This window comes from Mauremys mutica, unplaced genomic scaffold, assembly GCF_020497125.1.
Source record: "Mauremys mutica isolate MM-2020 ecotype Southern unplaced genomic scaffold, ASM2049712v1 Super-Scaffold_100089, whole genome shotgun sequence".
Classification (NCBI taxonomy): domain Eukaryota; kingdom Metazoa; phylum Chordata; order Testudines; family Geoemydidae; genus Mauremys; species Mauremys mutica.
In genome coordinates this window covers 37,381-108,175 of record NW_025423261.1, presented here as the reverse complement: position 1 = coordinate 108,175, position 70,795 = coordinate 37,381, and the positions used below count along the sequence as shown (strand labels likewise).

General features: G+C 49.7%; 8 non-coding genes across 8 annotated transcripts; 5 read left to right on the top strand and 3 right to left on the bottom strand.

Annotated features, from left to right (window-relative positions):
* The first annotated feature begins 18,783 nt into the window (after window positions 1-18,783).
* Window positions 18,784-18,856, top strand: TRNAK-CUU. The gene has a single exon. It is a non-coding gene; the product is annotated as a tRNA-Lys (tRNA).
* A 651-nt stretch (window positions 18,857-19,507) lies between these two features.
* On the top strand, window positions 19,508-19,579 carry TRNAE-UUC. The gene has a single exon. It is a non-coding gene; the product is annotated as a tRNA-Glu (tRNA).
* A 5,885-nt stretch (window positions 19,580-25,464) lies between these two features.
* Window positions 25,465-25,681, top strand: LOC123358549. The gene has a single exon (XR_006575752.1). It is a non-coding gene; the product is annotated as a small nucleolar RNA U3 (small nucleolar RNA).
* Window positions 25,682-28,995: 3,314 nt separating this feature from the next.
* Window positions 28,996-29,212, top strand: LOC123358547. Its single transcript, XR_006575750.1, has one exon. It is a non-coding gene; the product is annotated as a small nucleolar RNA U3 (small nucleolar RNA).
* Window positions 29,213-44,483: 15,271 nt separating this feature from the next.
* TRNAA-UGC lies at window positions 44,484-44,555 on the top strand. Its single transcript has one exon. It is a non-coding gene; the product is annotated as a tRNA-Ala (tRNA).
* Window positions 44,556-49,054: 4,499 nt separating this feature from the next.
* TRNAG-UCC lies at window positions 49,055-49,126 on the bottom strand. Its single transcript has one exon. It is a non-coding gene; the product is annotated as a tRNA-Gly (tRNA).
* Window positions 49,127-60,469: 11,343 nt separating this feature from the next.
* On the bottom strand, window positions 60,470-60,541 carry TRNAA-UGC. Its single transcript has one exon. It is a non-coding gene; the product is annotated as a tRNA-Ala (tRNA).
* A 4,213-nt stretch (window positions 60,542-64,754) lies between these two features.
* TRNAR-UCU lies at window positions 64,755-64,827 on the bottom strand. Its single transcript has one exon. It is a non-coding gene; the product is annotated as a tRNA-Arg (tRNA).
* Window positions 64,828-70,795: the final 5,968 nt, after the last annotated feature.

The window sequence follows — 70,795 nt, the reverse complement described above, 5'->3', positions numbered from 1 at the left end:
AGGCTTTGGAGTAGCTGGTTCAGCAGCCGTGAGCCGCACGCTTGTCCCTGCCTGAGCTCTCCAGGAGCACATAACACACAGGTGTGCACTGGATGTAGGCACCAGTGTAACAGGGCCAGACTCTGCTGAGTGCTGCCTGCGAGAGACAGGGGCAGAGTCAGACGGGTAGATGGGGGCAGGAGACGACAGGGCCAGCGGCCATGAGCTGAACCCATCACAAGTCCAGCCTGTGACATCACCACCCATCCCTGCAGCTCTCCATCTGTCCCACTGTCCGTCCAACTCTCAACCCCCCCATCCATCCCCAGTGTATGCCACCCCCCCTTCACCCATCTGCCTCACACACATCTATTTCCTCATGCATCCTGCTGTCCCTCTGATTGTCCCTGCAGTGCCCAGCACAAGGAGGCATACTGGACCCTGAGCGAGGCTTTTGGGTGATGCAGTAATGGAGCTAGCGGGTGATAAGGGGGGTTCTGGGCATCTCTAATCCCAGCCCCACTTCTCCTGTGCCCAAAGCCATGACTGTGAGCCCACCCCTCTCAGTCTCAGCCCCCACAGCCCCAAAGACATGACTGTAAAAGCAGCAAAGAATCCTGTGGCACCTTATAGACTAACAGGCGTTTTGCAGCATGAGCTTTCGTGGGTGAATACCCACTTCTTCAGATGCAAGTGGTGGAAATTTCCAGGGGCAGGTTTATATATGCAAGCAAGAAGCAAGCTGGAGATAACGAGCTTAGTTCAATCAGGGAGGATGAGGCCCTGTTCTAGCAGTTGAGTGAAAACCAAGAGAGGAGAAACTGGTTCTGTAGTTGGCAAGCCATTCACAGTCTTTGTTTAATCCTAAACTGATGGTGTCAAATTTGCAGATGAACTGGAGCTCAGCAGTTTCTCTTTGAAGTCTGGTCCTGAAGTTTTTTTGCTGCAGGATGGCCACCCTAAGATCTGCTATTGTGTGGCCAGGGAGGTTGAAGTGTTCTCCTACAGGTTTTTGTATATTGCCATTCCTAATATCTGATTTGTGTCCATTTATCCTTTTCCTTAGAGACTGTCCAGTTTGGCCGATGTACATAGCAGAGGGGCATTGCTGGCATATGATGGCATATATTACATTGGTGGACGTGCAGGTGAATGAACCGGTGATGGTGTGGCTGATCTGGTTAGGTCCTGTGATGGTGTCGCTGGTGTAGATATGTGGGCAGAGTTGGCATTGAGGTTTGTTGCATGGATTGGTTCCTGAGCTAGAGTTACTATGGTACCGTGTGCAGTTACTGGTGAGAATATGCTTCAGGTTGGCAGGTTGTCTGTGGGCGACGACTGGCCTGCCACCCAAGGCCTGTGAAAGTGAGGGATCATTCTCCAGGATGGGTTGTAGATCCCTGATGATGCGTTGTAGGGGTTTTAGCTGGGGACTGTATGTGATGGCCAGTGGAGTCCTGTTGGTTTCTTTCTTGGGTTTGTCTTGTGACCCAGTGACAGCAATGAGGTCTCCCCGAAGATAGGGGGTGGGAGGAGCAACCCCCTTATCCTGGCAGGCAGGACACATCCTTCCCAGTATGGCGGAGACCTTGCCCGTGGGCAGATGGACCCAGCTGAGCCCATAGGAGACTGTGGGAGGGGGAGCAGAGGAAGAGGATGCAGGCAACTGAACATGACAGGTGTCCATGAAAGGAGAGAAAGAGTTTGAGTGTGAGTTGGCCAACACAGAGAGAGAAACCTCAGAGGAAGAAAGAAACTCAGAACAGGGAGTCACCCTCATGGATCCAACTTTCTGCTAGGGAGCACACACCACTCCTGGCCAGAGAGATGATCAGCCCCCGCAAATGGCAACATCATCTCCCTTGAAGCCACAGCTAGTCCAGAAACCCACACCCAGGTAACGGGACGTCCCTGCCTGGAGCCAGGAGGGCTGTGACCAGAGCCCTTCCCAAACCAGATACTTCTCTCACCGATAGAGACAGCTGCTCTCATCCCAGCTGGGCAAGTCTTGCCTGGCATCAACAGGATTCACCCTGTCACTGCTCTCGCTCACTTGCCATCTCACCTCGGGGCTGGACTCCGTCCCCGCGACTTCTTTTCCCTTGGTATGAAACACAACACAAGAGGAAAAGAAAAGGCAATGGTGGCGAGGCTCCTCTTCTCGCTACTCCCGCACCCCAGGGCTCCGGCTTCAACACTCCTCCCATTCTGCCACCACAGCTACAATTAGAAATCTGAGCCCGGGGCTCACACCTGGTTGTCTCCCCAATCCTTGGCGCTGTCCAGCATGTCTCCCTCCACAGAAGTCACCTGGCCTCGTCTTAGACTCCATCTTCCTATTGCTCTTCTCCTTCCCAGAGCTCCTGCTCTGCTCCTCAGACCTGTCTGTCCTCAGCTCTGCAGGCAGAGGGGAAGGGGCACGATGGGAACACACACACCCCATTCCAGACACCACACAGCATCCACAGGGCTACCAAACCACGTCACCTTCGGCCAAAACCACCCCCCACCCAGAGGGAGCAAAAACCCTTTGTGAGCCCAGCACACACAAGCCAGGAAAAGATCAACACCCCCACCCAGCCCAGCCAAAGTGGGAGCTTCCCCCACTTCCCAGCCACAGGCCCACGGGGCTCATGGATGGAGGAGTTTGGTGGGCTCTGGGGGCCCCTGAAGGACTAGCTCAGCATGTGAATGAGTGACTGGTATGTATGTGGGGCTGGACTGTGGGTTGGGGTATCCAGGAGGACCCCAGGGAAGGGACTAGGGGGAGTAGGGATAGAGGAGGGTGGGGTTACCAAGGTGCATTGTGGGAATGTGGGATTCACAGAGCCCAGAGTGGATGGGTGGGGGCGGGTTGGAGGACCCCACAGTCAGGGCTGGCTCCAGAGCCCAACGGGGCAAGCACCCGCCTGGGGCGGCCCTTTCCCGGGGGGCGGCAGGCTGGGCCGGCGGACCTGCCGCAGTCATGCCTGCGGGATGTCCACCGGAGCCCCGGGAGCAGCGGACCTGCCGCAGGCATGACTGCGGAGGGGACGCTCGGCCGGCGGCTCCTGTGGACCTCCCGCTGGCATGACTGCGGACGGTTCGCTGGTCCCGCGGCTCGGCTGGACCTCCCGCAGGCATGCCTGCGGCAGCTCAAGCAGACCCACCGGACCTGCGAACTGCCCGCAGCTAAGTGAGGTCCAGCCGAGCCGCGCGACCAGTGGACCCTCCGCAGTCATGCCCGCGGGAGGTCCGCTGCTCCCGCGGCTCGGGGGCGCCTCCCGGGCATGACTGCTTGGGGCGGCCAAATTTGTAGAGCCGCCCCTGCCCACAGTGGCTGAAAAGGGGAACCCGGCAGGTTGGGGGGTAGCAGAGATTGGAGATGAGGAACCCCACACCCTGGGGATGGACTGGGGCAGTGGGGGGGATGGGAAAGTGGGGCCCAGCCATGGGAAATGGGCTGGAATCAATTAGGGGCAGGGTGCTGAGGATGGGGAGGGGCAGGAGGAAGGTCGGGGGTGGGGCAAGAGGACGAGGCCGGGGTCGGGGCACTAAAGACGAGGGGGAGGAGGAGGAGGATGTTGGCAGCGAAGGGAAAGGCCAAGCAGAGCGGACAGGGTGGGGGAGGGGACGCCGGGGGCGGGGCTGGTGGATGAGGGGGCAGGTTGGGGGGCTTGAAGGGGATGTCGGGGCCCTACAGAGGGAGAGGAGGGGGCGGGGCTGAGGGGCCCCGCGGCCCCAGGCTGCCGCTTGTGGGGCTGCTCCCAGGCAGCTCAGCCCCCCAGGCCCAGCTGGGGGCGGGGGGTGAAGCCCTTTCACTCCGCGCTGCCTCTGCCCTGGTCCCCCCCCAGCCCGGATCCCACAGGTCCCACTGGTGCCCCCGCGGGGACTGAGCCGCGCAGCCCCCCTGGCCGCCAGCGGGATTCAAATCCCAACGGCCGCAGCGCGCGCCCGGGGTGGGGGGGGGCAGCGAAGCCTCCGGGCGAGGGAACCGGGGCCTCCTGCCACGCGCTGAGTCTCTGTCCCGTGCTCTCTCCGCCAATCAGGGAGCGGGGAGGGGCGCGGCGAAGTGACGAGTTTAGGGCCCCTCCTCCAACAGAGGCCGCGTGTGAGACAGAGAGAACTACGCTTCCCAGAGTGCACCGGGAGGGGGCGCGTTGTCTGAGCAACCTGCCCGTCACTTCCGCTGTGAGACGAGCCAGGAACTACAACTCCCAGCCTGCCCCGGGGTGCCTCCGTCCTCTCCAGCCCGGGTGAGGGCGGGTCCCTGGGTCAACCTGACACCTCCCCCCCCCACCAGCGCAACTCCTCATCCCCGCCCCGCCCCCCAGAGAGCCCCGGCCCCGCCCCCCCCACCTGCTTCTCCCCTGGCCTCGTCTCTCCCCACTCGCGGGGGTGGGGGGGGAGGCTGTTGGATGGAGCCATATGGAAATAGGGGGGAGCCAGGACTCCTGGGTTCAGGGCCGGCTTTAGGAAGTGTGGGGCCCAATTCGAACATTTTCGGCAGGGCCCCGGGAGGGATGACTTAAAAAAAAAAAAGTAAAAAAAGCCTTTCATTTCTTAGCAACCGGTTCCCTGTAAAAAGTCCTGCTTTAAGGGATGTGCCACAGTATGTATTTTTGGTACCAATAGGGTTACCATACGTCCGTATTTTTAAAAATTCCTCTCAGATGGCGATTTAAGAACCAAAAAGCCTGACCTGTCTGGGAAAATACGGATGTACGTTAACCCGACCTAAAGTTCTTTTTTAAAAAGATGGGCCTGAACTAGAACTGAGCTCCGCTTCACATGTGTGGGACCCCCCACTCCCTGGGGGTGTGCTAGGGTGACCAGATGTCCAGATTTTATAGGGACAGTCTCAATTTTTGGGTCTTTTTCTTATATAGGATCCTACTACCCCCCACCCCTGTTCCAATTTTTCACGCTTGCTTTCTGGTCACCCTAGGGTGTGCACATGTGTGGGTCCCAGCTGCTCCCTGCCCCTCTCACTGAAGCAGGTGTGCAGGGTTACTGCCCTGGGAACTGCAGGGCACCAGTGGACATGGGGCTGGCTGGAGGCAGGGCAGGGGCTGACTGGAGGTAGGGTTTGGCTGCAGGCAGGGCAAGGGGTGTGGGGCTGGCTGGAGACAGAGGTGTATGGGGTGGGCTGGCTTCAGGCAGGGCCGCAGGGGGGTGCGGCAAGGGTTGGCAGGGCTGGAGACAGAGGAGTGCGGGACTGGCTGGCTTCAGGCAGGGGCGTGTGGCAGGGGCTGGCTGCAGGCAGGGCAGGGAGTGCGGGGCTGGCTGCAGGCAGGGGCTGGCTGCAGGCAGGGGGTGTGGGTACGGGGGGTACAGCCCACCCTGTATGGTAAGTGCCTCCTCCTCCTCCCACCCCACCAGGGTAGCAGCAGCAGCCGGGGCTCCCCTGCTTCCACCGCCCCGGCCCTTTAAATAGCCACGGGAGCCCTGGGGTAGCGGTGGGGTTCCAGGGGCTATTTAAAGGGCCGGGGCAGTAGAAGCAAGGGGAGCCCCAGACTTCTTAAATAAATAGACCCCAGGGCTCCAGCAGTGGGACTCTGGTGGCAGTTTAAAGGGCCTGAGGCTCCAGTCCCTGCTGGGAGCCCCAGGCCCTTTAAATTCCCCCCTGGGGAAGCCGGGCCACCCCGGTACAGAGCACTGGCAGGGCTTGCGTGCGGGGCCCTCTTAGGTGCGGGGCCCAATTCGGGGGAATTGGTTGAATTGGCCTAAAGCCGGCCCTGCCTGGGTTCTCCCCCAGCTCTGGGAGGGGAGGGGAGGGGTTGGGCTGCCTGCTGCCCTCACCCTGACCAGCAGAGCCCCCCCCCTGCAGCTTGCCCCCCCCCAACCAGGCGCTGGGTGTGCTGGTGCCTGGAGCCGCCCCTGGTTCCAGCCCCTCTGCCCAGGCAGCTCCCCCAGCCTGACACACACACCCAGCCCCCGCACCCGCCCCACCCCAGGGCTCCTCAGCCCAGAGGGGAGCCCCCCAGCTGAGTGGGGAATCAGAACCCCCCGAAATTACCCTGGGACCAGCATGATCTGCCTCCGCCCTGCCCTGCTCTGCATGTATTCGGAGTGAGTCAGTTTCCCTGTCCCAAGGTGTGTCCTGCCCTGTGTCTCTTCTCCTCCCCAGCTCCCTCCAAACGAGCCCATTTCCCCTGCACCCCGGGCTGGGTCTCTGCCAACCCCCCTTCTCCCCTCCTGACCCCAATATCTCCCAGCCCCTACAGGTCTATAGGGCTGGATCCCTCCCTCCCCCCTTCTCCCATCATTTCCTGCCCCTACGGGTCTATAGGGCTGGATCCCTCCCTCCCCCCTTCTCCCCTCATTTCCTGCCCCTACGGGTCTATGGGGCTGGGTCTCTCCCTCCCTCCTTCTTGCCGCACCCCCTCATCCTTTCCCCTAATATCTCCCTGCCCCAGGCTGTCTATGGGGCTGGGTCTCTCCCTGAAGCCCCGCCCCCAGCGCGGGGCTCACAGACAATCCCCGCCCGGCGGCTGTGACGTGCGCTGGGGCTGTGACGTGCGGTGACGTGCTCACTCCCCGCAGGCAACCCCTTCACTTGAGACCAAAACGACAGAAGGTGTCGCGTGTCCATGGGCGGGGTTATGCAGATGAGCAGTGTCTGGCGGCAGGACGGAGAGCAGTGAGAGGAACCGAAGGAGCCCGGCGGAGAGAATTCTCTGCGTGTGGACAGAATCCGGTGTGGGGAGTTCGTGCTGTGGGTGCCTGCACCGGAGGCACTTCGGGGCAGTGATTGCCACTGAGCTACATAGTGACCAAAGGCGAGTGACTGGGGTGTGGTGCCTGGCGGGGAGCAGCTCAGGGTGATAAGGAAACATGTGGGAGCAGCAGATCCTGTCCTAGCAGTGGTTTGTGGGGTTTCTTTGCAACCATGAGTGGGCTTGTTGTGGGTGCAACTAGACCCCCCCTTTCTCTGGTGGGGTGGGGCTTCTACTGCCTGCTTTGGGGAGGGGGAGGTTCATGATGTCACAGCCCATGGTGGGGGGGTTGAATCATGATTCTGAAGTGGGAGAGCAACTTCCCCCGCTCTCCCTCACTCTCCACTAGGGGGCTGGGCTGGGATCTCTAGGGAGGGAAGCACAGGAAAAAACAGTCTCCCCTATACAACCCAGGAGTCCTGGCCCCCAGTCCCCCTGCTCTAGACCCCCTCCACTCTCAGAGCCAGGGATAGAACCCAGGGGTCCTGGTGCCCAGCCCCCTCCCTGCTCTGACCACTCGACCCCACTCCCCTCCCAGGGTGGTGCAGGGTCACTGGGTCTGTGTCTCAGCTCTGCTAAGAGCCTTGACTGATTTTCCCAAAGTGCTTCCTTCTCAATCCAGCACATCTGCCACCCCCCCCCCGCCCGGTCACTGCCCACCCCCATGTGGGAGCACCAGCACTGTGCCAGGTCGTGATGGGAAATTGTCCAAGCTGGCCCAGGAGAGACGTGTGTGTCCCTGCTGCCCCCTGCTGGTGGGGCTGAGCCCTGCTCTGTGTGTGTGGTGGCTTTGCAGGATTTTGTATCCTGCAGCAAGTGACACACACACACACAGACACATTGACGCACAAAGGGACTCACGCAATCCCAAGAACACTCACACACAACACACCCAGAGGGGCATGCTAGCCCAACCCCCAAAGAGAGAAACAATCACACCCCCAGCCACACTCACAATCATACACACACACCAGACTATTCAGAATCGTGCTCAGAGACACAACCACACACAGTTCACTCCCACTCCTCCCAACACAAGGACCTCCTGCCCCACACAGCGTGTGCGAGGCCTGTGGAACTCACTGCCACTGGACAGCTACCAATGAGAATGGACCTTTCCAGGAGACCAATAGACATGGCCGTGGTGACAGAGGGGGCTGGGCTCCCAGGGTCTGACCTGGGCTGAGACTGGTTCTGACCTAGAGGGGTCTATCCAGCCGGGGGCAGCGTGACCCACACACAAACCCACCAGAAGCGCCTTTCTTAGCGGGTCTCCCAGGCCCTCCCCCACCCTGCCCCGGGGTGAGTAACAAAGGGGCAGTATGGGACACTGGGCTATGTCGCAACCCGGCCCCAGCCCCTCGCTCCCACACGCTGGCGAGTTGGGTAACTGCCGAGGGATTGCACAAGAGAGAGTCAGAGCCAGGGAGAGAACCCAGGAGTCCTGGCTCTCCCCCGACACACACCCTAACCACTGGACCCCACTCTGCTCCCAGGGCTGGAGATAGAACCCAGGAATTCTGACCACCAACCACCCCCCCACTCTGACCACTAGACCCCACACTCCCCTTTTAGATTTTAGTCCCGCTGCCTCTTCTATCCACCTACCACACCTGTCTATCCCTTTGCTGCAGGTTTTTGGGGTGTCACCCCTGCTCTGCACTCCCCCAGTGCAGCCCAAGGCTTTTCCTCCCCCCAACGACACATCCTCTCCCCCTCATGCTGGATCGTCTGCTTGGCCCCCTGCCCCCTCTCAGGGCGCGCTGTGCGGCGTGGCTGGGGATTGTGCAATGGCCCAGCACCAGGCAACACAGAACGGACACCACATGCCCTGCCCCACCTCACCTGAGCTGCTCTCCAGGTGCATCGGAGCCCAGTGCTCCACACCTGGGCCCTCCTGCCCCACAGGAGGTGAGCTGCAGCCCCCGCCACACTCCACAGAGGGATTAAGTGTCAGGCCAGCCAGCCCTTGTGAGATGGGGAAATCACCACTGGGGTCGACGGTATGGGAGCTGTGACATATAGAGAAACGGTTGTTGCACCGGCAGAGGGCAGCTGAGCATTCGCACACACACACACACACACAATTGCAAACATACATGAACACATGCATGAATCCAGTCACACACACACACAATTGCTAATATACACAAACACCCACATAAATCCAGCCAACATCAACACAACTACTAACAGATGCAAACACATGCACAAATCCAGCCACATGAACACACACACATTTGCACAGCCACAAACACAACCCCCAGAGCTGTAATAACACCCCCCCACACACAAAACCCTTGCTGAAAACCACACAAACACATGCAGAAATCAATTCATCCATCCATCCACCCACCCACACATACACCATCCCCATTCTGTGTACACACCTTGGGTCACTGTGACACTGAAGACTTCAGTTGGATGGGGGGTCCAGCACCATGTGTCTTTCCAAGCAAGGTTGAGTAATTTCCCATGTGTGGTCTCATGCAGGTGATGGCTGATTCCCCCAACTTACAGCCAGTGGTGAGCTCCAGCCAGTTCACACCCATTCACAAGAACCGGTTGTTAAATTTAGAAGCCTTTTTAGAACCGGTGGTTCTAGGACAACCTGTTCTAAAAAGCTTTTAAATTTAACAAAGGCTCAGGCAGCTGTCTGCCCGGCCCCAGCTCACCTCCCCCTCTCCCCTGAATGCTCCGTCCTCTTTCTTCTCTGCTTCCCGCGAATCAAATGTGTGGAAGCCAGTAAATAATTAACAAGGTTTTAAAGAGATCTTAATGAATGTTAGTTAGCATGAGTTAGGTTAACTGTGACCCTGGTGACGTGAGGAAGCAAGATAATGTAAGACAGAGGGAATTGTGTGAAAGTTATTACGACCTTGCAATATGCAGTCTTGCAGTCTTGTTTTTCTAGTGAGATAGCAGAGAAGCTTATGTATAAACAAAATGTATTTGTTGCTTTTTACTGTCTGTATTATTGTTAGAAATTGTCTGTAAAAGGTATAAAGGCTTGCTGTGATTGTTTACCAGTGGAGAGACCTGTCTAGGACCCTGTGTCCTATGGCACTCTCTCCCTCCATGGTAATTACTGGAGAAATAATAAAGAATTTGATTTTGCTGCACCCAAACAAAAAGCGAGAACTGAGTTTTTCTTCGACAATTTGGGGGCTCGTCCGGGATGGCAACGCCCACGGACCCACAGACGACTACTACGGATCATTCCCCTTCGAACCCCATGGCGCCACATGAGAGGTATGAGACCTTTTGAAATCTCTATTGGGGTATCGGAGGAGGACTTTCCGTGAGGACGTCTGTCTCTGTTGGGCTTACGCCATCTGAACTTATTGACTGTGCAGCAGGATCAGATGCAAAGTGGGGAGAGGCCCCAATAAGGTTAGTTTATAGCAGTACTGGGAACTGCTGAGTTGGCCAAGGAAATGCATAAGGTAATGCATAGGTAAATGCATTAGAATGCACCGGTGCTGAGGGGTTTTTACCGCCTCAAGAGGGGTTGTCATACCGCCTCATGGTATTGGTCCGGACCAGGTAAAGATGCATCATGGTTAAAAAAAAAAAAAAAAAAAAAAGAGATAAAAAGGTTAAAAAAAAAAAAAAGGAAGAAAAAGAGGCCTTGGTGAGTGTGTGTGTACACCAGTGTGAGTGGCTGTTACCGGGCTAGCCCGGTAACTAGTGGATCTTTAGGAGATCCGACCCACGGTGGGCTGACTCAGCCTGGCATAGTCCGGCGAGGAAGCTGCCTGGGTCTAGGGGTGTGTGAACCCATCTTCCCTCCCCTTTCCCTTCCGTGTGGGCTACTGACAGTCTGATCATCTCCTTGGTTTTTGAGCCGCTAGCGCGGACAGGACACCCTCTCTGTGTGTGTAAGTGGAAAATGGGTAAGGGACAGTCTAAATATTCCACCTTACCCCCTAAGGGTGCCCCAGCATATTACATGAACGTACATTATGGTCCTAAAACCTTCAGGTATTTAAATGATTGGAATCTGTACACGCGTGAAAAATTCATTTAAACAATGCCCATTAGAAGGTACCTTCAATCTAGATAAGATCATATATCTCAGTGGAGCTTTAATCACCAAAGAAAAACCTCTGACACAGTGTGAGCAATTTGTCTAGGAACGGGTTAATTTGAAATTCGGCTTAGCCCTGAGATAAAGGAGAAGTTGTTTTGTCTTCAAGGTCATGAATTAGTGCGGACTATGCTAAGTGCAAAGAAAAACTGCTTTCAGCCCCAGCTGCTTGTGGAAAATAGAGGCAAACCAACAGCAGGAGTTACAGAATTGGAATTATATTTGCAAAGCTTGACTTCCCAGTGAGGCATGTGTGAGTATTAAAGTGGTTTAAGGCTTGGGGCATTCATATTTTTCCCGAGTGATGTGAGAGCATTCCCAACACTCTCCATTGTTATTTTATTATTTTTAATGAAGCTTTAGAATTTGATTATATGCTCTGTCGGTCTGATCACCTGACATGAGGGATAAATTAGTAACAGGAATTTGTCACAGTTTGGTGAGCAATTAAGAATGGGGGGCACTGCAGAATTTACACCATCTATCTGTTTTACCCTTGTTAGTTTATGTTTGCTTTGTTTGGTACTGTTGGTGTTATGTGTTAAGAATAGCATGATTATAGGTGAGCTCTAATAGAATAAGGAAACACTATTTGGTTTTGGTGCACTATTTAGCTTTGGCTCTGTTTTGTTTAACCGGTTACTGATGTTTTTCTGCTCTGTTCATTTGGGCGTTAGGTGTGTGAGCGGAACTGAACTTCTCGTTCATAATTCCTCAGGGTGGAAGCCATGTGTGCGATGAAGCTCTGAGGTTGTCCTGAGATTTTACAGTCCCGCCCCCCTGTAGTGGACAATATAATAGAAGTAGAAAATTTGGCTTAGACTGTAATTTTTTTTTGCTTTTTGTGTAATTTTCTTTTCTGTTTAAGTGTAAGCAGACAAATGGGTGGGTCTCTGGGTAGACCCCCACAGGGGTTTGGATTATGTGTTAAGTGAATGGCCATGTATTTTTGCCCAGGTGGCAAGCCTTACTAGGGAGGACTCAGGTAGTCTTGTGAGTAGAAATGTTTTGGGGACAAGACCAGAAGGGTGGGGGCTAGTTGAGTAGCCCACCCTCCTAGCTAAGAACTGGTTGTGGAACAAGCTCGTGTCCATGGACGGGACGATTCAGTGAGGAAAAAAGGATCGGGCCCAGGCGGACAGGCAACAGACAAAGAGATTTGGAAAACAGGTTGGAACCTTTTGAGGGTGTAGTGGAAAGAAGGAGTAAGTGAATATAAGCATGAGGATTTCAAATACTCAAGAGGATATTTGGAATGGTGATTTGAGTTGATAAAAGTGGCTGTTGGAAGGGAAAAGCAAGTGATTTTTAAGAGAACAGTTTTTGGTGTCTATGAAATGTTTGTAAATAAATTCAGGCAAAGAACTTATTAGATTGCAATCATTTGGCTATGAACAATTTTGTTAAATCAGTTGAAGAATGTATACAGTGCTATATAATGAGAATTTTATTAGGCTCTACAGGCACTATAAGTGGTGATGTTTTCTTTCAGTGTTTAAAAGCAGGAGTTAAAAGAATTAAAAAGCAAGCCAGAAATAATCTGTGTTACTGCAAATTAACTAACTGATAAGGTAAAGGCCGCTGAAACCAAGGCTGTCTAAGAAACACATACGAGAAAATATGGGGTAATTCCTCTGTTTTGCCTAGAATCAACAAGAGTATTTGTATATTTTAAGTATTTAATTGCCCAGACGGGGTGGACCTCTGTTTTTGTCTTTCAGATAATCAAAGAAAACTAATGCCAGCTGCACACCATAATGCCAGCTGGCACAGTAAAAAAAATTATGTAGTGTGTTCTATGTTCTGTCTTGTTGTGTTTTTTTCCGTGGCCCGAAATTGTTGTGTTTAATATTTTCATGAGATGGTCTGATTTGATATCAAGCGGAAATGTTGGATTGAGATGCAGATACTTGTTTTGTTCAATTTAGAATACAAAGTGTTTGGTTACATCAGAAAAATGTGATATACTAAAGTCTAATACATTTTCTTCAGTAAGAGAAAGAAACTACATTGGCCAAATCTTTTAATTGAGAATTGTTGTTAAAATTTGCATACTGACAGTCTTTGGAAGCGAGGACATGAAAAGTTAACCCACTCCCCATATTGTACAAGGGATCCTTCTGGCTACCTCAGACTTTTAACCAGAGGGCTGGGGATGGTGGATAGCTCTTGGACTAGAAGTTATATTAAGTGAACTTCTCAAAGTGGGTGTGCTTGTCCTGGCTTGTTCTTCCAAAGTTCTGTAATAAGGTTATTTTAGTGAAAGGGTATATGTGGCATACATTGAATGATAATACTTCTGTACTGTATAACAGTACTGTTTATGTGTTCATGGTATGAAAAAGATGTATAATTGAAGAGTACAAGTTTCCTTTGTAGGTTAAATGAAAAAAAAAAAAAAAAAAAAAAGCCAAGAAGAGAATGGCTAACATGCGCTGGCCCCAGTCAAGGACACCGCTTGGCTGCCTACCAAGAGAAGGGGGGGGGAATGCTTGCTGCAGTTACACGAGATTGGTGTGCAGCGGCCAGCCCACTCTCCTCCTTGGGACCTTTTGTAAATATTCAGATTGATTTTATTTAAATGTCTAAATGTTGTGGTTATGAATATGTATTAGTTTTAATTGATGTATTTACCACTTGGGTTGAAGCTTTTCCCTGCAGGACAGTAGATGTCTTTGCTTACAGATTTTGTACCACGTTTTGGCATCCCTGTGACTATCAACAGTGGTCGTGGCACTCACTTTACTGGACAGATTGTAAAGGAGTTATGTGCAACTCACTGCCCTCACCACCCACAGTCTGCTGGGACAGTGGAACGCCGGAACGGGACTTACAAAAAATGAACTGGCCAAGATTTGTGCTGAGACACACTTAAAGTGGCCAGATGCCCTTCCTTTGGCACTGATGTGTATGAGAGCCATTCCCAATCGAACGACTGGACTCAGCCCTCATGAAATTTGACAGGACACCCAATGCTGACTACCAACTGCACCCCCACTAACCCCAGCTCAGATGGACATTCATTTGCTGGATAATATAATGCTTAAATATTGTCAGGCACTAATGAAATGTGTTAAGTCTTTTTATACACAGGTGATGGAAGCACTACCAAAGGATCCTGTGCAACCTTGCCACTCGTTGGAACCAGGAGCCTGGGTCTACATAAAGATCCATCAGCGAAAGACTGCCTTGGCTCCATGCTGGAACGGCCCTTTCCAAGTCCTGCTGACTACCGACACCGCTGTGAAGTGCCACAGACTGACTGCTTGGACCCAGGATTCTCACTGCAAAAAGACCCCTCCACATCAGAAGAATTTTCCTATTGATGATTAGCCTATTCTTTCTTCTAGTTCTACTGTGCTTCTGGACAGCAGGGAAAAAGCTCCCTTGTCCACTGACAGACCAACTGTGCCTTTAGACTTTTCTAGAAAAAGCACAGCTATTACAGGGTGATATGTGCTGGAAACCTCTCCCCTGTAGGATGCTGAACCTTGATTGTTTTGGGAAAGAAGAAGAAGCACTCACTCCACTGACATTGCCAAAGTCCAGGAATTCCTGACTGAAAAGGACACTGAGAACTGACCCTGGTGAAGGAACAAAGAATTACCTACTGGCAGGAAGAAATTTGTGGGACCCATGCTTGGGACTGTGGTATTAATTGGATTTTGGGGTTTATTCTACAGGCTGCGCCCTGTGTTCTGGATACATCCTTCAGTATGTATTGCCCTCCCTAATTGGATTTTAACTGACATTGCCCTTATCCAGTTTTCTACATACCCAGATTGCTCACAAGGGGCTGCCATTAGATTAGCACAACAAAAGGCATGGGTTATTTCCTCTGGACAAAAAGGGAATTGACCAGATCCTTGTGGGCTGGAGCCAATAGTGTAGTAGCCATTTGGACTATTCTTAAAGGCCAAGAACATTATAAGTAATTGGGGCAACTAGAAAAGGCCACTAGTCTTATTTTTGAAGCTCAGCTATCTTGAGTACAGGCTGAAGTTGGTGAGTTACATGTCGTTTCCACCCTTAGTTCTATGACCCAGAAGGAGACTGACAGAGATGGTATTGAATATCACTGAGGCTGGGAAGGCATTGCAGTGGGATCTGGACCAGACTTGGCCCACTGCCCTTACAGACACGTCAGGAGTACCATCTGATCTGTGGTCATGGAGACATACTTGGACACTTTCTGGATGGAAGTGTGGACATTCACAGTGCTCCTTCCAAGCATATGGACCGGTTCGGGTGGGTGTGGGCTCCCACATACCGAATCCTGCTGGGTCCATGGGGAGGATGCCTGTGGGACTGTAATTGTTTACCGAGACATCTGGGGAAATTAGACCACCTGGTATCTCCAACTGATTTCTAGACAGTACCCCTAGCTTGACACCTGACATTTTGGATAAGAATAGAGAGTCAATGGACATTTTGACCGTTAGAACCACCACAGCTCAGTGTATCTATAAACTGAAGCTAGGGGAAGTTGTCACTGTTTATGACAATATTTGTTGAGAGGGTGGAGGTCAAGGAACTACCCTGACGGGACACCCATTTTTTTCGAGCTAATGATAGCTGTGTGTGCGTTAATGCCACCACTTTACAAGATATACATATTGATCTTACCACTGCTGCAGGCAATTATATCATTTACTGGCCTGCAGATAGAATGCAGATAGAATATTGCAAGTAGCTCTTAGATTTTAGGTATATTTTGATTGGACTAGAATAATGCCTGATCGGTTTCAAAATTTGCTTTCATTGTTACCAAAGGTTCTAAGAATCTCTGAATTGCAAGGGCAAATTCCCATGCTTTAGAATATATATCAAGCTGGAAGGAATGCCTTTCATACAGCTTATAGAGTGTTTACTTTATGTACTAGGTATGATGTTTTGTGCTTTGTGTTCGCAATTGTACAACAGCCCCATTATATTATTCCTATGGGATTGTTATTGTTTGTAATGTTGTTAGTTAATTTAGGATTATATTATTGTTGTTGTTGTTGTAAATAACGTAAGAATAGCAATACCTTTCATGTTCATTCTAATCATGCATTGTCATTACGTCCCATGACGGTTGACATGTTTGCTGTAGAATCTGAAGTCCATGGTTTCATGCGAATTGAGAGTTGAAATTGTTTGTTGTACTAGAAGTACAAAAGGGGGGAGTGTGGAAGCCAGTAAATAATTAACAAGGTTTTAAAGAGATCTTAATGAATGTTAGTTAGCATGAGTTAGGTTAACTGTGACCCTGGTGACGTGAGGAAGCAAGATAATGTAAGACAGAGGGAATTGTGTGAAAGTTATTACGACCTTGCAATATGCAGTCTTGCAGTCTTGTTTTTCTAGTGAGATAGCAGAGAAGCTTATGTATAAACAAAATGTATTTGTTGCTTTTTACTGTCTGTATTATTGTTAGAAATTGTCTGTAAAAGGTATAAAGGCTTGCTGTGATTGTTTACCAGTTGAGAGACCTGTCCAGGACCCTGTGTCCTATGGCACTCTCTCCCTCCATGGTAATTACTGGAGAAATAATAAAGAATTTGATTTTGCTGCACCCAAACAAAAAGCGAGAACTGAGTTTTTCTTCGACAAATGTTCACGGGAAGCCAGAAAAAAGCAGCAGGCAGGTAAGCTGGGCGTGGGGGTGGAATGGCTTCCTCTGTCCCTGGCCAAGTGCCCCAGCCCGGTCCCAGCCAAGCACCCCCAGTTCGGGCCCGGCCCGGGGAGTCAGGCCCCTGGTTGAGGTCCCGGCGGAGTGGACCCGGTCCTGGCCCCAGGCAGTGTGGTAAGGGGGCAGGGAGCAGGGAGGGGTATTTGGTTCGTTGTGGAGGGGTGGATAGGGGTAACATAATCCCAACTATACATATAAAATGGCGAGGCCAAAAATAGTTGTTGCCACTCAAGTGAGGGATTTTGGAGTCACTGCGGAAAGTTCTCTGAAAACATCCAATCAGGCCTGGTCTACACTAGGACTTTAATTCGAATTTAGCAGCGTTAATTCAAATTAACCGCGCACCCGTCCACACCAGGAAGCCATTTAGTTCGACCTAGAGGGCTCTTTAGTTCGAATTCGGTACTCCACCCCGACGAGGGGAGTAGCGCTAAATTCGACATGGCTATGTCGAATTAGGCTAGGTGTGGATGCAAATCGAACTTAGTAGCTCCGGGAGCTATCCCACACTGCACCACTCTGTTGACGCTCTGGACAGCAGTCCGAGCTTGGATGCTCTGACCAGCCACACAGGAAAAGTCCCGGGAAAATTTGAATTCCTTTTCCTGTCTGGACAGTTAGAATCTCATTTCGTGGTTGGACATCGGGGCGAGCTCAGCAGCACCGGCAGCAATGCAGAGCTCTCCAGCAGAGGAGTTCATGTAATCTCTGAATAGAAAGAGGGACCCAGCATAGACTGACCGGGAACTCTTGGATCTGATCGGTGTGTGGGGCGAGGAGTCTGTGCTTTCGGAGCTGCGCTCCAAAAAACGGAATGCAAAGACCTACGAGAAGGTCTCCAAAGCCATGACAGACAGAGGTTACTGCCGGGATGCAATGCAGCGCCGCGTGAAAATCAAGGACCCCAGACAAGGCTACCAAAAAATCAAAGCGGCAAACGGATGCTATGGAGCCTGCCACCACTGCCCCACCAGTGACCGTGGACTCTGACGATGGGACAGTGTCGACGGCCAGTTCCTCGGCGATGTTCGTGGACGGGGAAGATGAGGAAGGGTTTGTGGAGGACGAGGCAGGCAACAGCGCTTACAACACTGGTTTCCCTGACAGCCAGGATCTCTTCATCACCCTCACGGAGAGCCCCTACGAACCCTCCCCGGCCGTTAACCCGGACCCTGAATCAGGGGAAGGATCACTCGGTAAGTGCTTTAAACATGTAAACTTTTATTCTTACTATAACAGGAATCTGAAGTATGTGAAAAGGAGGTCTCTATATATATGGGGATAGAACAGAAATTCTCCTGGGAGATCTCCACGAAGCTCTCCTAGAGGTAATCGAAAAGCCTCCGCAGGAGGTTCCTGGGGAGAGCTGCCTTATTGGGTGCTCCGTAGTAGCACACCTTTCCATGCCAGGCTTTCATGAGGTACTCAGGGAGCATTGCCTCCCCGAGCACGGCTGCATAGGGCCCTGGTTTGTGCTGGCTTTCACGCAGCATGCGCTCTCTATCTCCTTCAGTGACCCTCCTCAGGGCAATCTCACTCGGCGACTCCTGCATCTAATTAGGAAAATTACCGTAATGTTACGCCCGGTCCAAAGTATTTTAAAAAAATCTCCGGACAGACGGCGTAGCAGAGAGTCAGCACGCTGCTGCGTGACAAGCGTAACGGGAAGCCAAAGAATCAAATGGACGCTCATGGAGGGAAGGAGGGGGGGGGCTGAGGACGCAAGCTATCCCACAGTTCCCGCTATGTCCGAAAATCATTTGCATTCTTGGCTGACCTCCAAATGCTTCTAGGGTCAAACACAGGGTCCATGGTGGTTCAGGGCATAGCTCGTCAATGTACAGCCTCCCCCCACCCCCAGAAGGAAAAGGGAAAGAAATCGTCTCTTGACTCTTGTAAATGTCACCCTATGTGTACTGAATGCTGCTGGTAGACGCGATGCTGCGGCACGCTACGGTAGCATCCTCGTCCCCCCTTCCCCGTCTCATGGTTGACTGATGGTGCAATACGACTGGTACCCGTTCTCATCATCAGCCTTGCGGTAGATGATGTAGTGCAATAGGACTGCTACCTGTCCTCATCATCAGCCCATAGGTAGATGGCCTGCTAACCGTCTTCATCATAGCAACAGGGGGCTGAGCTCCATCAGCCCCCGCCCTTCATGTGTAAAGAAAAGATTCTGTAATGCCTGGACTATCATAGCAGCTGGAGGCTGCCTTACCCTCATTCCATTTCCCTAACAAGTCACTGTTTCTTATTCCTGCATTCCTTATTACTTCAGCATACAAATGGGGGGACACTACAACTACACTGTCTGTGCCTTTGCGACCCCTTGAGGCCTAGCCTGACTAGCTCAGTCGGTAGAGCATGAGACTCTTAATCTCAGGGTCGTGGGTTTGAGCCCCACGTTGGGCGTTCAGACTTGCACTCTTCGACATCACTCTCTCCCTTAGAGTCTCAGAGCATAACAGAATCCACTCTTTGTTCTCTCAACCAGCTGAGGAAGTCTCGGACCTTTAGTACATCATGAAGACAAGACACATTGACAATTCCATGGTCCTAAGAGAGTTGAGTCTCTTCTAGCCCAGGCAAGAGAGGGAAAAAATAACCTTTCAGAAGCTGATTGCCCCCCACCCCCTGAGCAGCCATCTAGAGCTTCTCTACTTATTTCTATATCTTTGCCAGCGCTCAGTAGTTGAGGTAACTGCTTCTTTCTCAAATCCTCCACCAGCCCTCTTCATTGGGATGGAGATTGCTTAAGGCTGACGATTCCAACCACATCTTATTCATCCCTCGTACATTTCTGTAAGCCCATGGAGAGTAAAACAAGATAGCAATAAAACTGTTTAAAAAAAAAAAAGACATGGCCTCAATGTATAACAATACTGGAAATTGTTTTAATATGTTTTCTGTTTCTTTTTCATATCAGTGCTAAAAATAGGAAGGGAACCGTAAGGAAACGAAGAGCTCAGAGCTTGTGTTAACCCTCTTTGAAGACGAACGAATGGCCTCAGTTGGACAGAAAGTAGGCCTAGAAAGTCAAGCCCAACCCCCCCAAAAGCAATCTCTCTGGTGGTCTAGTGGTTAGGATTTGGCGCTTTCACCGCCACGGCCCGGGTTTGATTCCCGGTCAGGGAGTTAGCCTCTTCAATAAAAGTCTACCTTGCCTTCCTTGCTTGGAGTTCAACCGGAAGAATGCAACTTCCTGGCCTCCTTCAGAATGCTTGGAAACTCTTTGGAGGCCATGGGGAAAGCAAAGCTTCCAACTACTACAATATGGCTATCTGCCCCTTAAAGCCCAGCCTCTGCACTCTTTTACACAAATACACTTACTTGTGCAAACAATTTAGTTTTTCCTTCTTACCTAGCCTAACCTAAATTAGAACAACATTGCACTTTGACCCAAGATCTTTTTTTTTTCTTTTCACTTTTCTTGGTGAAACCAAACCAAACCAAACAATCATTTTGGGTCCACCAAAATATTTCACTAAATATAATATTCATCCAAAAACCTTTCACCCAGCGCTATATACAAGTCTTTGGAAGTAACCACCCCGGAGAAAGATCATTAAGCTTTTCCATTCCTAAGATCTAGCCGCTGAAGGCTTCTGAGCATGGGCTATGGGCCTTTCACCTCTAGGCCAGTGGTTACCCTCTTGCTCAGGTGGCTACTGATGAAAGGCAACGTGGTTTAGTGGCAGATCCATTTCAGCCTCCCTCTTCCAATGTCTACAGGAGGGTGTTTGTTTCGCATTGCATCTAAGAATCAAATCAATTCTCTTGAAACCTCAACCTGGAATCAAGGTGATTGTAGGTCAAGGAAGGAAGGTTTTGTTCATCCTGTTCTAGTAAATGCTCAAAGTTGCGATGGTTCTTGGAGCTTCCAGACACATTGGCCAGAATTTTCAGAAGGTCTCACACCCACCGCTAGGGCCAGATTTGCAGAAGAACTAGGCTCCCAGTTAGGCACTAAAATCTTTAGCCAGATTGTCAAAAAGGCTCAACCTATTTTTCCAAAAGATGAGTTATTTTGGAAAAAAGCTTGTAAAGATTGTGGGTGCTGGTTACTTGTCTATGTGGCCCACACTGCTGGAGTTGGAGGTTCACCATTGTTTTCTCAGAATGCGGTGTCCGTAGTCTGCCTCAGTTCTGGTGTCCATCTTTTATTCTCCTAATAAATCAGCAGGGAGACCAAAACAACATCGGACTCACAGGGCTCCCGGAAACCTGCCAATTTGGCTCACGGTGAAGGTGTATACAAATCATCTGTGCTGTGGAAGGGCTCTGGGAGTTGAAAGAGTTGTGAATTTAACCCTCTAGGTTTCGGGCCTAATCTGAAACTGTTTCAAAACCAATTCCTTAAATAGACCATAGTTTGAAGCATCAGCAATAGGCATCTTACTGAATATATCCAGAGCTTTCCCAGCCAATTTGGCAACCAAAGTTGTCATCTTCCCTTTCCCGAAGAAGCACTTTGTCTGTCCTCCGGGCAACACGCTTAAAAATCACTACCAGTGTCTCAAAGCAATCAGCTGTGCACATATCCTGCTCGACTACGCCACTGTGATGGGTTCGGTCACAGAGATCCCCTTGGGACTGAAATTACTTCCGAGCCCGTTTTCCCTGCCAGCTTGGGACTCCAGAACCCTGCCTTGTTGAGCCAGACACCCTAGCCTGCTGCAACACAGACCCAGGCTCTGGGCCACACCCCCAAAGCTGCAGACTTTAACTCAAAACAGCTCAGCACCTGTCTCCAGCACCCAGCTCCCAGTGGGATCCAAAACCCCAAATAAATCCCTTGTACTCTCTATAAAGCTTATACAGGGTAAATTCCTAAATTCTTCACCCTCTAGGTCACTGATAGAGAGAGATGCACAGCTGTTTGCTCCCCCAGGGATTAATCACTTCCTCTGGGTTTATTAATAAACAAAAGTCATTTTTATTAAGGTTAAAAAGTAGGAGTGAAGTGATTTCAAGTAATAACAGACAGAACAAAGGAAGTCACCAAGCAAACTAAAACAAAACACGCAAGCCTAAGCCTAATACATTAAGAAACTGATTCCAGGGAATAGCTCACCCTCAGAGGTGTTCCAATCAGCTTCTTTCACAGACTAGACTCCTGCCTAGTCTGGGCCCAATCCTTTCCCCTGCTTCGGTCTTTGTTACTTCCAGCAGACATCTTAGGTTTTCTCATGACTGGCAGGGGTTTTCTCATGACTGGCAGCCCCTTTGTCCTGCTTCACCCCCTTTTATAGCTTTGGCATAAGGCGGGAATCTTTTGTCTCTCCGGGTCCTCACCCTTCCTTCTAAACGGAAAAATACCAGATTTAAGATGGATTCCACTATCGTGGTCTCTGTAAGACCCCTAGTTTCCATTCTTCCTGGGTTGGCCCACACGTACACAGGAAGGTTTGCAGGTCAATAAACCATTTACAACCAATTGTCAATGGGAGCCGTCAAGGTTTTAAACCGCCATTAGTGGCCCACGCTTTGCACAATTACAATAGGACCTCAGAGTTAGACTTCATATTTCCAGCTTCAGAGACAAGAATGAGACATGCATACAAATAGGAGGCATATATTCAGTAGGTTAGAACCTTTGTTATGATACCTTACAAGAGACCTTTTGCATCAAGCATATTCCACTTACATCATACTCACACTTATAAGCATCTTTTCATAAAACGTATGGAGTGCAACGTCACCGGGTGCCCTACCTACCCTGCTTTCGCTGCTTCCTGATGGCACAGAATTGACAACAAAAGAGCCAGGCTAGGAGGCTTCTAAAACCGAGAGAGCTGTTCTATCGCGTCCACATCCTCTCAGGAGGTGTCAAACCCCCTCTCTCCGTTTCCATCCCCCAAATCCTATCAGCTCAATGAGTTTTGTCCCTGGAAGAGCCTCGAGGGAGGCAGAAGAAGCGGAGAGGATTGCGTTGGGGGTAAATAAAACAGAGACGAGTTGTTCCTCTTGGGATTTTGGTGTGTTTCCCTGGTGATCCTGATGGAGGAACGGGAAGCATAATTCCATTTTTTTCAATGCCTCGGATTGGGTTCAGCTGGTGAACTCTCTGCTCTTGTTCTCACAGGGGAATGGAGACTGGACCGGTTTCCCAATTTGGACAGAAAGTGGCTTGCCAAAGCTGAGGAGAGCCTGCTTCCTGCCTGCACCGAGTTGACAAACTGGGGAAGCCAAAGCTGAGAGACCCCGTAGACGAAGTCAGAATGCTATCCGCTCACATGGAGGGGGAGCACAAGCCCTCCCTGGGTTTCTCTGCCCAAATTATAATCAGTTGAGTGATTTTCCTGGACGAGCCTCTAGGTAGGCAGAAGAAGAAGTGAAGAGGGTTGCGATGGGGTAAATGAAAGCCGAGGACTCTTCCTCTTGAGATGTCTTTGTCTTGCTCTTGTGATTCTGATGGATGAACCTAAAGCGTCATTTGAGCGTGTTTCAGTGCTTTTCCTCGGGCTCAGGTTGTGATGCTGAGCACAGGGGTTCCTTCACTCTCTCTGCTTGGACCCTCTGTAATGGGGAACGGACCAGCTTTCGAAACAGCCTAGTGGAGCTGAACGAAAACAGCAATAAACATCCAGGTTCACCCTAGATTAATCTTTTTCCCCCAATTTTCTTGGGGAAACAAAACAAAAACATGGTTTTCTTAAGAACTCAACACCCATTCAGGCTCCAAACTCTTTTGCAAGATTTCCAGAAGGGCTCAACACCCTGAGTGCTGAGCTAGTTTGGGAAAAAAACCCAAACAAGGCCGGTACCGATGGTGAGTGCTGGCTGCTTTACTCTGTGGCCCACTGTGCGGGAGTTTGAGGTTCTCATTAAGCTAAGTGTCTCTATTCTGCCTCTGTCCTAGTGTCCATCTAATAAGTGAGGGGGGAGATTAGAACACCTCAGAAGGCACAGGGTTGTAGGAAACCTGAAACTTTAGATGAGGGTGATGGTGTCTAAAAACCAGATGTGATGTAGGTGTTGAACGAGAGATGGCCCTCTTCTGCTTCCCAAAGGCTTTGGCCGCAGCAACAGCCCTGGGAAAAGCCCTGGCTCTCCTCACCTGCCCTTGCCCAGCAGGACGCCTTTTCGGGCCTACACAGCTCCTCACACAACACCCGCCTGGGACCTTGCCCTCACCTACCAGCTCAGCAGCACCTTTTTTCCTCTCAAAACCTCCTCTTGCCACCCTCCCCCTTCCACACTTCACACTCACCTCATCACAGACTCACCCATGGCCCCTTTGGCTTCTCAAGCGCCTCTGGAGGGACGCAGCTTCCCAGGCACGCAGATCCTTCCCTTCAACGCGCACTGGACGGACATTCCAAACACAGCCCTTTCCAGGAGGGAATGCGCTGCTTTTGGACCCTGGCACCCAGCAAGAAGTCCTGGGACTCTTTTTCTGACGGATGGACCCCACTGACTTGCCTTTACCAAGCAGAAACTAAGGACCGGCCGATGGCTCTCTTTGCAAACGGACGCCATCAGACTGAGCCACGAGGCGTGCTGCAGGATAGCCCCTCCCCACCAAAAAGCAATGCCGTGACCTGGATTCGAATCGAGGCTGCTGCAGCCACAGCACAGAGTATTAACCACTATACGATCACAGCCAGGCGCTGGGGGCGTAGGCAGCAAGCCACTGGAAAATGCTCAGCTCTGTGCTCTCGGGGCGGCCACCTACCTCGCCGGCGTCACAGGTATTTCTCAAGTCTCCCCATTACAGTCACAGGTAAAATGCTGAGCAAAGGAAAAAATAGAGGAAGCCAATCCCATGCCTGTCCCTTTTTCTGTCTTTCTCCACCCCTGGACCAAGTCCCTCCCCGTTTGTCTGGGCCATTGTCCTCATGCCCCTGTCCAGCCTATTTCCCTTTGCATTTTTCCGTGGAGAGGAATGTTTATGAGTTTGTACCCAATTTTTTAAGGCTTTGCTTTGGCAAGGCTGTTGCCTGCTGTGAGAAAAACAGAAGGGGGCTACCTGAACTGGTGTCACTGGCTGAAGCTTTTCTATAGTATATGAAAAAAGCTCAGAGCTCTGAAAATGGTTTTTTTTCTTTAAGATTCTCATGTTAGTGAGATGGTTTCCTAGCTAGCAGGGGACTGTTTTGTGATGTGCATTCTGCTGACTCTTTGGTTTTGTATGTTTTTGGAAGGAACGGTGGAGGAGAATATCACGGTTGAAGAGCAGCAAAGAAATGCGTTGTTGTTTGTGTTAACGTTTGGTTTGTCCTAAGAGTGTATGGTTTGGAGTCATTTGTAACTCTTTGGTTAGTTATTGGTAACGGCTTCTTATTGGGCCCCTGAGTTGAAAAGCTGCTCTTGCAGATTTTAGTTTGTCATTGTTGGAAGGTCAGTTCAAGAGCTGCTTTCTTAGTCTAGTCCGTGAGGGTTCTTCCACCGCCCTCCTTAATATACCTTCCAGAAGGTGATTGCATGGTTTCCCTCTTCTTCCCACCGAAGAGAAATTGTCCATCCCTTTCCTGTTGGGAAAACACCAGTGTTTTAACTTAGGAAACGGTCAACGTTTTGCCCAGACGAGGGCTAGTTCATAGGAGCAGAAGAAGAGGAAGGTTGTGGCCCTTTGAGTCAGATTCCTAGCGTTTCAGGCCAGAAGGAACCAGCCGATCACCTCAGAGGGACTAAGGGGCACCAATGCCCCAAATGGCGAGGAATTGCTTTGATCCAATTGACTGTCTGTTTGAGCTAGGTCTGTGGGAAGGAGCAGAAAAGAGCCTCGGGGCTGCGGAATAGCGCTTGCATAGGCTTTCTTTGCCCTGTTTTGCTGTAAGAGTTAACCGTGAGAGATTGGTAGTCCAGGTCAGTGGGTGGGTTTATGGAAATTAGGAGTATAGAGGGGAAACTAGGGAGAGGAAGGCGTCTGCAAGACTTGTCTGTCTTTGAACAGAATTGTGTGTTAAGGGTTCTTGCTTTGAAGTCTTCCACTGGAGTCATTTCACCCACGAAAGCTCATGCTGCAAAACGTCTCTTAGTCTGTAAGGTGCCACAGGACTCTTTGCTGCTTTTACAGATCCAGACTAACACGGCTACCCCTCTGATACTTGTAATTTGGGAAGTGTGGCTTCAAGTGTCTGATCTCGCTAACCAACAGCAGGAATTGCAGGGTTTCTTCTGAGCGCGAAACAAGCGGGCAGTGTTGCTTTAATGCAGCTGTTGTTTGCCGTTGATGATCGTTCCTGCTTTCCTTTTGGAGAGTAGCAAGGGGGAGAACACGGACTGAGTGGTTAGACCTTACAAAGCAACTTTAAAAATGTGTTTTTGGGTTTTTCTGTTTCATGAATCTGTTTATAGTTTTTGTTGATAGTCTGTTTAATTGCAAAACTTCATTTGTTTTGATAGGATTTGGAAGAGAAGTAAATCTTGTGTGAAAAGGGTGTTTTAAAGGTTTCTAATTCAGTACTTACTAAAAAATTTTTAATATTCCTTTATGCTGCTATATCTTTTTTTCTTGTAATCTATGTCAGAATTTAGGTGGGGTCCTGTGTCTGCACTTTTTCTTCTTTTTCTACTTTCTTCTCTGCTTTACTTTTCTTCCCTTTCCATTTTTCTGGAAGCCCCTAGTTTTACTCCTACTGCTCTGGCAGGGGGTACGCAGTTTGCTCTTGGCCCCAAACCCATCAGACAATCCACACAGGATCTGAGAGTTGCTGTCGCCTGGCCCTATAGTGGGTAGAGGGTGGAATGGGGAGAAAAGCGGCTCACACAGAGCCCCTGCCATTGGGGAGAATGGAGGACCTTGCTATGGGTGGAATCAAACACACAGAACCCCTGCCATGGAGAAAGACTGGGGAACCCTGCAATGGGTGGCGGAGACAATGAAGGGCATGGGGGGAGGGGTTTACATGAGGGATTTGCATATGTCAACATCTCCCATGCCCCACTGGGTGTTTTCCTTCCCATCTTGTTTCTTCTCTTTTCTGTTACTCTTTTTTTCTGTCTGAGGTAAATGAAAAATCCACACCCCTGAGCTGACCTAAACCCTCCTACAGTAACTCCTCACTTAAAGTCATCCTGGTTAACCTTTTGTTATGTTGCTGATCAATTAGGGAAAATGCTTATTTAAAGTTGTGTAATGCTCCCTTCTAATGTTGTTTGGCAGCCGCCTGCTTTGTCTCCTGCTTGCAGGAAGAGCAGCCCATTGCAGCTAGCTGGTGGGGGCTTGGAACCAGGATGGATCGGGCAACCCCCTATCAGCTCCCCACTCCCCTAAGTTCCTTGCGCAGCAGCTGCCTGCAGTTCAGCTGTGTCCCCCTGCCATGTGCTGCTCCTGCCCTCTGCCTTGGAGCTGCTCCCCGAGACTCCTGCTTGCTGTGCTGGGGGGAGTGAAGGAAGGGGGGACTAATCTCAGGGTGTCCCCCTACCCCCTGCTCCTGATAATCTCAGGGTGTCCCCCTACCCCCATCTTCCATAGAGCAGGGCTCAGGAGGGAGAGAGCTTGCAGCAGCTGGGATCACAGCAAGCTGATCTAATTAACAAGGCAGTGTACTTAAGGGAAATGTGCATATCTCCCTCCATTCCTGCTGCCTTGCAGAGTGGGAGAGTTAACCCTTGAGGGCTCAGCCAATTGCTAGTTCATCATTTAGCAGTAAGGGAAATATCTCACCCTCTAACTCCTCCACCTCAACCAAGCTTCACAATCATCATCACTGTGTACCAGTATTAAATTGTTTGTTTAAAACTTATACTCTGTGTGTGTGTATATATATATATATATACACACACACAGTCTTTTGTCTGGTGAAAAAAATTTCCCTGGAACCTAACCCCCTCATTTACATTAATTCTTATGGGGAAATTGGATTCGTTTAACATCGTTTTGCTTAAAGTGGCATTTTTCAGGAACGTAACTACAACGTTAAGTGAGGAGTTACTGTATAGACTGCTAGTTGGAAAAGCAAGAGAGGAGAGCACAGACTGAGTGGTTAGATTTTGTATACTGAATAAAAGAAGGCATTTTTGTAGTGAACCAGAAATCTAGTTATGAGGAAGGTTAGATATAATAGCTTTATTTAGAAACTTGCATAACGCTTAGGTGCAGATAGTCTGGTTTTCTTTTTGCTGGGATGGGTTTTGAGTAAATCATTAGTCTGCTTGGTTTCTTTCCTAATCTGAAGTGGATTGAGCATCTAAATCCTTCTACTCCTCCCCCCCTGCCCCTCAAATGTGAAGGGGAACAGCCTCAACCTTTTGTCTTATTCTGCTTTGTAGGAGAAAGATGCTCTATTTAAATAGTCATGATCCATTTAGGTTAATTCTTATGCTGAATGGCGGGTAGGAGAGGGTATAAATCATTTAAGACTCTTGCCCCACTCCCTGTGTGGCCTGTGCTTTTCTTTGTTTTAAAATGAGACTGTCTAGTTTTTATGTAAATCTATTTGGGGGGTTTCACTCATATTTGTATTGCTATGAATTTCATGTGCTCTTGTCTCACAGCAGCCATGGGGGGGAAAGCCTGTGGCAATGGACTTTGCAAAATTATAGACTAGTGATTCTCAACCTGTGGCCCAATCAGCAGCTGCGGCCGATGTGACATCCTCAGGGCCATACAGGTAGTATATAGCGTGTGGATTCTGCTCACATAACACAGAGAAAGTTGCCTATGCAGCTCACAATGGTAAATAGGGTCAGACCAGAAGATATCTTCTTTCCAAGTGGGAATTGTGCAGGGAGGAACAACAGACCTAGTGCAGCTGTGTTGCCACTGTCTGCTAGCACTGAAATGGTTCAGAATGCCTTGGGTCAAGTGGCACCAGTTCTAAAAGTAAGGGTGATTTAGTGCTGTGGTTCTCAAACAGGGGTATCCAATGGTCTTCCAGGGGGTACAGCAACTCATCTAGATATTTGCCTAGTTTTACAACAGGCTACATAGAAAGCACTAGCAAATTTGTAACAAATTAAAATTCATACATTGATTTGTTTATACTGTTCTCTATACTATACACTGAAATGTAAGTACAATACTTATATTCTGAGTGATTTATTTTTATAAATATTGCATCTGATTTTGTAAGCAAGTAGTTTTTAAGTGAGGTAAAACTTGGGGGTATGCAAGAGAAATCAGACTCCTGAAAGGGGTACAGGTGTCTCTAAAGGTTGAGACCCACTGATTTAGTGCAGGTACCACCGGTAACATAGAACCCTGCAAAAACTTCTAGTGCAGATGAATTTGAGAGCAAGCTGGAGAGAAACAGCTGCAGAGCATGCTAGAAAGGGCTGACCTGTCCCGATTGTCTGTGCCTGACAAGCTGTCATGTGGTACGGAAGAGCCTGTGAGAGGTATGGCAAAGCAAGAGGGTTTGATTAGTTGCTAGGAGCTCCACATGCTAATCAGGAGGTGTGTTTCTGTAAATAGCGACATAAACATCTTCTAATGGCCAGTCTTCTAAAACTGTCTCAATTGTGCTTTAATGAAATGGGAACCTGGTTTTAGATTTTTGTTCTTTAATTCGCTGGGGGTGAAACCCCTTGTATGAAAACATTCACCATGGGAAGAAAGCTTGTGCACATTAGCCTGGGTTTGTAGCCGAGCACAGCTTTATAAGACTATACTTTCAGGGATCATTTCTATAGTTTGTAACTAGAGAATTGTGGTTGAAAGTGTTTGATTTTCCTAACCACGATGAGAAGTTAAAGTGTTCTTTTCTGAGCATGAGATGAGTGGATAGTGTTGCTTTAATGCACTTGCTGTCTGCTATTGATGACTGTTCTTGCTTTCCTTTTAGGAAGCTGAGAAAAAGAGAACACAGACTGAGTGGTTAGTCCTTATAAAACAAATTTAAAAATAAATATCTGAGCTTGTTTAAAGCTGTTGTTTAGTAGCAAGTCTTTATTTCTTTTGGTAGAATTTGGAAGAAAAGTAAAGGTAGTGTGAAAACTGGTGTTTTAAAGGTTTCTAATTCAGTTCTTACTGAAAGTTTTTTAAGTTTTATTTATGCTGCTCTCTCTCTCTTTTTTTCTTGTAATCTATTTCAGAATTTAGGTAGGGTCCTGTGTCTGCACATTCTCTTCCTTTTCCACTTGCTTCTCTCTTCTTCCCTTCCCATTTTTAGGAAGCCCCTATTTTTTACTTCTTCTGCTCTGGCAGGGGGTACGCAGTTTGCTCTTGGCCCCAAGCCCATCAGACAATCCACACAGGATCTGAGAGTTGCTGTCTCTTGGCCATATAGTGGGTAGAGGGTTCCAAAGCTGTGTCAGGGTATGTCTACACTACGGGATTATTCCCATTTTACAGAAACCGGTTTTTGGAAACAGATTATATAAAGTCAAGTGAATGCGGCCACACTAAGCACATTAATTTGGCGGTGTGCGCCCATGTACTGAGGCTAGTATTGATTTCCAGAGCGTTGCACTGTGGGTAGCTATCCCATAGTTCCTGCAGTCTCCCCCACCCATTGGAATTCTGGGTTGAGATACCAGTGCATGATGGGGCAAAAACAGTGTCGTGGGTGATTCTGAGTAAATGTCGTCAGTCAATCCTCCCTCCATGAAATCAACGGCAGATAATCATTTCGCGCCCTTTTCCCTGGATTACCCGGGCAGACGCCATAGCATGGCAACCATGGAGCCCGTTCAGACTTTTTTTCACCGTCACTGTATGTCTACTGGATGGTGCTGACAGACGCGGTACTGCAGTGCTACACAGCAGCATCTCCTTGCCTTTTGCAAGTTAGCAAAGATGGTTGTTAGCCATACTGTACTGTCTGCTGCTTTGCTAATTGACAATGATAGTTGCAAGTTATACTGTACTGTTTGCTGCTGTCATGCGTGCTCTCGGCTAGCTTCAGTGAGGTTGACTGGGGGCATATGGACAAAAATAGGAATGCCTTCCTAGATCATTCTCTTCTTTAAGTTTTGTCTAATGGAGAGGCAGTCCTGGCTAAACTATCAGGCAAGCCTACTAAAGAACTAGAGAAGCAAATGGCTGCTCCAGGTCTGAGCCCCAGACATCTGGCAGAAACGATGAGCTGTATGTCATTCTAGGGGGTGCCCCTGCAACAACCCCACCCATTGCTTCCCTTCTCCCCCATCTCTCCTGGGCTACAGTGGCAGTTATCCCCCCATTTGTGTGATGAAGTAATAAAGAGTACATGAATTTGAAACAACACTGACTTTATTGCCTCTGCAAGTAGAATTCAAAGGCAGGAACGGGAGGGCAGCCTCCACCTGCTATGATATTCCAGGCAGGACTGAATCTCCATTAGACAAAGCTTAAAGAAGAGAATGACCTGGGAGTCATTCCCATTTTTGCCCAGGCACCCCTGGCCGACCTCACTAAGGCCAACCAGGAGCACTCACGGGACGACAATGACAGATATCAGTCCTCCCATACCATCTGCCCTCAGGAAGGGAAAGAAAGGGGATGATGCTGTGTAGCGCTGCTGCACCGCATCTGCCAGCAGCATCCAGTAGACATACGGAGACATTGAAGAAAGGCGAGAAACAATGTTTTTCCGTTTGCTTTGGGGGGGGGGGAACATATACCCTGAACCACCCATGACAATATTTTTGACCCTTCAGGCTTTGGGAACTCACCCAAGAATTTTCTTGACTAGCTTCACCTCTGCACCAACTTGCACTTTTCCTATGTGAGCCTGGCTAGCTCAGTTGGTAGAAGCAGCAAAGAGTCTTGTGGCACCTTATAGACTAACAGACGTTTTGATATAAACTCGTAGTGTTGACTGGGCCAGAGAGAGCAGCAGGTTTCCCCTATTGTTTCCTGCTCTTGTTTTCTTGACTAGTTTCTCCTCTGCACCAAGTTGCTCCCATGCTTCATGAGCCTGACTAGCTTAGTTGGTGAAGCATCAGACTTTTAATCTGAGGATCCACAGTTCAAATCCGTGGTCAGGTGATAAACTACTCATGAAGATCTTAAACTGTCTTTCTCACATCCTCTTTGATGTTACTTTTTCTCTGCAGGATTTTCCCTTTCCTCAGAAGGGCCTTTTTCTGTGTGGGTTTGAAGGGGCAACTTCCTGACAGCCCCTCCGTCCTTGCAGCCTGGAGGAATAAAGGCCTCTGGGCATAGAGCATGTTCCTTCCCTGCACACACACACACAGACAGACAAACACACAGAATATCCCTAAGGAATTAGAATCACCTGCTGCCTTCCCCTGTCCTGCTGGATCCCCAAATGAAGATGCTCTTCAGCCCAAACCCATGTCCCCTCTTTTCCCAGTGCCCCTCAGTCCCAACCCTCAGTCCCTCCTATGCTCACTGCTCCTCACTCCCAACCAGAGCCTGCTCCTCTTCACCCTTCTCCTCTGTCCCAACGTACAGCCCCCTCCTATTCCCGGTGCCCCTCAATCCCAACCCACGGCTCCCTCCTTCCCTCCAGCAGCAGGTGCTTCAGACCCCCTCAGGAAGATTTTCTTGCAAGGTTTTGTGTATGAGTCTGCATGTGGATTTTACAGTATGTTGGAAATAGGTTGGGTTGCTTGCCGAAATGATCACTTTTGGCTGGTGCTGGATTCCCAGTCTCCATGTTACAGGGGCAGGAGAAATAAAGGGTTGTTATCCTTGTTGTGTGAATCGAGGGCAGCACAACTGTGCTTGGCAGACCCCGATTGAGGGACTCACCCTCAGTTCAATAGCACTTGCTAGGCAGGGGACAGGGGTTCCAACGCCAACTGGGCCAGGGATTTGGTCCCAATACTAAAATGTAGATGTCAGACCAATGTTAGGGCAGGGGGGCTGTGGAGGGATGAGTGAGTCCCTAGACAACAGAGTGAGTACGGGGCCTTCTTATTTCTTGCCTTTTCCACCCAGGCTGGCAGGTAAACTGTACAGAGGCACCTCTGGGCTTGCACTGACTAAGGACAACAGCTGTGAGTGGGGTGCAGAGAGGGGATGGCTCATGTTAAAGGACTTTTGGGTGCTGGACTTACAAACTGTAGGGAGAAGGACACTGCCCAGCTTATTTGGGGGATGGGTCTTTCCCTCATGGTTTATGTTTATGTGTTGGGGCTGCTGACATGACTTCTGCTAACCCTGCGCTTACATTGCAGTGTAGACGTACCCTGAGAGGGCATCTATACTGTGACAAAATCCCGCTGGCCCGGCTGGGATGATTTGGACTCCTGGGGCTCAGACTGGAGCCCAGGCTCAGAGACCCACACCCCTCATGGGGTCTCGGAGGCTGGGCTCAAGCCCAAGTGTCTACTCTGTAATTTTATAACCCTGCAGCACAAGCCCCACAAGCCTGAATCAACTGACCCAGGGTTTGAGACTAGTGACTTGGGTGTGTTAATGGCAGTGTAGACATAATGCTAGGCTATGTCCACACTGCAATGAAACACCCCCGGCTGTCCCGTGCCAGTGCAGGCTCCCAGGCTAGGGCCCTGGGGTGGTAAATTTGCAGCGTAGACATCTCAGCTCGAGCTCAATATTGGGCTCTGGGAACCCTCAAGGTTGGGAGGGAGTTTAGCAAGTGAAAAAGGTAAAATGGCAGTGGAGTATTACCCTGGACTCAACGGCATTTCTCCGTTGGTCTGTCTGCTTTGGGGCAGGGACAATAACACGTCCTGCTGCTTTCGTTATTTCAAAGGGTGGTTTAGGATTTTCATTCTCACACACGGTGCACAAAGCAGGACTCAACCCTCCATGCAAACTAAACGAGCTGCCCACAGGTTCTGGCAGCCACAATGAGCCATTTGGTGTGAGAGCCCAGACCTGCCTCTGTCCCACAGGGAGGGGGTCATCTGGGACAGGCTGGGCCACTGATCTATCAGCTTTTAACTCCCAAACTTTCAGTAACTCTATCATCAGTGCCTGTGAGTATAATTTAAACAACCATACTGGGCTGGACCAAAGAGCTCTGTGTTTTGTCCTCTCATAGTAGCCAATACCAGGTTACCCAAGAGTTAGTCAACAAGGCACCACTGGAAATTGAACCCAGGATCTCTTATTTACAAGACAGGTGCTTAAGCCAGCTAAGCCATGGTGCCTGCCTGTGTCAAAAACACAGTGTATGCCCACACCTGACTCCCTGCCATCCCCACTGGGGCCTGAAAAGCTTTGCTTCTGTTTGGATTCTGCAAAGCAGAGGAGCAGGTGAGGTTTTCCTTGCAAGCTGTGTGTGTGTTTGTGTGTGTGAATCTTTGGCCAGGTCTGCACTACAAGGTTACTTCAGCATCATTATATTGCTCAGATGTGTGAAAAACACACAACGCTCCCTCGGTCAGTAGTTTTTGGCTGGTGCACACACTGCAATACCACGTCTGGCGACAAAATTGCCCTGTTTTGGTGACAAAATAAAACCACCTCGATGAGAGGCCTAGTGCATTTTGCAGCAAACTTAAAGTGACAAATGTCAGTGTAAATGCTGCTGGTCATTATATCACCATATCTGGTTTCCATCAGTATCCCACCACATCTGCCGTGAACTCACCTACCCTGCATTCCTGCTATAGAGGCTGGCCCCCTCCCCTTTCATAGCTCCAGAAAGTTCTGACAGCTGAGCCACTATCTATACCGGGATTAGCTTGATAGAACTGCATTGCCAGCCTAAGTAATGTAATTACACTAACCTAATTTTGTAGTGTAGACCTGTCCAAAGAATCACACACACACCTTGAGAGCAAAACTTCATCTGCTCCTCTGCTTTACAGAATACAAACACAAACAACACTTGTCAGGGCCCAGTGGGGATTGGTAGAGTCAGGTGTGGGCAAACACAGCATTTTAAATAACAGTAGTTATCCTGGGTTAGCTGGTTAAAACCCCTGTTTTGTAAACAGGAGATCCTGGGTTCAACTCCTTGTAGTCCCTTGGGAATGGCTTTTGGGGCACCTGGTATTGGCTTCTGTCAGAAGACAAGATTCAGAGCTAGATGGACCTATGGTTTAAATTACACTCACAGGCACTGATAATAGAGTTACTGAAAGTTTGGGTGTTAAGAGCTGATAGGTCAGTGGTCCACTCCCCTCAATGCGGTTTTACCATTTTCACTTGCTAAACTCTCTCCCAATCTCTATAAAATTACAGTGCAGACATATGGGCTTGAGCCCAACCTCTGAGGCCCCATGAGGGGTGAGGGTTTCTGAACCCAGGCTTCAGCGTGAACACAAATATCTGCACCACAGTTTTTAGCCCCTCAGCTTTACGTCTAGGAGCCCAAGTCAGATGACCCAGGCCAGCCCTGCTTCCATCTTTATCCCAGGAGAGATGGACTCTAAGGATATGTCTCCATTGCAGTGTAAGCCCAGGTGTGGCACGCTGTGCTCAAAGCAGCACCTGGAAGCCCCATATTCACCACTCTCATATAATAATGCCATGGTTTGTACAAAGACTGCCTGGTGAGGTATCATTTCAAAAGTCTTGATCTGTTGAACATTAATATCGTGTTGGATTGTGTGTGCTCGCATTGGTTGGGAAGTTATGAAGTTTTGCTCTGTGTGTGTTACTGAGATATGTTATGAGGTTGGGAAATGCCCCCCACCAGCCTTTCAGGTGTGACAATGGAGGAGCCAGACTCACTGCTGGCCCGTTGACGGTATCCACACTCCCAAGGACTATCCCAGGATCTGTGTACAATGCAGGCTTCTCTGAGATAGCACAGTGACAATGGACACTGCTTGACTCACATGGTAGCAAAGGAGCTTCCTAGCAAGTTGGAAGAAACTATGAAAGAAGGGAAGAGACATCATGACTTGGCCTCTCTCCCCCACAACTCAACATCTGGAAACACATCTGGAGGACAAAGACTGGACTGAACTGATTCAGAAATCAGAAGAGAATAACAACAATAATACATTCAAACCAAAGTCCCCAAACAGACTAGAATTGGTTTTTCAGCAGAAAATTTTCAGTTTGGGGAATTTTGTTTTCTCAGTCAGACCTTGCCAAGGGAAGCAGGGAGAAAATGTTTGAGTTGCTTCCTTCAGAACAGCTTGGCCTAGACACTAGCTCTGGATCACTGTTCTGGCCTTGCTCAGGATGGGAGTATTTTAATTATTTGGGGAGGTCCCAGGGTGTCTGGGGGAGATTATGAGGATGTCACCTTTTGAGATAAAAACTAAGAAATACAGGACTGGAGAATTTTTTTAGAAATCTGGAATTTAGACATTTTATTTAAAGCAAGAGGGAGGTCTGAGTTTCTGAGAAGGTTTTTGTTCGCAAGAAGCAAGGTTGTTTGATCTGTCATTGTACCAAAGGGGGAGATGGTTGTCTACAAAGGAGGTATGAAGACTAAATGCATCCAATAAGGATGGGATTTGAACCCATGCATGCAGAGAACAATGGATTAGCAACCCATCACTTTACCCACTCAGCCACTTTACCTGAGCTATCAGAAAATGGACAGGAGGAGAAATCTAAGGCCGGCAGAGATAGGGCCAATATGGAATTTTTAAATACTAAGTGGAAGCAGGGGCTGAATGAGCTCCCCCCTCACGTCTAGTGAGGAGCTGGGGGAAAGACTTCAGGAACAGACCGTGTTTGCACAGACACACCTACTCTGCCTAGCTATGCAGCATGATGGGGCCACTTTCCCAGAATGACCAGTTTTGGCTGGTGGTGGGTTACAAATCACTTTAGGAGTGAATAGAATGAAATGTTATTCTCCTTCCTGCATGAGTGAAGGGCAGCAGAACACACCTAGTCCGTCCTGATGGAGGGGTGGGTGGGTAGGTGAGGAATTGCTTTTATTGCACTGCATAGAAGTGATTGAGAACATCACCCTAAACCAGTGATTCCCCAAACATTTCACACTGTGCCCTCTTAGCCATGGCTGTGGACCCTCAGAAGCCGCAGTCAAGAACCGGGGTTGGGAGTGGGGCTGTTGCTTGCTGGGGAGAGGGGTGCAGACAGGGGTAAGGGGGTGGAGGCCGAGCTGGGAGCCAGAGCCCCAGGCTGAGGGTGGGGATGGGGAAGAGCTGGGGCAGAGTGGGGCTGAGTGCTGCTCCCTCCATGGGGGCTGGCTCAGGCCCTGAGGTGCCCCCATGAATGTTCCTCTGTGTCCCCCTAGGAGTCATGCCCCACATTTTGGGGACCACTGACCCCTACTCGCTAAGCAGGGGCTAGTGATGCCAAAGCCCAGGGAAAGGGAGAACAAGTGCGGGGGCCCCAGAACCGGAACCATGCCCCCCCCCACTTCTGTCTGTGGCTCTGCCCCCTTCCACACCTTCCACCCACGGCCCCATCCACTGTCACCTCTGTTCCACCCCTTCCCCCACTGGCCCCAGCCTGTCACTCCTTTACCCCGGCCCCGCTGCAGCCCCGAGACCAGAGACGCTCTGTGCCCCTGCTGCAGCCCCTGGGCCATAGCAGGGAGTGGGAGCTCCTCCAGCCCTGGGGCCGACATGGGGGAGACTTTTCCAGGGGGGCCTAATTTGGCCAGGGCCCCTAGTCATGGGCCCCACTGCCCCCTTGGCAATGCAAGGTTTGGGGAGGCTGAGCCCCCACGAGCCTCCATTATGAGCCGCCCAGGCTACCACTGCTCAGTGGGTGGCCAGTCTCCCTGTGTCTCTGCTGTTTGTGCTGGGGAGCCTGGCCGGCCTTAGGGGTGGGGCCCCGGCAGCCGCCCAGGGCTCCAGGGGGTCAAAGGGCACCATGTGCCAGTGCAAAGGTGCTCACTGCTCTCCCCTGCCCCAATGCTCCTCCGTGGCCCCATAGAGGCTGGGGGGGAGCGAGGAGCAACACTATGTGCTCCCTGCGTCCTGGTCACTGTCCCCACCTGGGCTGGGCTGTGAGGGGAGCATCAGAAGCTGCTGCTCTCTGCCCTCCCCTGACGCAGCCCGGCTGAGGAAAGTGACCTGGATGCAGGGAGCTCGGATGATGTCACTTCTCGCCCTGCCCCCGCAACCCCTAGGGGTGCCCGGAGGAGCAGCATCCCAGGCAGGAGCAGGCAGCAATGCCAGCTGCTCCATGCACACTGGTCAGTGTCCCCACGTGGGTGCAGGAGGGGGTGCAGGGGTTAGGGGTGAAGGGGGTGCAGGAGAGGGGCAGTGGTTGGTGGCACAGGAAGGGGTGCAGGGTTTGGGGTGAAGGGGGTGCAGGAGAGGGGCAGTGGCTGGTGGCACAGGAGGGGAGTGCAGGAGTTAAGGGCAAAGGCAACACAGTGTAGGGGTTAGGGCACAGGAGGGGGCAGGAGTTAGGGGTGAAGGAGGTGCAAGGGTCAGGAGTGCAGGAGCTAGCAGTAAAGGGGGAGGGGGATCATCCAGGGGCAATGGGGAAGTGCCAAAGTACAAGTTTTTCCCCGGGCACCAGTTCCCCTAACGCTGGTCCTTGGTAACATTTCTTGCTTGGAGGGGGAGAGGAGAGAGACGAGGCGTTTTCTCTCTGTTTCTTTCCTCTCCATTTTCTGCTCCTTCCTTCAATTCCAGAAACCTCCCTTGTGTTTCAGACTGTGCAGTGACGTCCTCCCCACCCCAGGCCTCTGGAGCCTTTGGAGCAGAAAGATCCCAGGAGCTGAGGATGAATCCAGGGGTGAGTAGCTGGCAGGAAGGAGTCCTAGCAGCTCTTCTGGGAGTGCAGGGGAGGAATGACTCCCCCTTCTCTACATTCTCCCCATGGGGCTCTGCGGAGCAGGGAGGGTTGTGTGATAAATTCCATCCAACTCCCCCTTTGATCCAAGCCGAGGGACGTCTCAGCTCTGCACGATCCCCTTGGCAGGGCCAAACAAGGGATGTTTTCCACTACCCAGGACACCCAGCCAGGGACTGAAGTGCTGGAGATATGTTGGGAAAAGGGACTGTCTGAATTGCCAAGGCAGGGAATGAACAATCTACATCAACGTCATTAACCACAAACACACTCTAACCATGCTCCAGCCAGTAGGGAAATGGGCAGGAATTCTTGCTGTTCAGCCATGGCCACACGTACCGAGCTGCACAGCAGTGAGTGTGCTGGGGAAGCTGGTCTGAGCAAACAATTGGAAATGACCCTTCAGTGAGAACAGAACCAGAGTTTAGAAAGGCCCCTGTGTTAAGTGATTGTGGCTGAGGGCTTAGGGAGCTGGGCTAGAAAACCATGTGTGTCTTTCTGTGGAGGCTTGATTCTTGCCAGCAAGACAAGGCTGGTGTGTGGTATCTTCATGGTTGTACTTTCAGTGTCAGATCACCCACAGTGCGCCAAGTCTAGACGTATTCAGAGGCTAAGGACAAGTCAACATTTCAAACATTGAGTCTATGTCACTGCAGCTCATTAATGGAGATGCTCTATGCCAGAGTTTCTCAAACTTCCTTTCACTACAACCCGCTTCTGCCAAAAAACTTACTACATGGTCCATGGGAAGGGAGGGAGAAGGATGCCATATCTTATACTGACATGTGCCAACTTCTCATAAACTCAAGGCTGGATCTGTGGGAAGAATGTCTCCCTACAGATGGGACTAACACAATAGGAACAGGGATTCTTTGTTCAATCTGCAACTCTGAATAAGACACAATTATTTAGTTCTTAGCTCCAACACCTGGCAATTTGCTGACCAGGCCTATCTTAGCAAGCAAGGCTTTCTGTTTACCCAGCTTTCTCTTAGCTGATCACGATTTGCTAGGCCTCTGGTCTCTTGACCATACTCTGGACTTTGGGTCTGGAAAAGAGCTGGCACAATCCATAGAGCAGGTTGTTATATAAACTGCACATGGATTTTAACCCTTCACATCCAGTAATGGCAAAGTTCTTGGTCCAGGCTTGTAGCAGTGATGGAATAAACTGCAGGTTCAAATCAAGTCTCTGGAGTCCATCCACAGCGGGGATGGGTCATTCAGTCCTTTGTACAGAGCTTCAGTTTGTATCAAAGTCCCTCCAGAGGTATGAAGCAAGATTGAAGACAAGATGGAGATGAGGCATCAGCCTTGTATAGTCTCTTGCCATGTGGTCTTTGCTTTCTTTGTCTCCAGGACACTCTATCCAGCATGTGGCATAGAAAAACTTAAGAGTTCTGTCCACAGGCAGGTCCCTGCATACCTTGCTGAGGCACAAGGCGTATCTGCCTTCTCTCGATGGGTCGATTGTATAGCTGATGGTCCTTAATGAGCCATCAAGCAGGCTAGGCAGAACTGACACCAACTTGTATGGCTGGGGTGTCCCCCGGAAGCAGAGCACAAGTTTGAAATACAGGCAGCATAGAGCCAATATTCATAACGTCAACTACAAAAATGATACACATCTAGAGATAGCATCATTATAATCAGCCAATCAGAACCTCTCCATAGACCCCTTACACGACAACCTTTCTACTATATTGGCTGCAAATATAGAACAGTGGTCCCAACGGTGATCTATACAGTTACAGATTATGTCAATAACGTCACAGGAGGTGACACGGCATCAGTGAGACTGATACTGGAATAGCCTCCAGTTTTGGTGTCCTTATTTGAAAAAGATGTTGTGAAATTGGAGCTGGGTCAGCAAAGAGCCACCAAATGTTATGAGGGCTGGAGAAAAATGCCTTCTAGTGAGCTATTGAACGAGCTCAACCTGTTTAGCTTATCAAAAGAAGATTGAAAGGTGACTTCATTGAAGTGTTGAAGGGCCTTAATGGAGAGAAAAGATTGGGTATGAAAGGGCTCTTTAATCTCGCAGAGAAAGGCATAACAAGACCTAATGGCTGGACGGTGAAAAGAGACAAATTCATATTACAACTAAGGCACAAAAATTCAACAGCGAGGATGTTTCACCACAGGAACAAGCTACCAAGGAAAGTGCTGGATTCTCCATCTCTTGATGTCATTTAATGAAGACTAGATGCCTTTCTGGAATGTGTTTGCCCCAAAAGTAGCTATTATGTCATACAGGAGGCCTGTGATATGCAGGGGGTCAGATTAGATGCTCTAATGGTCTCTTCTGGCCATAAAGTCGACTAATTTCTGAAAAACTGAGTGTAGCATTGGGAGCAGTGTCTGATGTTTTCCTGTCTAGCCGACTTGCTTCCTAGAACGAACGCTCCTTGAGTGGGGTGATCCACAGGGAGTAGCTCAAACCTCCAAAGTGCCTGGGCAGGGGCAGGACATTAGCACAGCAAGGGAGGGGTGTGGCAGTGACATCACAAAGGCCTTTTGCAGGACCTCAGACTATTGGTCAAAGGTGGTGGGGAGGTGGTGACCTCACAGAGAGATGCTGACATCAGCCAGGCAGGACAGGGGCGAGGGGCCAGGGAAACCTCAGAGACCCCTGTGGCTTTGCTTCAGCAAGTCTCCTTCTCCAGGTCTCTCTTTGAGGATTGAGAGCGTATTCGGGTTCACGTACGTGAGCGCCAGGAGGAACCTCTTTCGAGTTTTCTCCTTCCCTTTTAGTGATTTTAGTAGAAAACAGACGTCCCTGTTTAGAAGGTAAGAGCCTCCTCCAGGCAAGGGGTGTCTTGGGGGTGTCACTTTTAGATGCCGGTGCCCCTCAACAGGTAAGGAAGTTCCCACCACCCTGCTCTGTGTTCACAGGGCAGGAGAGAGCAGCATCCACAGCAGTGATTTGCTCTTGGCTGCCGCAGCAGAACAGCAGGCTCAGCTGTCAGAACTTCCCAGAGCAATGAAATGGGAGGGGCCCATGGCTCTGTAGCAGGAATGCAGGGCAGGCGAGTTCATGGCGGGCATTGTGGGATACTGGAGGAGGCCAGTTATGGTGATATAATGAACAGCAGCGTTTACTCTGTTACTTTAAGTTTGCTGCAAAAAGCTCTAGACCTCTCATCGAAGTCGTTTTATTTTGTCAACAAAACAGGGCAGTTTTGTCGCCAGACGTGGCATTGCAGTGTGTACACCAGCCACAAGCTACCGACCGAGAGAGCGTTGTGTGTTTTTCACACACCAGAGCAATATAATTCTGCAGAAACAACTTTGTAGTGCAGACCTGCCCAAAGATTCACTCACACACAGTTTGAAAGGAAAACATCACCTGCTCCTCTGCTTTGCAGAATCCAAAGACAAGCAAAGCTTGTCAGGCCCTGGTGGCGATGGCAGAGAGTCAGGTGTGGGCAGACACTGTATTTTAGCCATCAACAGGCACCATGGCTTAGCTGGCTTAAAGCATCTGTTTCGTAAACAGGAGATACTGGGTTCAACTCCCAGTGGTGTTTTGTTGACTGGTTGTTGGGGCACCTGCTTTTGGCTAATGCCAGAAGACAAGATTCAGAGCTAGATGGGTCTTTGGTCTAGCCCAGTGTGGTTTTTCTCATGGTTTAAATAACACTCACAGGCAGTGATAATAGAGTTACTGAAAGTTTGGGAGTTAGGAGCGGGTAGGTCAGTGGTCCAGTCCCCACACAGATGACCCCCTTCCTCTGGGACAGGGGCAGGTCTGAGCTCTCACCGAAATACTCATTGTGGCTGCCAGAATCTGTGAGCAGCTTGTTTAGTTTACGCCAAAGGTTGAGTCCTGCTTTGTGCACCGTGTGTGAGAATGAAAATCCTAAACCGCCCTTTGAAATAACGAATGCAGCAGGACGTGTTATTGTCCCTGCCCCAAAGCAGACAGACCAATGGAGAAATGCCGTCGAGTCCAAGGTAACACTCCACTGCCATTTTATCTTTTTTGCTTGCTAAACTCCTTCTTATCTGCCCGGCCCAGGCTGTCCTCTGCCTCAGCTGCTGCTCCCGGCCTGCTCTAGAGTCAAACGCGCAGGGCCCCCAGGGGAACAGAGGCTGGGACAGGGCAGCAGCCTGGGTTGGGCTGGGAAGATGCTGGGAGTTCTCGTTCCCTGAGAACTGGCCCAGCTCCTTTCTCAACAGCAAACAAATCAATTCCACGTCCCCTCCCCAGAAAAACCAGCCTGGAGCCAAGGGCAGCAGGGGACGATTCCCTCCAGTTCCCACCAAGGCAGGAGAGAACCCAGGGTGTTTCTAGAAGAGCTTATGGAACTGACGTGGGGAAACCAGCCTTTAATAACAGGCAGTTCCAGTTTAAGCTAAGTGTTTTTAACAATTTCTACAACAATAAATAGCCCTTTAATCGTAGTGTCACCATCCATAAAATTGCTTCAGCCTCCTAAGTGCACAACTAAACATCTCTTCAAATCCAAGGGAGTGGAGATCAGTCAATGTTCATAGTCATCCCACATAAAAGAACCATGTTGTGGTACATACTGGCCCCATCATGTGGCCATCGCCTTTCCCTCCTCCTCCAGAGTCAGAATGTGATCAGCTCACACTGAGGGGGTGCAACACCCCTCCCTTGGTGTCTATGCCAGAGCTCCTATCAGCTCAGTGTCCTTCCTGCAAGAGTTGGCTGCTGAGAGGGTTGCAATGGGGTAAATGAAGGCAGAGGAGGATTGTTCCTCATGGGTTTTTTTGTGTGGCTCTGTGATCCTGCTGGAGGAAGCATCATTTGTGTTTGTTAAATGGCTATTAGCCAGGATGGGTAAGAATGGTGTCCCTAGACTCTGTTCGTCAGAGGATGGAGATGGATGGCAGGAGAGAGATCATTTGATCATTGCCTGCTAGGTTCACTCCCTCAGGGGCACCTGGCATCGGCCACTGTTGGTAGACAGATACTGGGCTAGATGGACCTTTGGTCTGACCCGGTACGGCCTTTCTTATGTTCTTATGTTATGTTCTTATGTTATGTTCTTATGTTTCAGTGGCTTGGGTTGGGCTCAGGTTGTGACCCTGAGTACAGGGATTCCTGCACTTTCTGCTCTTAGCCCCTCAGGGAATGGACAATGGAGCAGCTTCAGAAATTGGATAGAAAGTAGCCTAAGAAAGTGTAACATAAGTGAGAAGAAAAACAGCATTATCACCTACCTGGTGGTCTAGTGGTTAGGATTTGGCACTTTCATTATCACGGCCTGGATTAAATTTCCAGTCAGGGAAAAGTGACTTTAAACCAAAAATGCTTCAGTCATTCTTCACTTGCAATGTAAACAAATCCATGGTATTTTCCTGATTCCCCATCTTCCCAGTGTCTCCATGGCAGGGCTGGCTCCAGGCACCAGCGCAGCAAGGAGGTCCCTGGGGCGGTCCATGGAAAGGGGAGGCATCAGCAGCAATTTGTCCCTCTCAGAGGGAAGGACTTGAGGCCAACAGCAGCAGAGGTAGAGCTCCAGTTGACTGCAGCTTTTTAATTTTTTTCCACTTGGGATGGCAAAAACACTGGAAGTGGCCCTGCTCCATGGAAGAAAATTTGTTAAATCCCAGATGAGTGCAGTTCTATCAGTTCTCAGCCTGAGTCCTTAGGTTTCAATCCTGAGGCTATTGTCCCATCACGGGGCCATTTCCCGCCTCTCTTTCCTAGGGAAGCACAATTTTCCTTGCACAGACACAGGAACAGCAAGATCTTTCTCTGTCCCTTGTGCAAAGCAGGGGGCCAAATTCCATGGAAACAATGGACAAGCAGGGGGCCCTGGGCACATCCAGCCCTGGCTGTGAGATGTTCCCTCCCCTCTTTCTTTATGCCCCTGTTGTTATTTCATGGATTGTCTGGGATGGGGGAAAAGCTGAGTTCACTCCAGGTGGAGGGGAAAAAGGACCCTGAAAATCTCAGGACCCAACCCCCGCTACCAGTATCACCGAGGTGCTGGGAATCTGCATGGGAAAGGGACTGTGTGAATTGTCAAGGTGGGGAATGAATAACAATCTACAACTAGATCCAGCTCATTAACCACTGACACAGGCTAACCCTGCTGCCGATAGAAGGGAACCTGGGCGTGATTCTTTGCTGTTCAGCCATGAAAACAGTGACCCAATTGCACCACAGTGAATGTGCTGGGGAAAGCTGGACTTCACAGGCAGGTGGAAAGAGCAGATCCTAGAAACACCTGGAGCTCCCCACAGCACTTCTGCCACCAGGGTCAGGTGCTGAGCGACTCACAGTGCCCCCCGACACATTACCTTCCAGCAGGGGGTGGCAGCACCCCCACCCAATGCAGGGGAGAGGCCTGAGTGTATCTCTGCATCCTGAGTCCAGGGCACCCACTCTCTCTGCCCCACACATCAAATCTGGCCCTGCTGCAAAGTGACCCCTAAGAACCAGCAGCCTCCAGGACAGTAGGTTTGGCCCTCAGAGCAGGGAATGTGTCCCCCATGCTGCTCTTAGGCCACTGGGTGCTCTGGAAACAGGAGGGCTCTGAGTGTAACCTATAGCACACATGGCCCATCTGGGGATGAAGCTCAGTGGTAGAGCACATGCTTTGCATGTATGAGGTCCTGGGTTCAATCCCCAGCATTTCCAGTTTCTTTTCACCCTGCTGCTTTGCTCATGCCCAGAGGGAATGTGGCCCTCCAGGAATTTCAATCCTGCTCAGTGAGGGGTAAGTGCCAATTGCATGGAAGGTCTGGGGGGGTTTCTGCTCCTAAGTCTCCTCTGTACATTTAAGATTCCCACCTGCTGTGCTGCTTGGGACAAGAGTAGATGAGAAGGGAGATTCCTCCTGCACTGGAGGGAAAGGTCCCATCTGCACAGACTGAGAGGCAAATACTAGACTCATTTCTTGTCTGGGCCCAATCTTTTCACCTGGTATAGCCCTTGTTCCAGCTCAGGTGGTAGCTAGGGGATGTCTCATGACTGCAGCCATGTTTGTTCAGTTCCACCCCCTTATACAGCTTTGGTACAAGGCAGGAATTTTTTGTCTCTGTCCTGGGGAAAAGCCCCAGGTTTAAGATGGATTCCTGTACCAGGTGACATGGTCACATGTCCTGTGAGACCCCCCCCCCCAAGCCTTCATTCTTCCTGGCCTGACTCACGGATGGTGCAGGACAGAGCCATCTACGGTCAATTGTCCTGGTTAATGGGAGCCATCAAAAGTCCAAACCACTATTAAAGGCCCACACCTTGCATCACTACAACAGGACCTCAGAGTTATAGTTCATATTTCTGGTTTCAGATCCAAGAATGATCGGTTCATACAAAAAGGATGAACACACACAATAGATTATAAGCTTTGTAATGATACCTTACAAGAGACCTTTTGCATGAAGCATAGTCCAGTTACTTTATATTCACACTCATTAGCATATTTTCATAAAATCCTAAGGAGTGCAACGTCACAGCAGGGAAAGGGTTTTACTGCAGCACCTGATAGCAGTTGAGTTGCATGTTCAGACTGTGGTATGAGTTCCTCCAGGTTTCTCGTAAGCACACAGGGACCTTCGCGGGTGCTCTCGATACAGGAATGGCCCAGATACGATAAAGTGATGGGGATTGCATTTTCCTTTTTTATTTCTGTATTTCCAATGACATTTCTGTTTGTGATTTCGTTTTGTTTTGTATAACTGTGTTTTCTCCTGGATTTGATATTTAACGAAAAAAAGAATACGGCCTCAAGGCGCCGGATGGAGGAGCAGGCTGGGGCTAGGACTGCTAAGAGAGCAAGAGTAGCAGGTTTTCTGTATTGTTTCCAGCCCTCATTTTTCTTGACTGGTTCCTCTTCTGCATGAAATTTGCTTTTTTTGTTTAAACATGAACCTGGCTAGCTCAGTTGGCAGAGCCTCAGACTTTTAATCTGAGGGTCTAGGGTTCAAGTCCTTGCTAACAAAGAAACACTTTTCCTCCGTGACATCCCCAGAGAGTTTTAGAAGGACTCTCCTTGACTTTAGTTTTTCCTTTTCAGGACATGGCCTTTCCTAGGAAGGGCACTTTACTGCCTGGGACTGAAGGTGCTACTGCCTCACCTGTCCACTGGCCTCACAGTCTGGAGGAAGAAAGGCCTCTGGGCCTGCAGCAAAGTGCTGTGTGCTGATTTTTTGAGCAAATGCAGGGCTGGCCAGAGAGGCATGTTCCCACTGAGTCCTCCCTGCCAGAAAAAATTGTCCCCACAGACAGGGGCAGCTCCAGGCCCCAGCACACCAAGCGCGTGCTTGGGACAGCAAGCTGCAGGGGGTGCTCTGCCGGTCACTGTGAGGGCGGCAGGCAGGCTGCGTTCGGCAGCATGCCTGTGACGGGTCCGCTGGTCCTGCGACTTCGGTGACCTCCCGCAGGCAAGCCACCAAAGGCAACCTGCCTGCCGTGCTTGGGGTGGCAAAATGCCTACAGCCGCCCCTGCCCGCAGAGTCCTCCCTGCTGGAAGTCTACAGTAATCAACAGGTGCTCTGCTGGTCCTATGGTGTAAGGGCCAGCACTCAGGACTTTGAATCCTGCAACCTGAGTTGAAGTCTTAGTGGAATCTGAGAACAATTCCTGTGCCACAAACCCTGCTGGGTCTTCCAAAGCTCTGTCTTGCTTTCTCAAAGGCCATGAAAGCCACTAAAAAAGGGTTTTTTTTCCTGCTGATAATAGCTCACCTTAACTGATCACTCTCATTATAGTGTGTATGGCAACATCCAATTTTTCATGTTCTGTTTGTATATATATATATATATATCTTCCTGCTGTATTTTTCACTGCATGCATCCAATGAAGTTGGTTTTAGCCCAGGAAAGCTTATGCTCAAATAAATTTGTTAGTTTCTAAGGTGCCAAAAGTACTCCTTGTTCTTTTTGCAGATAAATTAATGGAGGTTAAGTCCATGAATGGCTATTAGCCAGGATGGGTAAGGAATGGTGTCCCTAGCCTGTTTGTCAGAGGGTGGAGATGGATGGCAGGAGAGAGATCACTTGCTCATTACCTGTTAGGTTCAGTTCCTCTGGGGCACCGGGCATTGGCCACTGTTGGCAGATAGGATGTGGGGTTGGATGGACCTTTGGTCTGACCCAATATGGTCATTCTTAGGAAGGGAGGAGCAGAGTCCTGTGATAGAGTTTCTGTAGTGTAGTGGTTCTCACGTTTACCTAACTCGTAAAAGGTCCCTGGTTCAAAGCCAGACAGAAACATGCTGCCTTAATTTTCCCAGCTCCTACTGGCCTGTCCCTGCTGTTGTAGGAGCAGCAGTGATTTCTATGCTCAAAAGGTCTGTTATACTTCCCCTGCTCCCACTTTTGTCTCCTCTCCCTCTCTGAATGCCTGTGAAGTGGTTTTCCCCCTCCCGCTCCCTCCTGGAATGCTCGTGGGATGAATGTTCTGGTTGAAGAGCAGAAGAGCTTCCAGGTAGACAAGGTGTCTGGGACACTAATTAGGCAGTGCTCACACACCCAGAGCATGGACACTGCCCAAGGTGGAGTGTGACCCACCAGATGCAGCCAAGTCATCTCTAGTCACAGGCCATGAGGTGCAGGCCCTTAAAAGGGGAAGGGGCCCTGTGCTCAGGAGAGCACTCACAAGCTTGTACCTCCAGTGAATGCCCTTCGCCGGGACCGCCTGGCCAGTGGTTCTCTGCGTTATATTTCATTGTGCCTCAGGGACACTTACCTTCATCGCACCGTCCATAGCTGCGCTGTGGGACACTTACCTTGCAGAATCCTGACATCTCCAGTGCTGTGCCTGTCCTGCAAGTGTGAGTGTGACACCCCCCACATCTTCTTTTGAGCTTAGCTTTCAGTATAATAAATGTGCTGCTTTCTGCCAAACTCTGGTGGGTCATTAGTCCTCCCTTTGCTTACTAGCTGGCCCAATTTTGGGTAACACCTGCAATAAACCCAACCCCTGCATGGCAGAGGATGGTGAAATGAGCTGAGAAAAAGCCTTGGCATCAGCAGGGATAAGCTAGAGGATCTTGGCCAGTCACCTTTTGAAGCCTTGTGGCTTGGTCTCCTCTGCCCTTGGAGGTTGGCCTATGGCGGCAGGCTTTTCCTGCTGGCCTCCTTTGTGTGACCTGCCAAAGGAGGGAGTGAGGCAGGAATGGGGAAAAAGAGGAAAGTCGAGCTGAGGAAGGCAGGGCAGAAGCTAAGCGCCTCAGTGCGACTAAGTGGGGTTAGTAGAGCGTCACCAGTCGCTCTGCAAAGCCTGGGGAGGTGCGGTTGGCTGCTGGGAGGTAGAATCTTGTGCCTGCCTCTTGGCTTCCCAGGGATGGCTACTTGCAGCCCAGGAGAAGAAGGATGGTTCTGGGTGAAAGGAAGACAAGCAAAGCTCTGGGAGGAAATTTGGGTGCAGGGTGCTGGCTCTGCGCTGGGGGAGGGGGTTGGGATGCAGGAGGGGTGGCGCTTAACCCGGGCAGTGCAGCTCCCAAAGTGACCGGTACACACAACCCTGCGGCAGCAGCTCCTAGGTGGGCAGGGCCAGGGGGTCTCCGTGTGCCGCTGCCTGCAGGCGCTGCCCCCAGAGCTCCCATTGGCTGCAGTTCCTGGCCAATGTGGGCTGCGGAGTTGATACTTGGGGCAGGGGCAGTGAATGGAGACAGTCCCCCTGCCCCAGGGGATTCTGGGATATGCCAACCACTTCTGGGAGTGGCACGGAGGGATGGAGGCAGAGTGGGCAGGGAGCCATCTCAGTGCAGCTGGCACATCTCTGCACACCCATTGGGGGGAGGGGAGCAGAAGGCCTCCATGCGCTGCCTGGGGTTGGGGCAGTGCACAGAGCTGCCTCCCCTCCCGGGTCTATTACAGGAGTGGGTGGGTGGGGTCTTTTGGCCTGCAAGGTGCAGCAGGTCGGACTAGATGATCACACTGGTCCCTTCTGACCTTAAAGGCTCTGAGTCTAAAAGGGAGAGGGAAGTAAAGAATTTTTTTTTTAAAAATAAACCAAACATTAACAATAAAAATACCAGGATAACTCCAACAGCTCATTGTATAGTCCCGCCCCTTTCGTCCTTCCTTGTGTGTTGAATAACCTGCAGGACATTGATTCTCTCATTCCATTGATAAACTGATACAATGTGACTGAAATTAAACCAATTCCCAGGGGAGAAAACATCACAGCCCTGCATTGGCTGGGAATCGAACCCAGGTCAACTGCTTGGAAAGCTGCTAGGCTCACCACTATACCACCAATGCATCTGGCAAAAATGTCACTTATGCTTGCCCAATGAGGCTAGACCAGCATTGAGGAGATTTTCTTCGTGTTAAAATGTACTGGATTCTCATCACTAAAAAAAACCCACCTCCATCTTCACTTGGGTTTGAACCATCAGCCTTTCAATTAGCCACCAAAGTTGTTAATCACAGGGTTTGTTTACATATGGGATTATTCCAATTTTACATAAACTGTTTTTTGGAAAGATTGTATAAAGTCGAGTGCATGCAGCCACACTAAGCACATTCATTTGGCGGTGTGCGTCTATGTACCGAGGCTAGCGTCGATTTCCGGAGCGCTGCACTGTGGGTAGCTATCCCATAGCTATACCATAGTTCCCGCAGTCTCCCCCGCCCATTGGAATTCTGGGTTGAGATCCCAATGCCTGATGGGGCAAAAACAGTGTCGTGGGTGATTCTGGGTAAATGTCGCCACTCAATCCTCCCTCCGTGAAAGAAACGGCAGACATTTCGTGCCCTTTTCCCTGGATTGCCCGGGCCGACACCATAGCATGGCAACCATGGAACCTGTTCAGCCATTTTTCACTGTCACCATATCTCTACTGGATGGTGCTGACAGATGCGGTTCTGCAGCGCTACACAGCAGCATCCCTTTGCCTTTTGCAAGTTAGCAAAGATGGTTACCAGCCATACCATCCCGTCTGCTGCTTTGCAAGTTGACAATGACAGTTGCCGGTTATACTGTATCATTTGCTGCTGTCATGGGTGCTCCTGGCTGGCCTTGGTGAGGTTGGCTGGGGGCATATGGACAAAAATGGGAATGACTCCCCAGGTCATTCCCTTCTTTAAGATTTGTCTAAAGGGAGAGTCAGTCCTGTCTAAACTATCAGGCAAGCCTACAAAAGAACCAGAGAAGCAAAAGACTGCTCCAGGTCAGAGCCCCAGACATCCCACAGAAATGATGAGCTGCATGCCATTCTAGGGTGGTGTTTATGTGACCATCGCTTACTAGCACTGAAGTGTCCATGAAGTGGATCTCTTGTGTGGACTGGTCCAGGCTGAGGTTGATGATGGGATGGAAATTGTTGAAATCATGGTGGAATTCCTCAAGGGCTTCTTTTCCATGGGTCCAGATGATGAAGATGTAATCAGTGTAGTGCATGTAAAGTAGGGGCATTAGGGAATGAGAGCTGAGGAAGCATTGTTCTAAGTCAGCCATAAAAATGTTGGCATACTGTGGGACCATGCGGGTACCCATAGCAGTGCCGCTGACTTGAAGGTTTGTCCCCAAATCTGAAATAGTTATGAGTGAGGACAAAGTTACAAAGTTCAGCCACCAGGTTTTCCATAACATTATCAGGGATACTGTTCCTGACAGCATGTAATCCATCTTTGTGTGGAATGTTGGTGTAGAGGGCTTCTACCTCCATAGTGGCCAAGATGGTGTTTTCTGGAAGATCACCAATGTATTGTAGTTTCCTCAGGAAGTCAGTGGTGTCTCAAAGATAGCTAGGAGTGCTGGTAGAGTAGTGCCTGAGGAGGGAGTCTACATAGCCAAACAATCCTGCTGTCAGGGTGCCAATGCCTGAGATGATGGGGCATCCAGGATTTCCAGGTTTATGGATCTTGGGTAGACGATAGAATACCCCTGGTTGAAGTTTTAGGGGTGTGTCTGTGCAGATTTGTTCTTGTGCTTTTTCAGGGAGTTTCTTGAGCAGATGGTGTCATTTATTTTGGTAACTCTCATTGGGATCAGACGGTAATGGCTTGTAGAATGTAGTGTCAGAGAGCCGCCTAGCAGCCTCTCGTTCATATTCCGACCTATTCATGATGACGACAGCACCTCCTTTGTCAGCCTTTTTTATTATGATGTGAGTTGTTTCTCAAATAAATTTGTTAGTCTGTAAGGTGCCACAAGTACTCCTCGTTCTTTTTGCTGATACAGACTAACATGGCTTCCATTCTGAAACTTATTAATTTATCTAGTTCTCTTTTAAACCCTGTTATAGTCCTAGCCTTCACAACCCCCTCAGGCAAGGAGTTCCACATGTTGACTGTGTCTCTGTGAAGAAGAATTTCCTTGTATTTGTTTTAAACTTGCTGCCTATTCATTTCATTTGGTGGCCCCTAGGTCTTATATTATGGGATCAAGTAAGTAACTTTTCCATATTCACTTTCTGCACACCACTCATGATTTTATAGACCTCTATCATATCCCCCCTTAGTCTTCTCTTTGCCAAGCTGAAAAGTTCTAGTCTCATTAATCTCTCCTCATATGGGACCCATTCCAAACCCCTAATAATTTTAGTTGCCCTTCTCTGAACCTTTTCTAATGCCAGTATATCTTTTTTGAAATGAGGAGAGCACATCTGTACCCAGTATTCAAGATGTGGGTGTACCATGGATTTATATAAAGGCAGTAAGATATACTCTATCTTATTCTCCTTTTTTTAATGATTCCTAACATCCTGTTTGCTTTTTTGACTGGCACTGCACACTGTGTGGTCGTCTTCAGAGAACTATCCATGATGACTCCAAGATCTCTTTCCTGATTAGTTGTAGCTAAATTAGCTCCCATCATATTGTATGTATAGCTGGGGTTATTTTTTCCAATGTGCATTACTTTACATTTAGCCACATTAAATTTAATTTGCCATTTTGTTGCCCAATCACTTAGTTTTGTGAGATCTCTTTGAAGTTCTTCACAGTCTGTTTTGGTCTTAACTATCTTGAGCGATTTAGTATCATCTGCAAACTTTGCCACCTCACTGTTTACCCCTTTCTCCAGATCATTCATGAATAAGTTGAATAGGATTGGTCCTAGGACGGACCCTTGGGGAACACCACTAGTTACCCCTCTCCATTCTGAACACACCGATGGGGAAACCTGGAAAGAGAGGTGGCAGCCCTTCGATAGGTCAGCTGGTAGAGCAAAGGACTGGAGCCGGCACTCAGGAAGGCATCCTTACGTCACCCTTCTGACTCCAGCTTGAGGCAGAACTTCTTTTTTTTCCCCTTGCTGAGAAAGAGCAAAAGAAGAAAGAAAGGTCAGGTGGGCCAACTTGGTGCATAAGTCCATGCTGTCTTTTCTTGCTTGGGAGCCCAAAATGAGGGACTCGTGGTGGGTAAAGGCACTGCTGTGCTTCCAGAAAACATCGCACCACAGCACACAAAGGGACCAAAAGAGCATGCCAAAGCCTGGGATTGAACGAGGGAACCTCTCGATCTCCAGCATTGAGCTACTTCAGCACGTAAATGGCACTTTTTTGGCCTGCTGTTTCTCTGTCCAGGATATTTTTGTCAGCCCTGGCACACAAAAAGGGCATCATTGCGAGTGCCCATGAAGTCAAGATGAATTTTTGCCTGCCTTGCTCAGCTTGACTTGCTTCCTCACCCCATTCCTGCCTTAGATCCTGGGTCACCTGGTGGCTGAACATGGTCCATTGTCTCAAGCGGTGCCAGAGCCTGACACAGTGCCCCTGGGAAGCCTTTGCTCTGCACATGCCGGCCGTGCACATTTGCAAATACGTTAAAGCTCCTGTCAGTAAGTTCTGGGGACAGTTGCTCACCATCAGAGGAAGCTCCCTAAAATTGGCCTGTCTCACCCAGTGGTACATTGACCTCTGTTCAGACTGAGCCGAAGGAGTGGGGGGGGGGGGCTCGCTGCTGTGGCCGCCACTGCTGTGAGAGTGGCCAGTGTTGCGGATGAAGCCATCCTGCAAGCACCTTCCACCTAGCCACCCACTGAAAATCCTGTAGGGTGTAAGATGGGACTAGAAGAACACCAGGGGAGGGGCTTCCTAATCTCCTCCCCCTTCTGCCATCATTGGCCATTCCATACCCAGTGCTGCACCCAGTGGGGTAAAAAGAAAATGTGGCCATATCGGAAGAGTCAGTTGCGTTCTTTGCGGTTGCCCCTCCATTCCCCTCAGGCCTGACCTGCCCTCCAGCTCAGCCACACACTGAAAATTGAAACACAAAACAGTAGAGCCGTAAAAGGCTTCAAGGCCCACCAGGCCCAACCCCCCTTCTAATACGGCAGAAAAGCCACACTTCTCCTGACTAGGTAGGGACTTCCTATTGCCCCACAAGAAGTGGAAGGTCATCGTGTTCGGTTTCAGCAGCACTCGTGGAGCAGGGGGAAACACATGGCTGAGGAAATTCCCCACAGATGGGTCTTGAGCATCACAACCTTGTAGGTAATGACAAGCTCCACTTACGCCCCCGGCCAAACCATTCCTCACAGGCCAGCAACCACTTCTCCCAGTTCGCGTTCCCCACCTCGTCCCTAACCGAACGCTAGAAGGCCCAGCCATCAACCTGCCCACTCTTGCAGCCCTCCTCTTCCACCCTGACTGATAGGGAGGAGTATTGAGCCTCCCTCCCTTAGGCCCTTCAGCATCCCTGGGGAACACCAACGCCGCCCAAGTGACTTTGGGCCAGTAGGTCAACCAATAGGGCTGCCTCCTAGGCCAGGCTGCAGCCCAGCTTCAGGACTCAGAGGAAATGGAGCTTGCATCCCTACCTACAGGACTCCAGGCACGGCCAGGCTTCTGGATCAAACGTCCCCTCTTGTGCTCAAGTCACAACAGCTAGCGGGTGAAAGACAGGCTTTCATGGCCTTGGAGAAAGCAAGATAGAGCCTTGGAAGACCCAGCAGGGCTTGTGGCACAGGAATTGCCCTCAGATCCCACCGAGGCTTCAGCTCAGATTGCAGGATTCAAAGTCCCGCGTGCTGCCCTTACACCATGGGACCAGCAGGGAACCCCCAGACCTCTGCTGAGCTCTGGTGTGGATGACCCTGTGCGGGCAGCCCTGCATTTGCCCACCAAGTTGGCCTGCAGCAGTTTGCTGCAGCTCCCAGAGGCCTTTCTTAATCCAGACTGAGAGGCCAGTGGGCATGTGAGGAAGTTGCCCCTTCAGTCCCAGGCAGTACATGGCCCTTCCTAATGAAAAGCCAAGTACTGGGGGGAAAAGGTGATGTCAAATAACATCCTGGAGAGATGCCATCTTCCTTTTTGTGGGGAATGGTTCCCTCTTCACCTGACCAGGGACTTGAACCCTGGATCCTCAGATTAAAAGTTTGACGCGCTACCAACTGAGCACATGTGAAAGAAACAAATTAAGTGCACAAGAGAAACTAGTAATGAAAATGAGGGCAGGAAACAATACAGAAAACCTGCTACTCTCGCTCTCTTAGCAGTCCTAGCCCGAGCTTGCTCCTCCATCCAGTGCCCTGAGGCCTTATTCTTTTTTTAGTTAAATATCAAATCTAGGAGAAAACACATTTATACAAAGCAAAACGAAATCACAAACAGAAATGTCATTGGAAATACAGAAATAAAAAAGGAAAATGCAATCCCCATCGCTTTATCGTGTCTGGACCATTCCTGTATCGAGAGCACCCGCGAAGGTCCCTGTGTGCTTACAAGAAACCTGGAGGAACTCATACCACAGCCTGAACATGAAACTCAACTGCTCCCAGGTGCTGCAGTAAAACCCTTTCCCTGCTGTGACGTTGCACTCCATGTGATTTTATGAAAATATGCTAATGAGTGTGAATATGATGTAACTGGAACATGCTTCATGCAAAAGGTCTCTTGTGCAGTATCATTACAAAGCTTATAATCTACTGTGTGTGTTCATCCTATTTGTATGACTCAATCATTCCTGTATCTGAAACTAGAAATATGAACTATAACTCTGAGGTCCTGTTGTAATGATGCAAAGTGTGGGCCATTAATAGTGGTTTGGACTCTTGATGGCTCCCGTTAACCAGGACAATTGACTGGAGATGGCTCTGTCCTGCACCATCTGTGAGTCAGGCCAGGAAGAATGAAGGCTTGGGGGGTCTCACAGGATATGTGACCATGTCACCTGGTACAGGAATCCATCTTAAACCTGGAGCTCTTCCCCAGGAGAGAGACAAAAGATTCCTGCCTTGTACCAAAGCTGTATAAGGGGGTGGAACAGAACAAAGGTGGCTGCAGTCATGAGACATCCCCAGCTACCACCTGAGCTGGAACAAGGACTGTACCAGACGAAAAAATTGGACCCAGACAAGAAATAAGTCTAGTCTGCAAAAGAAGCTTATTAGAAGATCTCTGAGGGTGAGATTTGATCTGTATTGAGTTTTGTACTGTATTAGGCTTAGACTTGCATGTTTTTGGTTTATTTTGCTCTATGAAGAATACAAACTGCACAGAGAAGGAAAAGTTAATGCCTTGGAAAAGTCTCTGTGTGTTAGATGGGTGGGAGGGTGTCTAAAAACCACTTTCCTCTACTTTCTTTTCTCTGAATTCCTTTAGAAAATCCAAAGCAGGAAACAGAAACATTGTCTTCTCTGAGGCTTGAGCTCCGAGACCTTTAAATTATGAGACTGACATGCTGCCAACTGTGCTAAGGTGGCCCAGTGAAATGTTTAGGCTCAGTACATATAGGATCCTCCTACAGCAGTGACTGGGGCAGGGAAGGAGCCAGGGGTGTGCTGGAAAAAGCAGGGAGATCTGGTGCCCACCGACCTGTCCTGGCAGCTTTCACAGGAGCAAATAAATCAATTCTCCCTGCCAGTGAATAATGTACTGGAGCTAATGGCAGCAGAGTGGGGATGTTTCCAAGCTGTGCACCCACTGCCACATGTTAGAACTGAATCTCCTTTCCCTAGCAGGGCACTTTCCCCTGTGCATTGGGCAAAGCAAGTCGGGGAAGCTAGTTGGGTAACAAAAACCAGTGCTTCAGACACGGCTTAAACTCTTAACCCCAGCACTGTCCCCCTTTATACCAACCAGTTGCACCACTGCAGGTGCTTTTCAGAGGAAGCTGGGAAGCAGGCAGTGATCAGTCTCTGTGGTTCACACCTTTGCCTGGTAATTGAAAGGCTGATGCATCAAACCTAACTCAAGATGCGGCTTTTCAGTGATGAGACTCCAGGACATTTTAACAGGAAGAAAATCTCCTCGATTCTGGTTTAGTCCCATTTGACTCCTTCTGCCCATCTTCTCCCCCCGCCTCCCCGCCCTGCCCCACCCCATCTCTTTCCTTCCCCACTGGGGCCATGCAGAGAGGAGCCCCAGTCAGTCTCTTTCACAGAGAGTCTGTATCCCATAAAAGGAGGGAGGGGTCGCTCTAAAACACTGATAATGGGGAGGGGAGGGGTGTCTGTGATTAGGGGGAGAAAGGATGGAGAACTAACAGTGGGACCCAGAGAGATTCCCCCAGATTGGGGAGATCCCCTGCTGCCCCCCATCAGCCAGCTGTGGGAAGAACAACTTGGGATTGCTTGGGGAAGCCACCTTTAAAAACACAAGTGTAACATGCTAGTTACATTTTAATAAGACCAAAGCCTCCTCAAACCCAGGGTCACAATCACTGGAATGATTTTACCTTGATATTTTACCAGCCGCAGACACAAAGCGAGTCAAATTACAGTTTCCGTTTGGAGTCAGTGCACACACAAGAATCCGGAGGCTTTTAATTCCTTAGGTTCTGCCGCCATTTCATGTCTGTCCTGTTCCAAGATTTATTGTTGTGCAAAGCAACATTAGGCCCTTGGGAGTGTCTCCCCTGGTCCTGCCTGCCGCCCCGGTCAAGTTAAAAGGGCCCAAGGACCCCTGCCACCACCACCACCAGCACAAGGGGGCTAAGGCGGTTTCCTGGCCACACTCGCTCCATGTGGCACGCCACTCCTGGAAGTGGCTGGCACGTCCCTGCAGCCCCTGGGGTGGGGGTGGTGGCATCTCCACGTGCTGTCCCCGCCCCGAGAGCCAACTCTGAGAACTGTGGCAATGGGAGCTGCAGGGGTGGAGTCTGCGGGCAGCCGTGCTCAAAGACGCCCCCTGCCCTCCCACTTAGGGGCTGCTGCCAGAGGGGGGTGCGGGTTGCTTTCGGGAGATGCCCGAGGTAAATGCTGCACCCCCCACCCTCTCCTGCACCCCCAACCCAGACCCCACACCTGCACCCAAACTCTCTCCAAGACCCTGCCCCCCCACACCCTCCTGCAGCACCCCCTGAGCTCAGACCTTGCACCCAAACTCTCTCCTAGAGCCCAATCCCTCTACCTCCCACACCCAAACTCCCCCCCCCAGAGCCTTACACAGCTGTGAGGTGGGGCAGGACTTGGTCCCATTCTGGGAACGACCAAAAATTATACAAACCTGCCGCCCTGTCCAGACCAACCTTCTGCTGATGCACCTCAGCCCACACCCATGCAGGGTTTGAAGCTTCCACTGCTTAAATTCCAGGACACTGAGGGATTTCAGCTCCCCTTTGCCCAGAGGGAACTTCACCCCACTCCCAGCCAGGTTCTTGTCCATGGGATCACTGTAGGGGGGCTGGGTCCCGCTGGGTCTTTTCTCTCTCTGTGACAGGCCAGGGTGCAATAACTGGGGCATCGGAGCACCCAGGACCTTCTGTGGGGCTGCCATTCCCCTTCCCCTTCTGTGGTCTCGTCTGTCATTGACTCCAGCCTTTTTTCTATCCATCGTCAGCACCATCCCAAGCAAGCTGCACTCGCCTCAGAAAGACAAAGAGTCCTGTGGCACCTTACAGAGAAACAGACATATTGGAGCATAAGCTTTCATGGGTGAATCCCCACTTTGTCAGATGAATGTCATGGAAATTTCCAGGGGCAGGTATAAATATGCAGGCAAGAATCAGTCTAGAGATAAGGAGGTTAGTTCAATCAGGGAGCATGAGGCCCTCTTCTAGCAGCTGAGGTGTGAACACCAAGGGAGGAGAAATTGCTTTTGTAGTTGGCTAGCCAGGCACAGAATTCCCACTCCATTCATCTGAGGAAGTGGGGATTCACCCACGAAAGCTTATGCTCCTGTATGTCTGTTAGTCTATAAGGTGCCACAGGACTCTGTCGCTTTTTACAGATCCAGACTAACACAGCTACCCCTGTGATACTCAAAAAGACAGTGTCCCTGGTGGGTGTAAATCACTGACCTCTCTCCTCTCTGAGCACTGACTGCCCCTCTGTTTCCTTGCCTCTCAGTCTGAGCAGATGGGACCTTTCCCTCCAGTGCTGGAGGATTCACCCTTCTCATCTACCCTTGTCCTAAGCAGCACAGCGGGTGGGAATCTTAGGGTACGTCTACACTACGGGACTATTCCGAATTTGCATAAACCGGTTTTGTAAAACAGATTTTATAAAATCGAGTGCGCGCGGCCACATTAAACACATTAATTCAGTGGTGTGCGTCCGCGGTCCGAGGCTAGCGTCGGATTCTGGAGCATTGCACTGTGGGTAGCTATTCCCTAGCTATCCCATAGTTCCCGCAGCCTCCCCCGCCCCTTGGAACTTCCGGGTTGAGATCCCAGTGCCTGATGGGGCAAAAATCATTGTCGCGGGTGGTTCTGGGTAAATGTCGTTAGTCACTCCTTCCTCTGGGAAAGCAACGGCAGACAAGCATTTCGCGCCTTTTTCCCCTGGATTGCCCTGGCAGATGCCATAGCATGGCAATCATGGAGCTTGTTTTGCCTTTTGTTGTGACTCTCACCGTATGTGTACTAGATGCCGCTCACAGAGGCGATTCAGCAGCGCTACACAGAAGCATGCTTTTGCTTTTGCATGACAGCAGAGATGGTTACCAGTCATACTGCACCATCCAAACCCTTCCATAAATTGGAACTGGTGAGGATGATTATGGCTACCAGTCCTTTTGTACCATTTGCTGCTGTCATAAGTGCCCCTGGCTGCTCTTAGCCAGGGGCGCAAAAGCCAAAATTGGGAATGACTCCCTGAGTCAATCCCTCCTTTTTAGTATCAAAAAATAGAATCAGTCCTGCCTAGAATATAGGTAAGTGTACTAGATAACCACTGTATCATAGAACCAGAGAGCACAGCTGCTCTGTGTCAGATCCTGCAGAAACTTGATATGTATGCTATTCACAGGGGGTGCTCCTGTAACAACCCCACCTGTTGATTCCGTTCTTCCCCCAGCCTTTCTGGGCTACCGTAGCATTGTCCCCCCACTTGTGTGACGAAGTAATAAAGAATGCAGGAATAAAAAGACATGGTGACTTGTTAGTGAGAAATGAGTGGAAGGCAGCCTCCAGCTGCTATGATAGTCCAGACAGGACATTAAGCAGTGTGGAGAGAAGCCCAGCATCCCTCTGCTAGTCCAGGGGCAACTGAATCTGTTCTTTACACATGAAGGGTGGGGGCTGATGGAGCTTAGCCCCCTGTTGCTATGATGATGATGGTTACCAGCCATACTGCACCATCCACCATAAAAAATTAGAGCCAGGAGCCCTTGATCGACCTGACGGATGCTAGTCAGCATGGTTACTGCCCCATGTGCCAATAGACTGATGACGAGGACGGTTACCAGTCCTTTTGTACCATCAACCACCCATAGCAGGGGGGGAGTGAGGATGTTGGTGTTGACGGCTGCAGCATCGTGTCTATCTGCAGCATTCAGTAAAGATAGGGTGACATGTAAAAGAGTCAGAGGATTGTTTTCCCTTTCGCTTCTGGGGGTGGGTGGGGGGGTGAGTAGATTGCCAAGCTATGCCCTGACCCACCGCGGACACTGTGTTTGACCCTAGAAGCATTTGGAGCTCAGCCAAGAATGCAAATACTTTTCGGAGGCTGCAGGAACTGTGGGATAGCTTCAGTCCTCCAGTCCATGAGCGTCCATTTGATTCTTTGGCTTTCCGTTACGCTTGTCACGCTGCAGTGCGCTGAGTCCCTGCTATGGCGTCTGTCTGGAGATTTTTAAAAAAGGATTCTGAATTTCATCTTCTGTAATGGAGCGCTGATAGAACGGATTTGCCTGCCCTTACAGCGATCACATCCGCATGGTCCGTGCTGGAGCTCTTTCTTTATTTTGATTTTGGACTGCATCGCCACCCGTGCTGATCGGAGCTCCACGCTGGGCAAACAGGAAATATTCAAAAGTTCGCGGGGCTTTTCCTGTCTACCTGAGCACTGCATCCGAGTTCAGATTGCGGTCCAGAGTGGTCACTGCTGCACTGTGGGATAGCTCCCGGAGGCCAATACCGTCGATCAGCGTCCACACTAACCCTAATCCGATATGTTAATACCGATACTAGCGTTACTCCTCTCGTTAGGGAGGAGTACAGAAACCGGTTTAAAGAGCCATTAAAATCGATATATGGTGCCTCCTAGTGTGGACGGTTGTGGCGTTAAATCGGTTTTACGCTCCTAAAACCGGTTTAAACGCCTAGTGTAGACCAGGCTTTACATGTACTGAGGTGACTTAGGAGCAGAAACCGCCCCAGACCTTCCATGCAATTGGCACTTGCCCCTCACTGAGCAGGATTAAAACTCCTGCAGGGAGACTGCTGGGCTACATCCCCTCTGGGCATGAGCAAAGCAGCAGGGTGAAAAAAAGAACCTGGAGATGCTGGGGATTGAACCCAGGGCCTCATACATGCAAAACATGTGTTTTACCACTGAGCTACATCCCCAGATTGGCCAGCTGTGCTATAAATTGCACTCACAGCCCTCCTGTTTCCAGAGCATCCAGTGGCCTAAGAGCAGCATGGGGGACACATTCCCTGCTCTGAGGGCCAAATCTGCTGTCCTGGAGGCTGCTGGTTCTTAGGGGTCACTTTGCAGCAGGGCCAGATTCAATGTGTGGGGCAGAGAGAGTGGGTGCCCTGGGCTCAGGGTGCAGAGATACACTCAGGCCTCTCCCCTGCATTGGGTGGGGGGTGCTGCCACCTCCTGCTGGAAGGTAATGGGAGGGGAGGGGCACTGTGAGTCACTCAACACCTCACCCTGGTGGCAGCAGTGGTGTGGGGAGCTCCAGGTATTTCTAGGATCTGCTATTGCCACCTACCTGTGAAGTCCAACTTTCCCCAGCACATTCACTGCGGTGCAATTGGGTCACTGTTTCCATGGCTGAACAGCAAATAATCACTCCCAGTTTCCCTTCTAGCTGCAACAGGATTAGCCTGTGTCAGTGGTTAATGAGGTGGAACTAGTTGTAGATTGTTATTCATTCCCCACCTTGACAATTCACACAGTCCCTTTCCCATGCAGATTCCCAGCACCTCCGTGATCCTTGTAGCAGGGGTTGGGGCCTGAGATTTTCAGGGTCCTTTTTCCCCTCCACCTGCAGTGAACTCAGCTTTTCCCCCATCCCAGACAATCCATGAAATAACAACAGGGGCATAAAGAAAGAGGGGAGGGAACATTTCACAGCCAGGGCTGGATGTGCCCAGGGCCCCCTGCTTGTCCATTGTTTCCATGGAATTTGGCCCCCTGCTTTGCACAAGGGACAGAGAAAGATCTTCCTGTTCCTGTGTCTGTGCAAGGAAAATTTTGTTTCTGTATGAAAGAGAGGAGGGAAATGGTCCCATGATGGGACAATATCCTCAGGATTAAGACCTAAGGGCTCAGGCTGAGAATTGATAGAACTGCACTCATCTGGGATTTAACAAATTGTCTTCCATGGAGCAGGGCCAGATCCAGCGTTTTTGCCACCCCAAGTGGAAAAAAAATTTAAAAAGCTGCAGTCAACTGGAGCTCTACCTGAGTTCTGTCCATAGGCAGGTCCCTGCATACCTTGCTGAGTAACAAGGTGTATCTGCTTTCTCTCAATGGGTCGATTGTATAGCTGATGGTCCTTAATGGGCCATCAAGCAGGCTAGGCAGAACTGACACCAACTTGTCTGGCTGGGGTGTTCCCCGGAAGCAGAGCACAAGTTTGAAGTACGGGCAGCATAGAGTCAATATTCATAACATCAATTACAAAAATGATACACATCTAGAGATAGCATCATTATAATCAGCCAATCAGAACCTCTCCATATACCCCTTACACGACAACCTTTCTACAATATTGTCTGCAAATATAGAACAGCGGTCGCAATGATGATCTGTACAGTTACAGATTATGTCAATAAAGTCACAAGAGGTGACATGGCATCAGTGAGACTGATACTAGAATACTGCCTCCAGTTTTGGTGTCCTCATTTGAAAAAGATGTTGTGAAATTGGAGCTGGGGCAGCAAAGAGCCACCAAATGTTCTGAGGGCTGGAGAAAAATGCCTTCTAGGGAGCTATTGAACGAGCTCAACCTGTTTAGCTTATCAAAAGAAGATTGAAAGGTAACTTCATTGAAGTGTTGAAGGACCTTAATGGAGAGAAAAGATTGGCTATTAAAGGGCTCTTTAATCGAGCAGAGAAAGGCATAAGAAGACCTAATGGCTGGAAGGTGAAAAGACACAAAATCATATTACAACTAAGGCACAAATATTCAACAGCGAGGATGATTCACCGCAGGAACAAGCTACCAAGGAAAGTGGTGGATTCTCCATCTCCTGATGTCATTTAATGAAAACTTGATGCCTTTCTGGAATGTGTTTGCCCCAAAAGTAGCTCTTGTGTCATACAGGAGGCCTGTGATATGCAGGGGGTCAGATTAGATGCTCTAATGGTCTCTTCTGGCCATAAAGTCGACTAATTTCTGAAAAACTGAGTGTAGCATTGGGAGCAGCATCTGATGTTTTACTGTCTAGCCGGCTTGCTTCCTAGAACGAACGCTCCTTGAGTGGGGTGATCAAGCCTCCAAAGTGCCTGACCAGTGGCAGGACATTAGCACAGCAAGGGAGGGGTGTGGCAGTGACATCACAAAGGCTTTTTGCAGGACCTCAGAATATTGGTCAAAGGTGGTGGGGAGGTGGTGACCTCACAGAAAGATGCTGACATCAGCCAGGCAGGACAGGGGTGAGGGGCCAGGGAAACCTCAGAGACCCCTGTGTCTTTGCTTCAGCAAATCTCCTTCTCCAGGTCTCTCTTTGAGGATTGAGAGAGTATTCGGGTTCATGTATGTGAGCGCCAGGAGGAACCTCTTTCGAGTTTTCTCCTTCCCTTTTAGTGATTTTACTAGAGACCAGCCATCCCTGTTTAGAAGGTAAGAGCCTCCACGAAGGAAGGGGTGTTCCAGGGGTGTTACAGTTCGGATGGCGGTGGCGCCCACGCCCACTGTAAGGAAGTTCCCGCCACCCTGCTCTATGTTCGCAGGGCGGGAGAGAGCAGCATCCATGGCAGTGATTTGATCCTGGCTGCCGGAGCAGAGCAGCAGGCTCAGCTGTCAGAACTTCCCAGAGCAATGAAAGGGGAGGGGCCCGTTGCTCTGTAGCAGGAATGCAGGGCAGGCGAGTTCACGGCAGGCATTGTGGGATACTGGCAGAGGCCAGTTATGGTGATATAATGAACGGCAGCGTCTACACTGACACTCTGCCACTGTAAGTTTGCTGCACAAAGCTCTAGGCTTCTCATCGAGGTGGTTTTATTTTGTCACCAAAACAGGGCAGTTTTTTCGCCAGACCTTGCATTGCAGTGTGTACACCAGTCACAAGCTGCTGACCGAGGGAGCATAGTGTGTTTTTCACACACCTGAGCAATATAATTCTGCTGAAATAACTTTGTAGTGCAGATCTGGCCAAAGATTCACACACAGAGACAGCTTGCAAGGAAAATGTCACCTGCTCCTCTGCTTTGCAGAATCCAGACACAAGCAAAGCTTGTCAGGCCTAGATGGAGATGCAGATGCAGATGCAGGGAGTCAGGTGTGAACAGACAGTGTACTTTAGTTACAGGCTGGCACCATGGTTTAGCTGGTTAAAGTACCTGTTTTGTAAACAGGAGATCCTGGGTTCAACTCCCAGGGGTGCCTTGTTGAGATGCTTTTAGAGCACCTGGTATTGGCTACCGTCAGAAAACAAGATTCAGAGCTAGATGGACCTTTGATCTAGCCCAGTGTGGTTTTTCTTATGGTTTAAATTACACTCACTGGCACTGATAATAGAGTTACTGAAAGTTTGGGAGTTAAGAGCTGATAGGTCTGTGGTCCAAGCCCCTCACGGATGACCCCCTTCCTCTCGGACAGGGGCAGGTCTGAGCTCTCGCACCAAATGCTCATTGTGGCTGCCAGAATCTGTGGGCAGCTCATTTAGTTTACACCCAGGGTTGAGTCCTTGATTCACACATCAAGGATAACAACCTTTTGTTTCTCCTGCCCCAATAACAAGGAGACTGGGAATCCAACACCAGCCAAAAGTGATCATTTTGGCAAGCAACCCAACCTATTTCCAACATACCGTAAAATCCACATGCAGACTCATACACAAGAAAATCTTCCTGAGGGGGTCTGAAGCACCTGCTGCTGGAGGGAAGGAGGGAGCTGTGGGTTGGGATTGAGGAGCAGCGTGAGGAGAAGGGGCTGTGGGTTGGGATTGAGGGGCACTGGGAATAGGAGGGGGCTGTGGGTTGGGACAGAGGAGAAGGGTGAAGAGGAGCAGGCTCTGGTTGGGAGTGAGGAGCAGTGAGCATAGGAGGGACTGAGGGTTGGGATTAAAGGGCACTGGGAGTAGAGGGGACATGGGTTTGGGCTGAAGAGCATCTTCATTTGGGGATCCAGCAGGACAGGGGAAGGAAGCAGGTGATTCTAATTCCTTATGAATATTCTGTGTGTGTGTGTGTGCAGGGGAGGAACATGCTCTATGCCCAGAGGACTTTATTCCTCCAGCCTGCAAGGACAGAGGGGATGTCAAGGAGTTGCTCCTTCAATCCCCCCCGCCTTCTTAGGAAAGGCAAAATCCTGAAGACAAAGAGTAACACCAAAGAAGACCCCAAAAAATCAGCTTTTTACAACCACAGAGAGAAATTTAACACCTGACCAGGGACTTGAACCCTGGACCCTCAGAGTAGAAGTCTGATGCTCTGCCAACTGAGCTAGCCAGGCTTATATAGGAAAAGTGCAAGTTGGTGCAGAGGTGAAGCTAGTCAAGAAAAAGCGAGTGGGAAGCAATAGGAGAAACCTGCTGCTCTCTCTCTCTGCCCAGCCCTGGCCTGGCCTGGTATTAGTGCTGGTTAAAAAGACGGGAAAATATCAGCTTCTACCAGCCTTTCGTAGCTGTACAAGACTCAGGCACAATACAGAGGTGCCCATCTGCAAGTGCCAAATGGTTGGATTGGCTAATGCAACCTGCAGACGTCCAGGGCATTCTGGGATACAGAGCCCAGGGTCCATCACCATCATCATTTCAAAGGGATAATGATAATGATGGGAAGGTTCACAATTGACTCAGTAGTTGCATACAAAGGTGCATGTTTGGCAGTTACATTGGGAAATTCTGGCTCCTTCTCAGGCTCAGGTTGGCCACCCAGGTCTAGATGTAGAAGTTACAACATTTAAACTTGAAAGAGGGGCCAATTTCCCCATCATTTCACACCTTTACAGCCAAACATGATGACTTTCTGAATGAACCCTCCTCGTTCAGCCAGAAGATCTTGGGGTGGATGTAGGAGTCACTGGGTAAAATTCTCTGGACTCTGTTCTGAATCAGGTCAGAGCAGAGGTAGCTAATGATCTAATCTGGCTGTAAAATCTATATATCAACACCAAATATGGTGTGAAATTAATCCTCAGAAATGGCTGTTCCCCACCCAGACCCCAGCAAAGGGCTCTCCAAGGAAGGGGGCTGTTGAGGAAGGAAAGAAGAAAGATGTCCTCTCCCTGGAGGGACTTGGCTCTGCGCTTTGGACAGAAAGGAGGGGAAGGAAATGGCCACATGACAGCAGCAGAACCTAAGAAATGAAACACAACAGGCTTCTGAGCACGTTGCTTCTGAACAGAGAATGAACCTGACTCCCGTATCATGAAAAGCCAAAAAGACGATTTTTTCTATGAACGGGAGAAAAGAGTTCCAATCATTCCTGCCTGTTTACTTTTGAATTATTTTACATTATAAAGAAAATTGTAATAAAATTAGTCTGAACTTGAGCTGCCTGTTATTAAAAGCTGGTTCCCCAATTCAGTTCCAACTGCCCTGCTAGAAACACCCCCAGGTCCCTGCTCACCCCAGGAAGAGGAAAAAGAGAACCTCCCACTGGTCACTGCCCTTGGCTCCAGGCTGCTGTCCCGGGGTGCGCGTGGGGACTGATTGTTTGCTGCTGAGGAGGGAGCCAGTAGAGGTCTCTGGTGCTCTACTCCTAGCATTTGCCTGGCCCAGGCTGTCCTCTGTCTCAGCTGCTGCTCCCGGCCTGCTCTAGAGTCAAACACGCAGGGCCCCAGGGGAACAGAGGCTGGGACAGGGCAGCAGCCTGGGCTGGGCTGGGAAGATGCTGGGAGTTCTCGTTCCCTGAGAACTGGCCTGGCTCCCTTCTCAACAGCAAACAAATCAATTCCACGTCCCCTCCCCAGAAAAACCAGCCTGGAGCCAAGGGCAGCAGGGGACGATTCCCTCCAGTTCCCACCAAGGCAGGAGAGAACCCAGGGTGTTTCTAGCAGAGCTTATGGAATTGATGTGGGGAAACCAGCCTTTAATAACAGGCAGTTCCAGTTGAAGCTAAGTGTTTTTAACAATTTTTACAACAATAAATAACCCTTCAATTGTAGTGTCTCCATCCATAAAATTGCTTCAGCCTTACAGGTTCACAAGTGCAAAACTAAACATTTCTTCAAATCCAAGGGAGTGGAGATCAGTCAATGTTCAGAGTCATCCCACATAAAAGAACCATGTTGTGGTACATACTGGCCCCATCATGTGGCCATCGCCTTTCCCTCCTCTCTGTTAAAAGTTTTAGTATTTTGCACAGAAACTTTCTTCCCTCAGGAGAGACTTGGGAACCAGGGCTGCCAGCCAGACAAAAACTTTTAAGAGGAGGCGTAACCTGTCAAAAAATGATCTCCCTTCTTCAGTTCAGTGACAGCCTGAAATGTTACTTGTCCCAGCAGAGCTGGAGGATTGAAAGCAGCTACATCAAACACCTGTGTAGCTAGCAGGAATGAACAGAAACACTCCCTGGTATCTGAAGAGATGTTTAGTTTTACCCTTGGTAAACTACAAGACTAAAGGGAAAGGCAGTGCTGCCAAATATATAGAGTGAAACACGAAACAATCGTCATAGTTATGCCCATAGTGACTGCAAAATCTTTCTATATACTTCTTATTATTTTCTCTGGTGTCTAGACATTGACTATACCTTGACCAAGAAATTTGGCTCTTGATAAAATAATCAACTACCCCTGGTTAATGCAATGGACTAGAAATTGACTGGGGTCTTTCCATGCAGGTTCAAATCCTGCCAGCTACAGATGCATTAGTATATTGTCATTACTGTTGTCTTAGCGCCTGAGCATCCACAGAGCCAAACTGCAGCCAGATCTGGTCTTGCTCTGAGGCTGTGTACACTTAAAATGCTGCTCTAGCACTGTGGAGAAGACAGTTGCTACAGTGAGGGGAGGGGTTTTCCATCCCTGTAATAGCTACATTCACAGAACAATCTTTCCTTTCATTTAGCACTATCTAACCAAGGCTTAGGTCAGCTTAATTATACTGGTTCTGGGGTTTTTCACACCCTGAAAGACGTACTTGTTAGAGGGTTTATCCCATCACCCTCCCATTCCCTGGTCCTTCTCGTGTGACCAGAGAGCAGCAATACACGAAGTTCAAAGGTGCAAACACTTCAATGTTTATTGGGGTAAACTTCCAGGAAGCAATGATTCCAATTTCCTTCCTCAGTTTCCCCTTCCCAGCTCTGACACCACAGAGCTTTGCCTGTGTCCCTTTTCCTGTTCCCTGTTCCTATTCCTATTCGCCCCCCTTAAGAAAACATAATTCCAATTCCCCTACCCCCATTCCCATTCCCCCCCTTACTTTCTGATTGACTGCAGACTATATAGTAAAACTTGAGTTCGGCTTAGCTATACCTTAACCAATCATTTTACTTAAATGTAACTAACCAATCCTAACATAGTGTAACATGATTATCTAACCAATTATACCCCACCACCTTAATTGGTTTACACTCAACAAATTAATTATACAGCAGACGGAAAGAATCACAGCACCAAACAGAGATTATACAGACAAGCAATAGGAAAGTGGGGACTACAGTGACAGAACAACAAAGAAATGGGGATTTCACGTCCCAGCTGTTGGTAAGTGAATTCCTGCCAGACAGGATGCTATCATGGTAGAGGTTGTGGGTGCTGGTTGCTTAACTGTCTGGCCCACAGGGCAGGATTTTGAGGTTCACCATTACTGTCTCAGAATGCCAGCACCCATCTTTTGTTCACTTAAAACACAAGCAGGGAGATTACAACACCACAGAACTCATGGAGCTCCAGGAAATGTGTAACTTTAGGTCCGGGTGAGTGTGTCTAAAAATCAGCTGTGCTGTAGAAGGTCTCTAGGAGTTGAAAGAGATGTGCCATCTTGACCTCCCTAAAGAGTTAATCAACTATTAATGAAAAGTAGGGTTCATACATCATAGTCTTTGTAGCAGGAGGATGGTGGACTGGTCTAAAGTGGTAGTTTTAAAACTCTTTTTTCCTATCTCTTGGGTGTTCTGGTCTTTGCATAGAGACGTGGTTTCAAATCCCACTCCTGACATGACCATCTGAAAAAAATAACCTCACTTCAATCTCCTGTGCAACAATAGAACCCCATTTGCTTAGCTTTTCTATTCCAGTAGTTGTGAGAGAAGCTCCAAACCAGGGGGAAACAGGGCCTGTTCTCTCGACCGATCAAGTTTTGTCTTCCTTCATTCCAAGCCCTTTCCTCAGATACATCCGTATTTCCCACACTATTTTGTTTAATGTTCTTTGCTTTTATGAAACTTTAGGGTCATCATTTAATTGCCACACAACTGTACTTATGAAGTGAAGTGAAACAATATTTTTTGGATATTCTTGCAGAAAAGTTTTGTTTTCTGACCTGGAATTGAACAGGGGCTACCCGAGGGGAACAATGCTGCTCCCTTTTCTTGGCTCATCCAAAAAACATAAGTTTGTGGTGCCCTTTGTTTCCCTGTTCTTCACACACCTGTCGGGGTGGCCTAGGGATACTTGGCCCTGACTCTCGGCTAGCCAACTACAAAAGCAATTTCTTCTCCCTTGATGCTCACACCTCAACTGCTAGAAGAGGGCCTTATCCTCCCTGATTGAACTAACCTCGTTATCTCTAGACTGATTCTTGCCTGCATATTTATACCTGCCCCTGCAAATTTCTGCCACATGCGTCTGATGAAGTGGGTATTCACCCATGAAAGCTCATGCTCCAATATGTCTGTTACTCTGTAAGGTGCCACAGGACTCTCTGTCTTTTTGAGGCGAGTGCAGCTGGCTTCGGATGGTGCTGACGATGGATAGAAAAAAGGCTGGAGTCAATGACTGATGAGACCACAGAAGGGGAAGGGGAATGGCAGCCCCACAGAAGGTCCTGGGTGCTCCGATGCCCCAGTTATTGCACCCTGGCCTGTCACAGAGAGAGAAAAGACCCAGCGGGACCCAGCCCCCCTACAGTGATCCCATGGACAAGAACCTGGCTGGGAGTGGGGTGAAAGCTCCCTGTGGGCAAAGGGGAGCTGAAATCCCTCAGTGTCCTGGAATGTAAGTCATGGAAGCTTCAAATCCTGCACGGGTGTGGGCTGGGGTGCATCAGCAGAAGGTTGGACTGGACAGGGGCGGCAGGTTTGTATAATTTTTGGTGATGCTCAGAATGGGACCAAGTCCTGCCCCACACCCCACACACACTTGCCTAAGGCTCTGGGAGGGAGTTTGAGTGTGGGAAGGAGAGGGGCTGGGCTCTGGGAGAGAGTTTGGGTGCAGGGGCTGAGCTCAGTCAGGGGGTTGGGGTGCAGGAGGGTGTGTGGGGGGCAGGGTCTTGGAAGGAGTTTGGGTGTGGGGTCTGGGTTGGGGCAGGGGGTTGGGGGTGCAGGAGAGGGTGAGGGGTGCAGCATTTACCTTGGGCATCTCCCAAAAGCAACCCACACCCCACCCCACCCCACCCCGGCAGCAGCCCCTAAGTGGGAGGGCCGGGGGTGTCTCTGCGCACCGCTGCCCGCAGCCTCCACCCCCGCAGGTCCCATTGCGACAGTTGACAGAGTTGACACTCGAGGAGGGAGCAGAGCGTAGAGACCCCTCCCACCCCAGAGGCCGAAGGGACGTGCCAGCCGTTTCCGCGAGTGGCGTGCCAGACGGAGCGAGGGTGTGCAGGAAAGTGCCTTAGCCCCCTTGTGCTGCTGGCGGTGGTGGCGGGGGTCCCCAGGTCCTAATAAATTGCCCAGGGGCGGCAGGCAGGACTGGGGAGCGGGACACTCCCAAGGGCGTAAGGTTGCTTTGCACAAGGATAAATCTTGGAACAGGAAACAAATGAAATGGCGGCAGAACCTAAGGAATTAAAAGCCTCTGGATTCTTGTGTGTGCACTGACTCCAAACGGAAACTGTAATTTGACTCGCTTTGTGTCTGCGGCTGCTAAAATATCAAGGCAAAATCATTCCAATGATTGTGACCCTGGATTTGAGGCGGCTTTGGTCTTATTAAAATGCAACTAGCATGTTACACTTGTGTTTTTAAAGGTGGCTTCCCCAAGCAATATCGAGTTGTTCTTCCCACAGCTGAGATGGTTACCAGCCATATTGTACCATCTACCATACCATAAATTGGTAATAAGATGGTAATAAGATGGGCATGGTTACCTGTCCTTTTGCACTGCACCATTTGGTGCTGTCATAAGTGCCCCTGGCCAAGCAGCCAGGGGCGCAAAAGCAAAAATTGGGAATGACTCCCTGAGTCAATCCCTCCTTTTTGGTATCTAAAAGTAGAATCAGTCCTGCCTAGATTATGGGCAAGTGTACTAGAGAACCACTGTATCATAGAACCAGAGAGTACAGCTGCTCTGTGTCCGATCCTGCATAAATTTG